Here is a 60,948-nt window from a genome sequence, read left to right as displayed (position 1 = left end):
GGTAGGTACTCAACTACTCAGTTAAGATAAATTAGGTATTTTAATATACGTACAGGTATAGGCCGTATAGGTATAAGTAACCAGCATACTACTCATTGATGATGAATGGATGACTAATCTGTTAATTCTATTGAATATAGTATACCTACCTACTACTTAAGGATACCGCAGCAAACAAGTTTAAGCAACTAGAGTAGACAACTTATCTCACAAAGTTATCAGACTAAACTCACGAAACTTACCTTTCTCAACATTTCACTAATGCTCCATATTTGGCGGCTGTGAATTAGCTGCATTCACATTATACTGCAGGCAGCTTCCGCCGGCGCCAGCCCATGGAAACAAAAACTCACAGCAAGATTCTTGTCCATCTACAGATGAATCACCTAAGAATGTAACTTGGACACTGCACTCACAAACTCAACACTACACTGTGAACACACTTAAAAATCACTTTTCCTCAACTTTCCAACTGAACATAACGAAATCTTATCGATTTAAAACCGTTTCCACACACCAGATAAAGTTTTTCGAAGATAAAACCGAGCAACACGATAACTCCAAGTAAAATCCCACGTATGAATGTTGGTCCGAAACAGAAGTATAACCTAGCTGAATTGAATAAATACACTCGGCGACCGCATCGTGAACAAACTGTTGCTCTCTGACATTGGCCGGTTTACGCGCGCCAGAAACTATAAACAAGCGTCGAAAAGTTAAGTTTTCGTTGTTACCGATATGTTTTTGGTATTATGAGCGATTTATTATGGCTGCCGGCGTTTGTTTTAGCTTGTGCACGTGTTAAAAGTGCAGTTGCAGTAGTTAAATGTTGTATTTTGTTATTGTTTGAGTCACGGGCGCGCGAGACGTGAACCGCGCGCGGGTCGGGTTCGCACTGAATGCTGATTGGCTCGCGGCTATGTTCAAGGAACGCGCGTGGAGGGGATAGCAGCCGGTTTTCTACCTGACAAAAAAGTTTTTAAAACTAAACTTCTTGCTGTAGGTAGGAAACTGAGTATGTGTGTGGTCCTAGAGTCCTAGAGTAAGTTAATTGGAAATTTGTCCTTAGGTACTAGGCGCACTTTGATAAGTACCTAATTATAAAAATCTGAAATAGCGTTAAAAGTTGGTAAGGTATGGATACCTACCTTAAATGCTCATCCATAAAATGTATGGAACAGTTAGGTACTTAACTACTTCTAAGTAAGTAGTTTTTTTTTGCGAAATTTAGAATGGTATTGTAGACAATACACCAAGTTGCATTTTGCATCATACTTATACTTAACGCGGTCCATGACAAACCCGAAAAACGCTTTAAACAACTGAAACAAGAGCCAGAATTTCGCAGTTTTTCGGGCACCCCGGGAATAGCGTAGCTCTCGGTTTTCAGGATTGTACATTTCAGAATAACCTATGTATTTTAAGGCGACCTTTAATTTCTATACAGTTCATAATAATATAAAAAATACCTACCTACCCACTTGCTACCTACGTGATTTTGGTTTTATTAAACTACGATTACATTTAGAAGTTCTGTTAATCCTCGATGTTTTACTATTATTGATGAACTGATAAGACAAGTAGTGATAAACGATAACAAAAACAAAAGATACCAAGTTTAATTTGGAAAAGATGGCATCCATTGTTTTAAAACTTACTCCACAATGCGCTTTGGTATAGCCTAAGTAGGTTAGGCCGTGCTTTATCGTGCTTTATTCGAGTTCCTAGAATCTCTTTGCTCTTTGAGGCTTATTGTTTAGTTACTAACTATTACTTACCTACTATGCTTCAGATATAAGTTTATCTTTACCAGCTAGTAAACTACATTCTTCCTATACTTGTCTAAGAACCGCGGGAAAAGATTTTTCTATGTAGGTATCTAGGTTTACGAATTTCCAGTAGGTAGGTAAATTCCTTGTTTTAAAATGTAAATAATAAGTACCTAGTTACCTAGGTATTTTTAGTAAAATATTCAGTAAGAACTTAATATTCTTCCCATTTAACCATTTATAACAGAATTTTAACTTATATTCTACTTACTGCTGCTTTTCTTTTATCCTATTTTTATCAAATCGGGACTCATAGCGCCATCTATATTTGAAGTGACGAACAAAAGAAGTACGCTGGTTCCTGTAAATGTTGTCATAGCAAAAGTTTAACAATATATACTTTGCTCCTTATTTCACGGAAGGCGCTGTTAGATATTATATTAGTGGCTATATTTTATGAATTTTGATAAGCAAGACCTATAGCTTTGGAGGTATTAGGTAATTCTGGAATTTTTACGCGTAATTTTTACATACTGAAATAATAACAAATAATTGAGGCAGACGTTTCAAATGAAGTCGGTCCCAAAAATTCTCAACAGGGCAGGGACTAATGAACTCTCACCTTACCACTCATATAAATGTTAGTGGAAAGGTTGATGTGTGTAATTAGAAATAGTTGAGGTGGGCAGTGACCATTACCCCCTCTAGAGATTTGAGCCCCAAATTGTTCTTTCATAATGTAAAAGGGATGAAATTTAATTGTTGTGGTAATAGCGTTACAGTTCTTAATTTATTTAAAAGTATAAAATTTTGGGTTGCAGCAATTCAACCTAACAGTGTTTCTTACTTATAAAATTGTAAAACAAGGCAAAAGTGTTTGTTTCAAAAGATCAGTCGGTTTTGTTTTTTTTTAACTTTACATTACTGTGGTTTTTTTTTAAATTTTAGTCATGTTTAGTAGAATAATTATTAAAATTTACAAAAATCGTACTACGAAAGTTATGAAAAATTCGTTGGAATGACTCACCCCCTCCTACAAACCACTTCTGTTACATCCTGTACATAAATATATACTTACGTACAAAATTCTAACACCCGTTATCGTGCTACTGAATAAATTTTACACAGAAACATCAGCTTCAAAATGAAATGTTGACGCAAAACATATGAGCCCGAGAACCCAGCTAAGACCTAGGCATAAATTTGTTAAAATCTACATTTTGGAACCGTTATGTAAATTACACGTCTCGTTCAAGAGATGGGTCTGCCGTACTTTCTGTGATTTGCACCTTTGCTACACGAAAAATATTCTCTGTACTGTAATCTCTAATGACAATGACAAGGATTTACATCGTGTACAGAGCCTTTAGTAGAGGTTTAGCAATTTACGCAAACGAAGAAAGTTTAGCTTTTCTAGTCAGTACCTACGGTTTTAGTAATTTACGCAAACGAAAAAAGTTTAGGTTTCTGCTAGAGGCGCAACTTTGTTTGCGAGAAAACGGAAACTTTTACTGTTTTCGACAAACTATCAAACCTGTACTAGACGTACAGATGTCAATGGTGTGGTGGTGATGAGTCATAAAGTCTATTATTTATATTATGTATTAAAAATCAAATCGCAAGAAAGTAACTTTATCGAAACCATATTTCTCTCATGGCACCCATTTCTCCTTTAAAAAAATAGGTGATGTAAAAAAAATATAGTGAAGTACCTACCTACCTATATTATATGTATTTAGGTAAAAAAATGTGTATGAATTAAAAGTACAGAGCTTAACACGTACTTACCTACTAACAATAAACTCAAAAGGCAAATATTGAAAGATGAAAATAAATTCAGTTGCAGTAAAATTTCTGTTACGGCTGTTATTATGTGCAGGTAGATACGAGCATTCCTTATTTATACAAACGCCCGAGAATATTAATTATTGACATCAACAGGACACGGATACCTATTTAATATCGAGACTCAGGAGGGTCACTCTATATGACGAACAACGAAGTATCGGAACGCTTTGTTTCGTTGTATTATTTTGCATCATACAACTAAACAAAGCATTTGCATTTTGCATTTTGTATCAGCATTGTACACCTTCCTCATTTATTCTTTAAGTCTCTACTCCACCCAAAGGTTGCATTGAAGAGATCGCTTTTAGCGATAAGGCCACCTATAGTGTTGTATCCACTGTATTGTAAATTGTTATTTGTGTAAAATGTTTTTAAGTCAATAAAGTAGTATTCTATTCTATTAAACGTGCCGGTTGCACGACAGCGCTCGTTCGTCGGTTTTTCGTCAGTATAAAGTAACCATTCTGTACCTAGGTGTTATATTGATACCTCGATTGATGATGCATTAAAATTGAAATTTTAATTACGAGTAAGTATTAACGCTACTTATTGTTTGTACCGTGCGCTGAAGTATACTTCTGTACTTACTCGTTAATATCGACTGAAAAAAGATGAGTACATAGGTATTACAAGTTTATTGAGTCAACATTTACCCCCAAATTAATAGAGCTTTTTGACACTTTACTTATATTTTATAAGTTTAAAATTGATGTTGTGACATACGAATTTCATGTTATTGACTGACGTAAAGAGTCGAAATTCGTGTTTCAATATCAATTTTAACCTTGTTGTAAATTTAAAATACAGTTTATGAATTTGAGGGTTAATCTTTTGTACTTCTGTCACTGACATGGTATAATAATTATTCTTCTTCATTCATTCAGGGCTACCACCTACCAGTGGAGTTACCACCACCGAACATTAGCAAAAAAACGCTTGTTCAATCTGACGTAACTAGTATATAGGTATGCATCGGATAGCCGAGCTACATTGATCTGCTTATAGATTGTTAATTGCTAATGTGTCGGTGCGGTGGTGGTAAGCCTTCCAACCTTTGCCTGCTGCAAAGTTAGTGTTGTCAAACTTCTATTACCTAGTTGCATTATGTACATTACGAGCGTAATAGGAATCCTCTTTTCACACGACAACGCGGTTCACTTGAATAAATAACGAGTTTGCCCGAATCCGAATGCCGACAAACTATCGAAAAATAAAAATTTATTATCATACAGTAATATTTGTCCTTATTATACATAATTCCATTTGATTTGTAGCAGTAATCTCGGATTTTCGAACGCTAGCCACAATTTCATTTAATATTTATAGCTGAAAGTAATTATGGAAACTGATATCTGATATTCTATGAGCGGCTTTTGTTTCTGTTGTTACGATAGTTTTTTACAAACCTCACTTTTATTGCAGTTTTAGTATTAATGAACTATTAAGTAGTTACATAGTGGTTTTCGTGATAGGAAATATTTACCCTGGCTGGTTAAATTGGTTTCCTGGACCTTGTAATAATATTTCATTTTGTTTTTGTATAATATGTATAGTCATCGTCCTCACGATCGTTTTCTATGTTTAAACTTAGTAAAGTGCAACTAGAATTTCTCCTAGTCCTTCCTCATACGGGCTGCAATCGCACAGACATGCACAATGCACATATATTATACATATATTCTATCGTAAGGGTACCGACCCTAAAGCGTTAAGATGCCAGATCTCATCATCATCATATTCATCTTATATTATCTAATCTAAACGCAAATATGTCTTTTAAGCGACGCCCTCAGACCTAAAACTGATAAAAAAATAATGATTCATGGCGATATTTTCTGATTTAAAATACAGTTATATTTAATAATACATTTTATTTAGAGGTCTACTCGTTTTAACACACATTTCACACACTTAAACCTAAAACGCTCTCTCACAGTATATCACAACCTTTAGGTAAATCTTAGTCAATAAATATGATTCTTACGGCACTACAATTCGGTCCTTATACTACATTTCTGGTAGAACTCATTCTCGGGCAACAGAAAACGTGAAGTTTGATTCCTGAACGTTTCTAAATCACAGTAGCTGCTCTCACAGCCTGAAAATTTCATGAATTCAGCCGACGACGAGCCCGCCGAGGGGAGGTAGACCGGCTGAAAAAGGAAAATATGGTAATTAGTACGTACTTTTACCATTAAAGAGGAGTAAATAAAATTTGACTGCGCAAGGCAGGAGACGTGAAATAAATTACTGAACGCGGCTTCACAGCTCTGTCTGTGGCACCGAAGCTCCGAAATAGAGTCGGGCTAATGAAATATGGACGGCAAATTAAAAATAATCTTTCGTTGGTATCACAGTGGCAGTGGAAATGGTACCACAGCTACCTCAAATACTATCCCAGTCATAACTACTCGTAACGTTATAACATAATACAGATTAGGCTTTTCAATAACATAAAAGACAAGATGGGGTGTTGGTAGTGTCACTGATATACAAAATAGTGAATTGTCAACCACGTGAGGTTTATTATTGTGAGACTATTGAATGTGAATATTTCCTGGTATCGATATCATATTAAATAGATAAGTTTGATAAGGAATATTGTGTATTTCCTTATCACAGGAATTGACCTGATAAGTCCCCTAACCTCTAGCGCATGCAATCAGTCTCGATCTGACGACGCAGTTGTATGTAGCTGAAGGTTCAAGAACTAAGACCAAGGTAGGCTGATAAATATTACACGGGCGATATACCAATACCACAGCGGAACTTCGGGTTTACTTTAAATGATGTTGCAAAAGTAGTATACTAAGCCGAAATGCAAAAAGGGGTGACTGAGAGAAAATTCGCAAAATAACTTTTTGCTTCTGCATATAAACTTTGTTGGTCTTTGTTGGATGTGACTTTTTTTCTATGATCAAGCAAATTTGACCCCCAGAGCCCCTGATTAACCGCTTTTCGGCTTAGTACCTACTTAAAACAAAAAACGAAGTTTCAGAGATATGAAATTGAACATAATAATATCTTCCTAGTCTTGATCACGTCGGCCTTTTATTGAGATCGCTATCTACATCATTATCAGCCACTGCTATACGAAGGTCTCTCCCAAAGTACGCAATTGGATGCAATCCATAGCCTTCCGCATCCAAGCTATCTACGCAGGAGTAGGTTATGCTATCTATAAGACCAAACGGAAGAAGATTAAAATTACTTACCAAAACATAATACTGTCCAGTAACCTTACACCTGTACAATTCAAGTGCAAACAGCGCCCCATATTCTGGGATACTCCGATTACTGCCTTCGACCCTGGTGACCTCCATCAGAGAGCCGATGTTGAAGTCATGGGACGAGAATATTCTCAGCCGCTTGTTGACCTTCTCGCCAGAAGCGATGGAGTCGGCCGCTTGCATGAAGTGGTTTAGCATCACGCCTGGACGTCGAAAATGAAGAGTTAGAAAGTCCAATGCCGATTCGAGTCGCAGAAATAAACATTAAAGCTAATGTCGGCATTAAATCTGTGTATGCCTCTTTCTGACAGTATATATACTGTCAGGCAGCAATATATTTAATGCCGACATTAGCTTAAATTTAATGAATTGGTAAGGATATGGAAAGAGGTTACGAATTATGTTAAGTTTAGATTTTAGGTATAATCAAGATCAGCTAAGCAGTTAGAGGGTCTACCGTCTATCACTGTCGTGAAGGGACTAGCCAATCAGATTAGTTTTCAGTCGCTGACTGATATGTCAGGAGAGTAGGCTTTTGTGCACCCGGCATTTGTAATAATTAATCAAGAAATTGCTAACCTCCTCCAATTTTTTTCATGTCATCATTTCTGAAGTACAGTTTGTAGGCGAGCCGAGCCGCTTCAGTCAAGCGAGGCAGCAGTGGCTTCGCCCATTCAGGCAGATCCAAGCCAAGGCCAATCTAAGTAGCAAAGAATACAGTCAAATAAAAATTATGATTGTTTATCTTCGATCGAGAAAAGAGGCATAGTTCGAAAATCCAAGGTTGCTATTCTTATTAGGATGTTTATGTTTAGAGGAAGAATTAGGTCCTCAATAGGAGTATAGTCTTATGGCCGACTGATGATGATGATGATGAAACAATAAATATGTCACTTTCAACATTCTTACCTGAGCTCTGAAAAGGTCGAACAGCGTTTCGAAGAGGAGAGGGTCTTCAGTGAAGTTAGCTCCAGTTTTTTCTTTCAGTAGTGGAATGAGATCAGTGTACGGAGCCAGTTCTTCTTGCAAGGACCTCTCCTTGGCTTCCTTCATGAGGGACTTGAACCAGGCGCAGTTGGAGTAATAGCGGAGCTGGAGGGAAACGAAGAATCATTTAAAATTTATAAACTTAATGGCAATAAAATATAGTAGAAAATGGCGGATTTATTAACAATACCTTGGAACGACCATCAACTCCTCATTTTTGTATCTAATGATTTTCGTCCAACCCCTACACGGATTAAGCACGAGATATCGTTTTGTAGCACTGTTTGTGTAGCGTACTATCAGAGAATTGTTAGATGGCCCAGTGGCCCTTAAAACGGACGTAGCCTGCCACTTACATGACACTTGCAAGTTGCAAGACGAATAAAAATTAACCAGCAAGTACCTACATACAGTATTGTATTGTATTGTATTGTATTTTATTTCATATAACAATATTAACAATTGTATTTGAAAATCTTAATGTCTACACCACCACCACGTAACATAATATAATTAATTAATATGATGTGTTATACAAGTCAAACAATAAATTATTATCTATATTCAATTTACAAAATATAATAATCATTAAAAATCTCATGTGGATAGGTTATGTTAAATTTAAAATATTATCAACAATTAGAATAAAGTTAAAATTTAAATTACTTATTAATTATAAAAAGATGTCAGACTTATCAGTATCACTTAAATATTCTTCCACACTATAGTAACCCTTCTTTAACAAATACGCTTTTAGATTGTTTTTGAATTTAGTATGGGAGACAATCTGTTTTAGATCGCTTGGTAGTTTATTAAACAGAAGCAGGGCCTGATATCTCGGTGTGTGTTTAACAATGTTAAGCCGTGGACACATTTCAGTTTTTAGGATTTTTCGCCTAGTCTTTAATCTTTCTGTCCTTTCTGCAGCAGACTCGAATTTATTTAAGTGTTTGATGAGATTAGATGTGCACACCAGGATATAGAGGCATGGCGCGGTAAGTATGCCAAGTTGAACAAATAGTTCCCGACAGGATTGTTGCTGTGGAATTCGTAACATTGTTCTCACAGCCCTTTTTTGCATTACAAATGCTTTTTTCATATTATAGTGGTAACTGTTACCCCAAAACTGTATGCTATAGCGCAATTTAGATTCGACTAATGCATAGTAGACTTGCATGAGATTTTTTAGTTTTAGTTCATCTCTTAGACTACGGAGGGCAAAACAAGCCGAGCTCAGAGCACTTTCAATTGACTTGAGTTCCTCTTTCCAGTTCAGGTGGCAATCTATCTGTATGCCTAGAAATTTTGCAGATTCTACACATTCCACTTTTTTACCATCAATATAAACATTAATCTCGTCATTGCTCCTACATGTAGATTTGAAAAGCATTGCATTTGTTTTGCTTGCATTTAGTTTTAAATTATTGATACTAAACCATTTGCAGAAGGCACTTATGGCCATGTGAACCTTCTCGTTAAGCGAGTCTATGTCTGTAGCATTGAATATTGCGTTAGTATCGTCCGCGAATACAACTAATTGAGTATCGGGTACAGATCTAGTGACGTAATTAATTAAATCATTAATAAATATAATAAATAGTATCGGGCCTAAGATAAATCCTTGAGGCACACCTCTAGCAATTTTAACTAAGTTTGATCTATGTACAGTTTCATGGTCATCCTCTATGGTAAGCAGTTCTACAAATTGTTTCCTATTACTAAGATAATATGACTGTAGTAGGTTATAAAATTTACCTCTGACTCCGTAGTGTTTTAATTTATAAAGTAAAATTTCATGATCCACCAAATCAAAGGCAGCACTTAGATCCAGGAATAAGCATGCTACTTTCATTTTTTGGTCAAGCATCATCGTTACATCATTTACTAATAAATCAACTGCATCTATTGTGCCAATTGATTTTTGATAGCCAAATTGTCTATTATTAATTACGTTATTAAAGTTTAAATGGAGTGTCAATTGATTTTTAATTTTTTTTTTTTTAGTTAAACACATTTATTTACAAAAGCACAATACAATTTACAGACACATAGATTTGCCAAACCGTGAGGTTTGTTGGCAGAAAATCCTCTCGTTTACAATACGAAGTTTACATTGTATTGAGCAAGTATGTAAGTACACAAATGAACAATATAAGAAGGTACAGATCAATCATAATCATCTTGATAAGGCAGAAGATAGGTAATAATACACTAGTTGTTCATATTTAATATGTCATGTATGAAAATATATTACAGGACAATAAGGTTCTTTATCTTCAACAGTAAGTACAGTAAACAAAGTCACAGTAATTCACCGGGCATGTAATGTAATTTCAACTTAGTTTTAAGCATATTTTTACTTGTACAATTCAGCAAAACATCCGTCGGCAATTTATTACATAATCTAGGAAGTAGAAACGAAATAATTTTTTCAAAGATTTTTGATAGAGTTGGTAAAAGTGATATGGGTCTATACTTTTTACGATCAGTGCGAGATCCTTTTTTGTGAACAGGTAGTATCCTAGCAATTTTTAGCTGCTCTGGAAAAATTTCGTTCTTCAGACAGTTATTAAAAAATGTACTGAGAGGTTCTGCTAAAATGTCTATGTTATTTTTTAATACGCAGATTGGGATTTCATCATAGCCAGATGATGTTTTTGTTTCCATACATTTAACAATTTTAGCTATGTCTTCCGGGGTCGTGAGTCTCAGATTTATATCATCATTAATGCTGTTTGTATAATTTTCGAGAATTCCTAATGCAGCATCTACATCACCGTGTGACTCCACATTAGCCTGATCAAATTGTCCAGAAAAAATATTTGCAATATCAATAGGATTATCTACAGCTTTATTATCGATTTTTAAAATCATATTATTTATATTATTATTATAACTGGTGTCGCCACCTATCTTTTAATATATTTACTTTCATAATTTTCGCAAGGTTTCGATCCTAAAATCCTTTTCCCTATTTCCGCTTATGTCGTGCACCGCAACGCTACGTGTGGCAACACTGTCTGCGCCACCCACAGACAATCAGTTCCGAAAACGAATTCATGGCCGCCGTCGCGCTAAGTTATTCGCGATTGAACTTATTTTCAAAATAGACGATTGGCTAGTTGCTAAAGTCTTCCGCTTCTTCTTTATTCGTGGTGAACCGCTAACCGAAGAATATCAGTGTGTGTGTTGAGTGCTGCAGTGCTTTGGATTGCTCTGATCTCTGATCAATCGAGCACGTGGCGCCAGGCGAGGGTCTAGAAGCTGGCCGCCTTTTCCTGGTCTCCTGAACTGCCTCCAGCGACCAGGTAGGTGCACGACACTTCATCAACCCTTTCCCTCGGTGAGACACCTTGCTGTAGTTTCTTTTATTTTTTTTTCTATCGAAGGGACTCCGGCTTAGCGGCGTTACCATGTGGTCCTTCGACCCGCGATTACTATTTCCCCGCCCCTATTAGGTCACCTATTAGGAGAAAACCGCCCTTTTTAGCTTATTTCAAAGCCAAAAAGTGAACTTAAGCTAGTGCGCACGCGGCGCACTGCATAGGTTATTTACCTAACCGCTTTTTATCGACATACATTGTACGCTTTCCAAAAACGTAATAATCATATACGAGTAATCATCTCGCTTCAAATACACATAAAGTATTATCCCGCTATTAGTAGTTAGGGCTACTGTACTTAAATAGGTCACGCATTTTTACGCTTGCTGCAATAGTAGGCATAAGAAGGTAGACTCACATTCACTCGCCGCCGCGCCGGCGCGGCGCCATATTCAATCGCGTTATCAAGTTATCATTCCAATTGTACACCCACATTCCTGTGATTGTTTAATTTGTTTGTTTCATTTTATTTTCCGACTTCACGATGTCGAAAGCATCAAAACCGCATAATGAAAAAGATTCGGTGCAACATAATTATGAACTCGCGACACTGCAAGCAAAACGTAATGCTTTGTTCGAGTGTTTACAATACGCGTTTGATTTATCTACCGAAATAAATAAAGGGAACGAGGAGAGAGAAGCTTTTCTCGATGCGAGTATTAATGTAGATACAATTCGTTCAGATTTCCAAAAAGTGTTAGATCAGTACAACAGCTGTTTAATGTCCAATGACCCTACTGCCAAGCCAGATTATAAATCGCTAGTTTCTTTCGAACAGCTGTATTGTCGCGTAAAACGCTTGGTTGCGTCATGTACCGTAGTCACGAAAACTACCCAAAATAATGATTGTTTTCCACAAAAAAGTAAAATTAATTTACCGCCTATCGAGTTGATGAGCTTTAATGGTGACATTCGCCAATGGCCACTATTTTATGCCAATTTTAAATCTACTATTCACGACAATAAGTCCCTCTCAGATCATGAGAAACTTCATTATTTGCTAGGTAAATTAACAGGCAAGGCTCAGGCCGCTTGTGCGGGCATTACGCCCTCCGCTGAAAATTATAAAACGTTATTTGATACCCTAGTAAATAGGTATGAAGATAAGCGCACGCTAGCAGCTACCTATTTACAACAATTAATGGAATTCAAACCGCTGTCGTCGATTTCTGCGAGTAATTTGGATTTCTTTAATGACCGATTTGTTAACGCAGTACGCGCCCTAAAGAATCTAAAGTTAACAGACTTACAAGACTTCATATTTTTGCAAACTGCCTTAACTAAATTAGATCCTGATACCGTGCGTACTTTTGAGAATAGTAATAATAATCAGTCTGAAATTCCAACCTTTGATAAGCTCGTTGAGTTCTTGGATAATCAAACTAAAATATTACAGCGCGCACCGACCACTGCGGCCGCCGGTGGTGGCGCTGCATCAGCATCACGATCGGCTGTTCGCCCTAGATCTAATAACAAAAACCCGCCGCCTCACTACAATGCGTACGTTAGTACCGTCGACTCTAATTCCGCTCACAAGTGCTTATGTACAAACATTGTACATCATCATTTGTTCAAATGTCCCGAATTCCATAAAATGTCTCCTCACGAGCGTTTTCAAGCCGCGAAGAATTTAAATGGCTGTATAAATTGCCTAAGTACGAAGCATAAGATTGCTTCCTGTCAGTCCGCTTCGGGATGCCGAGTGTGTAAACAAAAACACCACTCGCTATTACATTTTAATCGAGAGTCGAATCCGTCACCCGCTTTACAGAACTTAACCACTGTGCCACCGCGCGCCGCGGTCATTGACTCGGTTGGTGGCGGCGGCGGCGGCGGTGCATCGCTTACGTCACAGCCAGCTGATGCGAAATCATCCGTTCCCGCGCAAGCGGACGTCGCGTTGTGTTCGACGTTCATTGCTGCTCCGCGTCCTTGCGTGCTTAATGCCGCTGCCGCTCAAGGTAGTACGCCGCAATGTAATACGCCTACTACTGTTTTGCTCGCTACCGCTATGGTAGCTACGTACGATAGTAAGGGTAATAAACAATTTGTAAGGGTTTTGCTGGATTCTGCATCGCAAAGTCACTTCATTACCAGCGAATGTTGTGATCGTTTGGGGTTACGGCAGAATACCATTCAACGTACTACTGTGAGGGGCTTCGGGGGAACGGAGAGGGCATCCCACGGGACAGTAGACTTACAGTTTTTCTCGCGCTTTAATAATAACATAAAATACAAAATCAATTCTTTAGTTGTTGATAAGATTACTGACAACTTACCCACCGCTTATGTCGACTCCACCGCCCTGCCATATCTTAATAAAATAGCATTGGCAGACGACCATTTCGCTACGCCCAACAAAATCGATGTTTTGATTGGTGCTTCGCTGTTTCCGCATTTGATTCTTCCCGACGACGTGGTCTCCAGTGGACCATCGGGGCCGCCCGCTATTCATACAGTGCTAGGCTACGTACTCATGGGAGTCGTGCCTGCGCTCGCCGCCCGCCCAGCATGCGTGACGTCATGCTGCGCCATAGTGCCACAGCAGCCTATGGATCATTTAATTACCCGCTTCTGGGAACTGGAAGAAGTCCCCGGCTCGCCCGTTCAGCACCCCACGGATGTTGAATGTGAACATTTTTACCGCTCAACTACGGAACGTGACCCCGTGACCGGCCGTTACACTGTAGCTCTCCCGTTTGATAAAGACGTGTTTTTACTTGGGGACTCCTATAACATTGCTCGCAAACGTTTTTTGTGTTTGGAGAAGAAGCTCGAGGCTTCTCCCGAGCTTCGTGCCGCTTACGATGACGTCATTAAGGACTATATTTCCAAAGGTTATGTGGAGCCACTGACCGTTCCCCCGCAGGCGTCATCGGACGATTTGTCCCCGAGCTATATAATCCCGCACCATGGTGTCCTCCGCGAGGACAAGTCCACCACGAAGCTGCGCCCCGTGTTAGATGCAAGTTGCAAGACTTCATCCGGTGTCTCGCTAAACGAGGTGCTGCACAGTGGGCCAAATTTACAAGGGGACTTGTTTAAAATTATTTTAAATTTTCGCCTACACGCTGTAGCGATGACCGCTGATTGCAAACAGATGTTTCTGCAGATTATGCTTCGCGAATCTGATAGACGCTATCAGAGAATTTTATATCGTTTTAATCCAAACGATCCTCTGGTTCTATATCAATTTAATAGAGTATGTTTCGGTTTAAAGTCAAGTCCCTTCCACGCGCTCCGCACTGTGCAGCAGCTCGTCGGCGATGACGGCGCCGAGTATCCCCGCGCGGCGGAGATCGTCCCGTCCTGCCTGTATATGGACGATATCGCCTTTTCTGTTGATACAGAACAGGAGGCGGTGGACGCAGCAAAACAGCTGATTCAAATGTTCAAGGGTGCCCAGTGGGATCTTATTAAATGGAACAGTAATTCACAATACGCACTCAATGAGTTGCCCGCTTCGCACAAGATACCTACTGAGGTTGAATTCGACAAGGCTACAGAGCATAAAATATTAGGACTCGGTTGGTCTACTGATAATGACGACTTTTATTTTAAAATCGACCCTCCTGATTTGGACTCAGTGTGTACCAAACGCACCATAATGTCAACGATCGCCCGACTTTGGGACAGAATGGGTTTCGTCGCGCCAACTGTATTGGTAGCTAAGTTATTAATCAAGAAACTATGGCAGCTGAAGGTGGATTGGGACGAAGTCCCGCCCGACCAGGTAGTAAGGCTTTGGCGACAATTTTGTCGCGAACTGCCGGCGCTTAATGAGATAAAAATCCCTCGTTGTCTCAGCGTCGCGACTGGTTGCGAGGTGACCTTGGTAGGGTTCGCAGATGCTAGTGAGCAGGCGCAAGGTGGCGTTGTGTACGTGCACGTCGCTTCTCCGTCGGGTAATGTGGTCCGCCTTCTCTGCGCGAAGTCCAAGATAGCACCCACCCCGCCCCATACGATTGCTCGTATGGAGCTTTGCGCAGTTCTTTTACTGTCGAAATTATTACGCTCAGTACTTGAAACGTATAATTCCCGCATTCCAATTAGGGTCCGCGCCTACACAGATTCCAAGGTTGCGCTTTATTGGATAAAAAATTCGCCTCACCGTTGGCAAACATTTGTTGCCAACCGTGTTATTAAAATAAATGAAAATGTATCCGCTGAAAACTTTCATCACGTCGCGGGGACAGACAACCCGGCCGACTGCCTGTCACGCGGCGTCGACCCCTCTAAACTGAAAGCCCATCCGCTGTGGTTTAACGGGCCGTCCTGGCTAGCATCGAATGCTTCACAGTGGCCTTCCTTTGATGAAGTTAACGATTCCACTTTAGACGTCGTTCCCGAGCAAAGGAACCTAGTTCACGCTGTTTTGACACCTGCTGACGAGTGTAGTATTTACCCCGCTGCTTCTCGTTCCTCGTCATGGACCAAACTCCTGCGAATAATCGTATATATATGTAGGGTTTTAAAACTATTACCACGCCGCGAACCTACGTGTATTACCGCTACTGACTTGGAGTACGCAGAAACAAAATTGCTGCAAATACTCCAAAACAAACATTTTAAAGATGAGTTATTAAATATTAAAAATGACTTGCCTGTTTCCCCGGTGCTTAATAAATTAAGTCCGTTTTTACACAACGACCTAATCCGAGTTGGCGGGCGACTCTCCAATTCCGATTTAGATTTCGATAATCAACACCCGGTACTTCTGCCTCGTGATGATCACGCGGTTAACCTGATAATACAATATTATCACAAAAAATATTTGCACGCAGGGCCAGAGTTGCTCCTGTCATTACTTCGCCAGAAGTACTGGATTCTATCTGCTCGGCGCGTAGTGCGGAGGATAGTGCACCAATGCAATGTTTGTTTTCGCGCGCGCCCGCGTCCGACTTATCCGCTGATGGCTGACTTGCCCGACTGTCGCACGAAGCAAGTTACGAAGCCATTCACCCACACAGGTTGTGACTACGCAGGGCCAATCGCTTACACTCCTGTTCGTCGCCGTGGAGCTAAGGCTATGAAGGCCTATATTTGCGTCTTCACATGTCTTACCACTCGCGCACTACATATTGAGGTAGCGACTGACCTGAGCACCGCCAGTTTTTTGGCCGCTTTAAAGCGTTTCTTGTCCCGCCGAGGCCCGGTAAAGGTCATGCATTCTGATAGGGGAACTAATTTTGTCGGCGCTAATTCTTACTTACGCGACCTTTACAAATTTCTAAACAGCGACGAATTCAGTTGCAGTCTCAAGCAGGAGCTCACAGAAAACCGAATTGAATGGAAATTTAACTGCCCAGCCAGCCCACATTTCGGGGGGTGCTGGGAGAGCATGGTGAAGGTGGTAAAGAATCACCTATTTAAAGTGATTGGTCAACAGCTGCTTTCATATGAAGAGCTGGTTACTGTACTCGCTCAAATCGAGAGTGTACTCAATTCGCGGCCTCTTACTGTGCTCAGTGCGGACCCCGCTGAACCCGCCGCGCTGACGCCCAGCCATTTTCTTCACACCGCGCCTTTACTTCCGTTGCCCGCGGCTGAAGTGCATGACGACAACCTTAGCCTACTTCATAGGCACTCGTTGCTCGATAAACTCGTACAATCCTTTTGGAGGAGATGGAGAGTGGAATACTTACATGGCTTGCAGACTCGACAGAAATGGAATGTTCCATCCTCTGCTATTATACCTGGAACAGTTGTAGTTATCATAGATGATAACGCGCCTCCGCTTTCGTGGCCATTGGCGATTGTCGACAAAGTTCATCCTTCAAGGGATGGAGTAACGCGGGTAGTTACTGTAAGGACTGCTAGGGGCACATACGCTCGCCCGGTTGTACGTTTATGTCCGCTCCCGTCACAATAAACAATACATTAGTATCTACCGCTGTAGTTTATAATTAGTTTTAGTTACCGCATTAGCTAGGCTATAATTTTGTCTCGTTTCACTTATGAATGTTTTTAAAGGTGACCCTTTAAGGGGGGAGGAAATGGTGTCGCCACCTATCTTTTAATATATTTACTTTCATAATTTTCGCAAGGTTTCGATCCTAAAATCCTTTTCCCTATTTCCGCTTATGTCGTGCACCGCAACGCTACGTGTGGCAACACTGTCTGCGCCACCCACAGACAATCAGTTCCGAAAACGAATTCATGGCCGCCGTCGCGCTAAGTTATTCGCGATTGAACTTATTTTCAAAATAGACGATTGGCTAGTTGCTAAAGTCTTCCGCTTCTTCTTTATTCGTGGTGAACCGCTAACCGAAGAATATCAGTGTGTGTGTTGAGTGCTGCAGTGCTTTGGATTGCTCTGATCTCTGATCAATCGAGCACGTGGCGCCAGGCGAGGGTCTGGAAGCCGGCCGCCTTTTCCTGGTCTCCTGAACTGCCTCCAGCGACCAGGTAGGTGCACGACACTTCATCAACCCTTTCCCTCGGTGAGACACCTTGCTGTAGTTTCTTTTATTTTTTTTTCTATCGAAGGGACTCCGGCTTAGCGGCGTTACCAATAACTTTGTTTATTTCTATGCCTATTTACTACTTTCCAGATTTGTTTTGTTGAGTTTTTGGCTTTTTCAATTTCCTTCTTCACAGCATTTCTTTTGGCATGCCGTACTACCCTGTTGTACAATTTTATGTATGCTTTCCGATATTCGCAATTATTTTTCCATTTTGCTGCGTTTAAAATTCGCTTCATCTTGCTTGACACTCTGATACCCTTCGTAATCCATTTTAATGATTGAATAGTTTTTTTTCTTAATCTTTTTTTTGATTTCTTGAAACTTTCCTTAAAAACTCCTACAATTTTTTGGACAAAAGTGTTTATACCCATGGCATTCCAATCTTGCTGAAGTATTTTACTTCTAAACATCATATTTGATTTATCGTTAAATATTCTCCGTTCTACATAAACATACTGTTCTTCCATTTTTGATTCGATATGTTCAATATCTAAAGAACAAGTTATTCCAGCGTGCCCATCTCCGATTCCGTTATGATCTACTTGAGTATCAAGAACAAGAGACTCAGGCAAGTTAGTGAGAAAATTATCCAGTCCTGATTCCGAGTCATTTCTTATATATGTGACTGAATTTATAAGTGGCCTGAAGTTGTAACACTTAATAAGGCTCATAAATTCGCTCTTCTGTTTGCTATCTACCAGAATGTTGACATTAAAGTCTCCACATATTATACATGCTTTGTTAAAAAAGTGTTCCAATAGAGTTTCTAATTTTTCTAAAAATACATTGAAATTGTTTTCTTTTGGATACCTATAACAACAACATATATTAAGAGATGTTCTATTGTCTATAACACCACATACTTCGAAAGATTCTATTTTATATATTTTTTTACAAATCGCAAGTTCCTCGTAATCCCTATTTTCCAATCCTAATATTAGAGTTCCACCCCTTCTTTTCTTGGGCCTTGTGTTATATGAAACTAGTTTGTAATTTTCTAGATTAAGGTGTAAGATAGACTCTTTGTGCAAAAAATGTTCACTAACACATAAATAGTGTGGTTTCTTATTTAATTCACTCAAGTATATGCTTAGTTCATCTATTTTATTAGAAATACCACAAAGATTTTGGTGAAACACTATGAGTGAATCTACTATGGTCCCTAAATTATTGCGTTCACACTCATTATGACGATTCACGAAAAAGTTGTTCATTGTAGTTTGTAGTGAGAGCACCATTATTACTCTGCTCAATGAGTTTTGCATGCATCTCGATCTGTTCATGTAAACAATTCAATATGTTTCTAAGCCCTCTGTTGTTCAAGTATCCATGACGTCTGGTAAACATTCTATAGTCGTAGAACAGCGTCGCATTTGAGTCCCAGAGGTAGGCGTATTCATGTTGTACTACGTCTGAATACAGAAGGTTATTAAATAGCTCGATTCTCCAGTTGAACATATTGTGGTGCTCTCCACATTTAAACAACAACATTACATTTTTACAACTCATTGGTGTGTATCAATACTCTTATCGTCACATTCGCTCCCCGATATCTTACCACCTACAAAAGTATTCTGTCACACTCCCTCTCGAAGCCGCGCGATGTGAGTAAGTGCGACGTAAAACTTTTTTGACGGGCTTACGCCCCTTGCGCCCCTTGCTAGGTATCCAAGAACCCACAACTTTGTGCTAAAATCCCACTTACATAATCCTCAGAAAGCGGCACAGTGGTGTACGGAATGGGTTGCCAGATGCGGCCGAGCCCGCCGTCCCACTGCTGCACTGGCTCCGGAGAGTACAGGGCTGCCATCGCGATCTGGGCCGTCATCTGCGTACGGTCCTTGGCCGTGGTGCGAAGGGACAGCTCCTCGTAACGGTATTCCTTGGAGATGAGGTGGTAACCCTGGCTGGAGCCGTATCGCTGGCGGAGGAACTTGCCGATCTGGTATGCTCGGCGTTTGCCTTCCTGCAAGGAGATCGGGATTAGGGAAGTTGAAAGTAGTGATGTTTCGCGTAAATTCGTAGAGAAAGAATGGTACGGCTGCTATGGTGCTGTCTTGATCGACTTGGCCGACGCACTACCGTGCTAAAGTTCCAGAGTTAGAGATGCTGGTGTTATTCAATAAAAAGAGTGTAAGTTCAAATCAATAATTATGGCAGTTGAATTACGGTAATAAAGGAAGACACCTTCACTATGACTTCTTAGTCAAAGTGAATGACGTATTCAAAACTGCGAAATATATATATACAAAGATGGTACAAATAAGATATTAGTAAATACCAGAAAATTACTTAAAGTTTTCCCAAAATCATTTTCGCAAGAAAAAGTAGGTATTTTCCTTTTTTAATCTTTTATTTAACCCATTTCCTGATTTATAATAAGTACACATGTGCGTGAATCATGCTACGAAATGAAGCATGGCCAATACGTAGGATGTATTGCAAAAACATTTTAATTACTCTTTACTGATAAGATTTTAACAAACAAAATAATGACACGACATTTGCATACATTCTGCATACGTAATAGAGATTATGCACGAGTTAGAACATCAGAGCATCAAATGCAAAATATCATCATAATAACTCTCAGCGATGCATCAGCAATTATATTCTATTGTTGTCTTATCAGAAGCGGTTCAACTCATTACTTTAATTAAATTTAAAGTTGCTACTTGTAACGCAGAATAACGGATGTTGCAAAGTTTTTAACGTTTTCATTTGATAAATAATTATGATGATTGTTCTACCTGAAGTTATGATTATTTTATCTAACTTGGCTCTTGAATAATGTGCGTTGGATACGGACGGTGACGAAAATTAATACCACGTGCTCTTGAATCGAAGTAAAATAAAAGTGTGTAAAATATACCTATCGCCATTTTCTATAGGTATTATTACTGCCACGGTCAAGAGGTTGTGTTCCACGATGGGCATTACCATCATCATCATCAGCCAATAATCATCCACTGCTGGACATTAGGCCTCTCCCAAGGAGCGCCACATCATCACTAAATTTTAATTTTTTACGTAATTTTCATGCATTTATCGGTTCATCCGCAGATACCAGGGGCAACCACTACCACTTCAGGTGATTTCAGAATCGGTCTGAAACTACCGCACTTGAATTATGATTACTTACTATTCTTATAAGAACTTCTTCCGCTGTCAGTGGAAATTTCTAATAGGCCTTTTACAGCTCATTCTTTTGTTATTGATTTTTTTGATTGAATTGCACTATCCCAGCCAGGAGTTACCCTGCATCCTGGATACGCCAGGACCACCAGTTAGCACAGAATATTTTTAAGGGAGGGTGAAAACACGCTCAGGGACAGGTTGGGAAAGTGAGTGTAAGCTAAATATTATTACAGCTCCTTCTCTTGTTATGTCATAAAATTGTGCTGTAAGCTGTAAGTTTACCAATAACAAAATCAAAAAACTTACATTAGTAAGCGCCTCGTAACCGTCTAGTTCGATGATTTCCTTAATGACCTCCAGATCTGGCGATAAGGCCGCCTCCTCCTCCGCCGGGGTCCGCTCGCCGTGTCTGTGCACCTTTGAAAAAAATAAAAAAAATACAGTTACAGGATGTCCTTGGAGCGGTGGTAGCTCAGTCGGGTAAGCGCCCGCTTCTCACGCAAGAGATACGGGTTCAAATCCCGGCGCTGACATGTACATCGCTCTTACGGTGAAGGAAAACATCGTGAGGAAACCTGCATATCTAGATTTAGCACATCTAGATATGTGAACACACCAACCCGCAGTGGACCAGCGTGGTGGGAAATGGTCCAAGCTTAGGTAGGAAGTTTAGTTTGACCTTGAGACAACGGTTCCACTCGAGAGAGCCAGGTGCAGGTACTTACACCACCACAGAGAATAGAATAGGATGTCCTTAAATGATTATGCAAAAGGGCCAGATGAAAACCAACGCCTTGTTGTCCACAGCAAATGTTGAGCTGGTGCTTTTTGACGCTCTGGACAGCAACCTGTTGTATTATTGTTTGTTTTGTATTGTTTTATTGTCTAAATTTTGTTATAGTTTCGTATAATTTTCTGTATTTTGTTGTTGTCAGTGTGTCAAATAAATGCCCGTGCCGTGTAACGCAGGAGGGTACATTATTTATGTATTTATGTCTGTGGTCTGACTCCCTCGATATAAGTAGGTATCTGTGGTAACCCACTGTTTTTGTAACACCCTGTATTTAAGCTTCTGTGTATAATTGGTTGTTTACGATATAAATAATCGCTACTATTTTGCGTAAGAGTAGTAAATGTCTTGAACTAAATACGTTATTTTTAGAACTCTTATCATTATACTCTAGCTTTTTGTACCTATGTTTTAACTTATTTATTGAGCCTCAGTGAGATAAAATAGACTCAAGTGACTATTCTAATAATAAATAACAGGGTTAAATAAGTAATTGGATCAAAAATATAAAACAACACAAGACTTTTAATTAAAACAAAGGAACCATTGTGGTCATTAGATATCATCAAAATATAACTTCTGACCTCTACTTACATAGTTCATTGTGTGTATGTAAGTACTTTGTATTGGTAGATATATCCTACTGTGTTCACGTCACACCCGGAAATTACTTAGTACGATGATGATGACTTACTGTGAACTGTAGCCCAATTCACGTAACATTTTAAAGTTGGTAACTATACCTCGTTCCAGCAAGATTCCTGTGACGTTATATTTTCTGTATTGTTATTTTTTTGTTGTATTCTTTTTCTTTCTTTTTCTGTTTTTGTTGTTTAATGTGTCAAATAAATGTTGTCTTTCTTCTTTTTCTTTCTTTTCTTATGGAGAAGTTTTGAGGTTTGCTGTTAAACCCAATACTGAAATTTTATAAATTTTGCCTATTGACTTATTGTATTACTTTGCAATAGTATTTGTGCGTAACGAGATATTAGTTACATAATGTGTATGTGTAAGTATACGAGTTACGTATCAATCAGTACCAGTGCTAAATGTACAATCAGTGCTAAATATAAAGGAATAGCCAATATAATATATTGATAATATAAAGGAATAATAGCCGTTTTTATACGATCTGAATAGGCATTACAAACCATGCATATCAGTTATTCAGTTAACCACGAGTATGCCACGTGCCCAGAAGAGATAAACTTGTTCCTTATATTTTGTTTTTAGTACCGATGGATGTTTTTATAACCCCTTACATTAAAATATTAACTTTTAAAACTAACAAATAATATTAAAATATAAATAATACTAATTAAATTTGGTAGGTACTTATTATAAATAATATTAAATGACTATCGTCGCATATTTATGTCTGGTGTTATGTAAGTTAAAATATCTATGCTATGTATTTAAAAATGATTTTGTTTGTTGCTATGTTGGTCGTTCACACTTCACAAGATATGCAACAGTTATCCAATGAAATTCAGGCGTCCGTATTCTGCACAATAGCTGTAAGTTATATGAAATGAAATGCAAATGTAATTGTAGCAATAAGACCACCATTATTGATTTATTAGTACTTGTAGTACTTTTGTAATTTCTAATAATATACAACATACATTTAGTTAATAAGATAGGGGACGGCGCGAACGCAGTCTCCACTATCAAAAATTACGCATCCGAGATATCCACATTAGGGATATTCGCAAAGGTCAACCCAACCGCAGTGCAATGGAAGTGCCTCGCTCTGGGGGAACCGCCTTCTTGATCACGGTGTCCCCTATGCCAGGTAAGTATGCTTTAACAAGAGTTAATACAGAGTAGTCGTCTATTCTGAAAGAATCTTAATACCGCGATGTAGAATGGAACTCAGCAGTGTCATCTATGAGCAAGTTTAGGTATTAAAATTCGCGACTGTGGCGCCTTCTGTGAAAAAATGTGAGTGAAACTGGAACTACCACGACATGTGTCTCTTCGCAAATAAAGATTAATTTTAGTTATGTTAATTTTGATGTCTTTATAATAACTGGATATATCTTGATTTAGAAATAATACGTAGAACTACGAGTATTATGATTGGGTAAGTACCTACTGGTACTGGTGAAACTTCCATGAACCCTGGAGATAAGAAGTTTTGTCTTGTCAAGACTTCCGAGCTCTTTAATCTCCAATCTAAAAGAACCGACTTATCATAGTAATACATAATAAAGTTTATTTAATTTTTAAACCATTCTTATCTTCTTTTAGTTGCAAATATGTATTTGGTTCATAAAAAAATTGAGTACTTTTACACACTAGCATAATCTGTATTAATAATAAAGGTGACCTTATTTTTTTATCTCTTCCCTTTTAAATTTTTAATTACCAATGATAGGTACTATACAATACTACAAGGACGGAGTAAAAATTCCTTAGGGACAACAGAACTTCCTACACAGGAAGGGAAACATACTAAGGCGAAGCGAAGCTCATGGGCAGCTAGTCATATTGTTAGATTCTCATTGTGTTTTTATATTATTTAAGTTTTTACCAAATTAATGTCTAAAAATGGCACAAGGGGCGCGTTAACGGGTTAAATACCGTGATATCATCATGCAAATTAATATTTAACTAAACAGTTATTTATTACTTACAACAAATGCGAGCACCAGATCCTTGTTAGTGTCTGGTCGGTCCACCGCCGCGCCCGCCGCGAAGTCAAACTTCGTTACCGATACTGCTAAAACGCAGAATACAAACATTGTCTGTAACAAAGAAAAATATTATTAATATATTTAATTGAATATAACGTGCAATACAATAATCTTCGTACCAAAAGGAAATAGTACAAAAACCAACTTATAGGCGAAAACCAAACAGTACAAAAAGGCGGCCTTCATTCTAAAGCAAATAAAGCAATCTCTAGTAGACAACCTTTGTATAATGCATATTTTATCAAATCTAGACGTATTCTTTTAATGTACTAGATGCGACAGGACATCAGGGAGGGGTCTCACCACTCAGGCGACTCTCCTTGTGAGTACTGTGGCTATACGCTGCAGCGGCTAGATCCACTGCTCCATGGATCCCTGATGTCAGACTGCCGTCTGACTGAAGGTATAGTGCCTGTAGTTTATGGCCAAGTCGTAGGGAATCACAGGTCACTATAAAATATATATCACGTAGTTTCTAAACGGGTATCGTGTACTAGATGCGAGACAAACTGCGTACAGAAATAGTAGAAATACCCCCAAGTTTCTTTAGGTAGGATATTAGGTACGACTAGATAAGAAGAATGCTATGAATTAGTAAATACCTAATCTAATAAAACACCCAAATTATTTTAGCTTAGGATTGATTAATAAAAAGTTACACGGCGTTTTGAGATAACCCATAACCCTGTGTCCATGACCAAATTAGTCGATTATAAAGTAATCTTATCATTAAAAAACTCCGAAAGTCACTTTAAAACATACCCCAACAATTTTCAAAGAAATGTTAAACAGAGATTTTCTGTTCAAGTTTATCATTGTTATCACTGAAGTAATTAATTATATTATTTTAACTATCAATTATTGTTAGAATGAACAAAAGATGGGAGCAAAGTATGCTAGCACTCGGTACACTGAGATCAAAATGCACAAAGAAGATCAAATGTGTAGGTATGTAATCTACTTCACACGTTTGGTAAACTTTATGTACAGGGTGGTTTCAGAGACGATCAAAATCAGATGTGATGTTTGGGAAGGATTGTTATCCAGATATAATGTTCAGGCTAACATTTATTTATTTTTTACTATTTATTTTTCATAGAATCAAATTAAAAACTAATTGTCTCTAAAAAAAATCCACCCAACAACGAGTAGGTATATAGGGTACTAGCTGTTCCCGCGCGCTTCGCTTCGCCTTAAAAAGTTTTCCCGTGGGAATTCTGGGATAAAAAGTAGCCTATGTTCTTTCCCAGGGTCTAGACCGTGTGTATACCAAATTTCATTCAAATCCGTTCAGTAGTTTTGGCGTGAAAGAGTAACAGACAGACAGACAGACAGACAGACAGACAGACACAGTTACTTTCGCATTTATAATATTAGTAAGGATTACATAAGTGGTGTACTAAGCCGAAAGGGGGTGCATCAAAGGATCCATCTAAACAATTTTTGTTCTAAGACTTTTGAAAATTCGAGAAAAATTTGCTTCTCCATACAAACATTGATGGTCACGAGATTTTACTATGGTAATGCAAAATTTTTAAGCAAAAAGTTGTTCAGATTGATCTCCTGAGTGATCATCTTTCGGCTTAATATGCCACTTTTGCAACACCTTGTATATTTTTGTAATGTGTAACAATATACTTAGGTATATATTTTATGTACTAAAATATACCTAAATAAATAATAGTAGACACGAACACACTCTGTACAGTTTATTTATGTATACCTATGTATGTATATTTATAGGTCTATGACATTGTGACGTCATGCGGCTTTATAGATGCTATAAAAAGTGATAAAAGCTATGACTCCGGATTTTCTTTTGATAAGATTCAACGGAAGAAGACCTTTGAAGAGCGAAAGGTTCAGAAAGTTTATGATGATGATGAATCTTTGGCAGTGTGTGTACTATCAACTATGTATAACGTTTTGACAAATACCTACTAAGTACTAGGTACAGTCAGCTGCATAAGTAGCTGTACACTTTTGTACCTTGTCAAACTCACAAACTGCCTATTCAAATATTGACGGTTTGTTATGTTTATGTAGTCAGTTTGACAAGGTACAAAAGTACTTATGCAGCTGACCGTATATACGTGGGTGGTCTGAAAAGTTTCCGACCTAACATAGATAGATGATTTTTTTTCTTAAATTTTATTTTTATTCTTCTACATAGCCTGTAAAACAGTAATTAGGCGGCGCCAAAACACGGATTTATTGCGCATAAACTGCGCCAATAGAGCATTGGAAATGTTCATTCGAACACGTCGTTGGTCTGACGTTAGCAAACGCGGCAGCCAACGCGCGGACAGCCTTCTCATGCCTAAATCTTGATTGAATATGTAATAAACACGTTTTCTGGACATTGTCATTGCCTCTGCTATCTCTTTCACTTTAATTCGGCGGTCGTCTAACACCATTTGGAGAACTTTAGCGATGTTATCGTCAGTAGTTACAGTTTTTGGACGTCCCGAACGTTCATCATCTCCGAAGCTCTTACGGCCACGTTTAAATTCGGCTGCCCAAAATTTTACAGTGGTAAATGACGGTGAAGAGTCCCCGTACACAGAATCTAACTCATCTTTGATATGCGTAGGGGTATTCCCTTTCAAAAACCAATATTTTAAGACAGCTCGATACTCGATTTTTTCAATTTTCACAGAAATGCTCACATCGACTCACTCAAACGACTGTAAAATAAAAACCACGCGTCAAAAATGGCTGAAACTTTGAAGTGTTGCTGTCAAAAGATGCACACTTACATTCCCTGACTTTAATTGATGTGTGCTGCCATCTTCACGTTGAGGTCGGAAACTTTTCAGACCACCTACGTATATGCGTTTTCCTTTACCTCACGACTTACATTGCTATATTGCATTAGTCTCCACTGAACTATAAATAGAAATAGCATTTGATCTAGTACCTATTTCGTAAAATGAAAGTAAACCAACGGCAGATTAGAATTGCTTCACATTCCTGAATAGGTCACTAAGTTTATCTTTATGTACGAGTGAGTAGGTTAATAAATATGTAAAAATGTATATGTATTCATCCTGACAATCATTCATTTTCAGACTGCTCATTATAAAAAGTTCGTTGGAATGAAGGAACCTCAGTGGTATCTAAGCTTTGACAAGCAAGGGTGTGCCTGGTTGCCTACTACTATCGCTATAACACATTGATTCTTTTTTCTTTTTTGGGATAAGTACTAAAATTCCTCACATTATATCGCAATTCCCAGCAAAGAAGCGGTTAAAAATTGCTTATATAATGTTTTGGTATTTTATGCGTTCTTAATTTATAACAGGGTCCCTGAGTGACGTTGGGCTCAGCAAAGGCTGGACAAGGGCCTCCTCTAAGCCTCACAGGATTTACTTCAACCTCCACGGTTGGCAGGCGAGTTGGAGACAGCGGAAAACATTTGTTATTCGAGACCCAAGAGCAATAAGTACCTGTGTTATACAGTCAAGATGTGATGTGTGCCGCAACAGCGCTAACATATGCTGAAACTCATTGGTGGGATTAAATTATATTTTATCACTACATACATGGGTACAATATTTATAGGTTAATTCCAAAATTCATATACCGTATTTGAATGTGACGACCGAATGGCGTAGTGGTTAGTGACCCTGACTACTAACACACATACGAACACAGATATTTGTTCTCCGGTCTTGGATGTGCCCGTAAAATGGCAATAGGCCCGCCCCCTATTACATTGGGACAAACAGAACACTCTGGCGAAAAGTGGGTGCAGCAATGCACCTCTGCCTACCCCGCAAGGGAGTACATTAGTACAAGGCGTGAGTGCGTGTTTTTTTTTTATTTGATTGTGAATCACAATGTCACAATGTTTGTAAACCGTTTTTAATGAATTTGGGGGTAAATATGTTTCATGTCTCGTATCAACTCATTTCACGTCAGTGGATCATAAAATTAAAGTGTTTGCGCTGGGATGGAGTGACCAATGGAATTCTTTTGCTGACTGTACATTTACAGTAGGTACTCATCACATGACCTACCTGTTTTATACAAAAAATATAAGCCTAGGTTAATGGTTTATTTCGTTAAAATTGGTTTAGCATTAATAAATTTGCGCTAAATTGTCTTCACTATCTATGAAGAATTCAGACTTATACCAAATATCTGTAAGCAGCTATAGGTTGGCCTTCAGTTATATCATTAGCACGCTCTAAAATGTTATGCCATGATGCGGTAGGTACTCAATAACAGTCATTTTCTGTAATAATCGTCGTTCGCGTGCAAATTACGTTCTATTGTTTCAGTATACTGTACAAAAATCATCATCATCAGACACTGAGAGACAACTTTTTGACGTAATATTATGTGCGGACATCTCAAACACGGCTGTTAGACCCCAAAATTATGCTTAACCTATAGTAATGGTGTCAGGCAGTTGTTACCTACGCAAATTCATATATATCCTTTTTCACAGATTTCTAATTAACCGACTTCGAAAAAGGAGGAGGTTCTCAATTCGTCTGTATGTAAAAAAAATTTACAGTTTTTTGCGTCTCGTCACACCTCTTCATTTAAGTCTCCTGACATGCTCTCATTCACTTACTTGTCCACAATAATCTATTAAGGTATTCTGTTGGAGAACAATGGAAATTCTAGCTAGTAATACTAGCCAGTAGCGGAGTGTCTGTAAAAGTGGCATTCAGTAAACTACTCGGCATTAGGGCATGCAATACCGCAATACCGGTATTGCGTAGTACCGGGATCCCGGTCAAAATCCCACTTTTTTCAATACCGGTATTGAAAGTTAATACCGGTATTGAAGTAATACCGGAATCGGACATTTTTTAGGCTAAAAATTAAGCGATTAAGATATAGTTAGCCTTGTGCTCCTATATACTATGAAAGTGCACTTGTTTTCAACCGTTACATGCGGTTTTTGGCCTTTGGAAACCTACTTGTTGTCCATGCATTCTAAAATTTTAACTCTAATACTCAATTCTCGTAAAAAATATTACATAATATAGAATTTGATTGCTTTTTCTTGTTGTATTATGCCCTATACGACTTTTAAACAAAATATATGCCATTTATAACAAGGAAGTCTAATACCGGTTTTAATCCCGGGATCCCAGTATTGAGTTCTAATACCGGAACTCCATACCGATTTTGAAAAAAATACCGGTATTGCATGCCCTTCTCGGCATACTAAACCGATTGGCCACTATAGAGCTTCCACTATATTATTGTATTTTTGACGTTTCCTTATGTCTGGTAAGTAAAGTTGGTTTTCCTTTGCAGTTATAAAATATGTATGGGATTTTGAATGTCAAAAAAACCAATAATATCATGGAAAGAGTGTATCTTACTAAACCGATAATGTCGGCTGTAAACTGTTAGCCTACTGGGAACCCAGCCTAAGTGTACTACATTTTTTCATACCTGGCATAAAAGATAATCTTTGTGTGTCTTTTTATTTGAATTTATAAAAAAAAATGGTTTTAAAGTAAAACATAACATTAAATTAAATACTTACTAGCAAAGTAGGTTTCATTTTATTACATTTTAAAATATACACTAGTTAAGGTACTACATTTCGACATAGTTATGTTCTTAGGTATCTACAGCTATACTTAGAATATACTATACCTGGAGATCATGATAATTTTATGCAACAGGTCAATGAATTGCCAAAACGAGTTTTGTGTTCTCAATACAGGTTCTAATACCTACCTGAGTTTTTAGCCGAACCATTAAAAAAACTAGATCATGAGCGGTTTAATTAAGTTCCACTTAAACTTTAGCAGTGTTAAAATATGTAGGTTTGTAATTGTTTTGTAGATAAGTACTTATGTTTGCTAACATAGCAACAGAAGCACTATATGTAGGTATGCCTACTATGTACCTATCTGTATACTAGTAATTAATTACCAAATAATTACCTGTGGGATAAAAAAAACATGCTATCACTGTCTAAAACATAATTACAGAGAGTGGCGGCATGTATTTAATCCCACAGGTAGCAGTTATACAGACATTGTGGAACAGGCCTTAAGTATATTATTAATATATGTATTATACCCTATAGTCTAACTTCGATTAGTCAAGTCTGTGACATATGGAGCTGTAATTTGTAATCAATTGAAAAGTCATTGAACAGAGAGTATTTGCGAATTGGCGAGCGGTTAAACACCCTTTAGGGCTGATTTTTCAATAGTCAGATAAGTGTTATCTGTGGAATAAAATTGTTGCTGTCACGTCTGAATGTTTGTATTAGACTAACACTTATCTGACCATTGAAAAATCTGCCTTTAGAGTCTAGTGTTAGAAATCCATTACTAGTCACTGACAGGCGACTTTAAAGACGGGTGGTCGAGCATGGCCCCGTTGGATTTCATTTGATACTTAAGTTCTCAGCTGATTTACTCAAATAAGAAACCGGCCTTTGTCACGCATCGTGGATTACTTGATCCCATAGTTACTATACATTTTCCGCCTTGTTAAAACCTTGGCACAGATGCATCAGATCTCATCACCCGTAGCTATAACATGTTACCAGAGCAGCATTTTAATATTTTAACCTTTAAGGAAAAATAAATAGTGCTACTGCGCCAGATACAATTAAAAAAAGATAAAATACCACTAACTAGGTAACAGAGGTAACCAGTAATGTTACCGCAAATGTTTTTCCTCACAGATTTGTAAGTAAGGTACCTAGTGTTCTTTACAAAATTGTGAGGAAAAACAGTACAATATAAACATTGAAACGAGATTCAAATTGGGCCACCTGAGAAAACAATTTGTATGTATGTACCTACAGGTACCCACTAAACAAAGAAATGGGAAAACAATGCCATTTTGAAAGTGCAGCCCTCTCGCTTGTATAAAATGCAGGTTTTACAATACCACATGACGGTAACTGGATAGTTTAAAAGGTTTTCCCAACAACAATAAGGGATGCCGGCTCACATTGTTATAAGAGAACTGAAAATAAACTATAACCTGTAGTGGCTACGTATCTACAGGATGACAGTGGTATACCCACCTACATGGAATAGAATAGAATATTAATTTATTGAACACCAAATAAATAAGATATATATATATAAACATATACTGTAATAATATGTATGCTGTTGGTGTATCTTTAATAAATAAATAAATAAATAAACATACTTATAGACTAGAATCAATGTACAATAGGCAGCCTTATCGCTAAGACTAAGTAAGTATCTGAACAAATTTTGTGCCACGGATTTAAAAAAAAACGGAAACTACCTATACTTACCACTTTTGCGACACTCCGTATCTCTTGCGCTAAAAGATTTTATAATATTTTTCCCAGTTATACCGTGGGATTTCTGCGATATTTCCTTCATGTTTGGTCATGCCGTAAAAGCGTGATGGTCATAATAAGTTTCATATCTATGCCTAGATAGGCATAAAATATTTAGGATCTGGTGTATCTGTATAGTGAAGACCGAAAAACAGAACAAAGTTTCCACAATTGTTTTGCCATTATTGAACATTTGAATTCAAATTATTCAATATTCTTGATAGAAAAAATCCACAAATGAAAACAATAAATAACATAACTAAAATAATGAAAAAAAACTTACGCTAATATCACTCTTAACGCCTAGCATTTTGAGATCAAATTAACACAAAATAAAATAACAAAAATATCTACTATAATAGCAACATTTACGTTCTACTGACACGACTCCTTGAGAGATACTGAACTGAATTCACGAAAGACGATGTTTGCTGTTGGGTTCGCGAAAAAACGTCTCATTCGAGTGATAGCATGTTGTATTCATTATTTCGCGGCTCAAGCCAACAAACCCATATAAGCGGTATCGTACGTATCAAGCCAAATGGAATTTATGGACATTTCATGGATGGATTTGAAACGATGCGGCGTCGGCAATGCTGATGAAGTGGACGCCATTTGCTTGCGATGCCGAAAGGTGGACGTTTACCTTTATGTACGCGATAAGAGTATGGTCGGTCCTAGCTAAAAAGTCTAATGATAAACGCCTCTGCTTTTAAAAAAAATCTTAATTCTAGTTTAAATTCAAATTGCCAAAAATAAACAACATTCTAAAAAGCAGCAGCAGACATCTGTGCTAAAATTTTAGCCAGTACGTTTTACTTCATTGACCTCGAAATTCATTCGGCACCTACTACAAAATTTTATTCAAAACCTCTTGTTTTACTTTTATTAATTACTTAAATGTCTCATATTACAGGTATCATGCCTTTTAAGAAGTTTCAAGGTTAAGATATACTTACTTAATTAGCCCACTGCCAACAGAGGTAACCTATCTATACGATTTTTTATACTCTGTCCATCTTATTAATGGTTTTTTGACATTCGAAATCCCATACACACATACACTTTACTTACCAGACATAAGGGAACGTCAAAAATGCTATAATATAGTGGAAGCTCTATAACTATACAGAACTGCACCGTAACACTCATTTTCGCACAGTACAGTCGGGCACGCGAAGACCAATAGTAATAGTAAACATCATCAATTTAACAATGCTCTCTGCAGCGATGACTTAAGCGAATACAGTTTTCTGTCCAACTGTACATGAGTTGTGCTGCAGCTGTGCTTCTACGACAAATACTAACAGTACCCCTACTCTTGAAATGTACATACCTCTTGTATCACAACTTACCTTCTAAAACGTTTTTCCAAAAAGAAAAACTACTATTATGTACAGCTGCGTAATGCCTAATTTGAGAACCTAGACACAAGAACAATTTAGAAGTTACTTTTATAAAAGTTCTTGCGGAAACTAAAGTAAATTTTGCATTCTAGGTAAGCATCTAGGTTTTACATTCTACTATAGGATCTTAGTTCTAAAATAGGCGATAGCTTGATGAACATTTTTTTATCATCCCACCACTGCTGGGGCACGGATCTTCTTCCAAAGGAAGGGTTTTAATCAAAGCCCCCCACGCTGGCCTAGTGCGGGTTGGTGGATACGTGGACACAGTGGACAGTGCGGGTTGGTGGAGGTTTGTATAACTTCTAACTTTTTGTAAAAACGATTTTGTTAAAAAATATGATTGTTAAGAACTCAAGACAGACGCCTGATGCCTTTCAAGAGTAGGGGTACAGAATTGGCTGCATCCAAACGATCGGGCGACGGCAAACGATTTGTTTAACAAATACGGCACCGACATTCGTAGCGAGGGGTCACTTTAGAATAGAATAGAATAGAATACTCTTTACTTCGCAACATGAAAGAAAATATAACAAAATTACAACTTATCAATAACACTGTACGAAAAGTCTGCCGAATTCTCTACCATTCAACCTTTGGATGGAAGAGACAATTTTAACATAATGTATGGGAGTTGTGGTGCTCGCATTTAAATACATTTCTTGTCATAATCATCATCACAACCCATCACGTTGCCGCTGCTGGGGCACGGGTCTCCTTCCCATGAAGGAAGTGTTTTAGGCCTAGTGCGTATTTTGTAAATTAAAGTAGCCCTACAGTTTAGAATTGCGAGGCTGCTGTGTTGGTATCTCTTAAATAGAAACTTCCATTTACGTGTTAGTAAAGTTAACTGTTAATGCTAGTACTTTTCATTTAATACCACTAGCGTAGCCGCGTGTTTTGAAACTATACAAGGCCAGAACGCAGAGGTTGGGACTGCTCGCGTATATTTTCAAATTAAAATGGTGCCATTATTTACTTGAAAGTATACAAGGACATTACGCACTAATCGCGTATATTTTCAAGTAAGTTGGGCCAAAATTACGGCTTGAAAATATACTGTAGCAGTTACCACTGCGTACTAATCGTGTATATTTTCAAGTGCTTAGCGGCAATGTGAGCACTTGAAACTATACATGATTAGTTACCAGGTAGCCCTTTTGAATTGTTGCTCTCTCTTTCTTTCATGCGAAATAGTAATTAGTCTATTGCTTTCTAAACATTGCATCATTATTCCGCACTTGGCATTGTTTTCTTAACGCGTTTTTTGTTTACATCGTACAGTTAAAAAGTAAATTGATTTAAATTAAACTGTAGAACTGTTGTAAATATTAAAAGAGAAGAGGGTGTAGAACAATTCATAAAAGACAATTACGGTGAATTCAAAACTTGATAAAAATAGGTTTGTAATAGGGTAATACCTACTACAATCACGAGCAATAAATAAGTCCAAGTAGCAAAAAGTCAACACCAAATTACCCCAATTTTTTTAAACATTTAATTCAGAATTTGATCAAAATGTACGTTTTTAGTTGGTTATAATAATATTTTGATGCGCTGTTAAATGTATTTTAATATTGCCGACGAGCTATTGTCACTGGAACTTTTTCATTGCTCGTGAGTGTATTACTATTAATTCATATAAATAATAAGATATAAGTAAGTAACTTGCAAGTATGATTGCTATAAATATCAATTTATCAATCAAATTAGAGCTTGTTCTCTTTATTTATTAACATTCTATAAGTATGACAGGCATATAAAGTAAATTGTAGTCATGTACATTTACCGAAATAGTTAAGCAAATCAGAATCAGCATGTAGGTACAAATTATATGCGACAAGTACGCGAATAAAGCAATGTGCGTAATAGCAATGTATATTTTCAAGAACGATTCAGTAATTCCCAACTTGAAAGTATACGCGATTAGTACGCACAAATCGTGTATATTTTCAAGTCAAATAATATATTTTTCACTTGAAACTACGAGTATACAGTGCTAGTACACTATGGGTGCGTCCTGGCCTTGTATAGTTTCAAAACACGCAGCGTAGCCCTCGCTTTGTTTTGGATGCCTAGGTGTTTCTTTGGAATTTACGGAATATCTGAAAGTTGGCATGAAGTTCCCGAAAAGAGTATTATAAATATAATTATAAACGAACAAAAAACCCGACTGCACGCTAAAAAGATGAAAACAAGCCCCAATGTTAATGGAAAGTATCGCAGGCGGGGACCAGGAGAGGTTTCATCATTTAGCTTGTTACTTAGGTACTTTGTGTGGCGGTCAAGTTGGTCCCCGCCTGCGATACTTTCCATTAACATTGGGGCTTGTTTTCATCTTTTTGTAACTTTTTAGTTGTTTTTATTTTATGTCAGTAGTCGGGTTTTATTTTATGAACATTTTTTATTTCAATAATTTTGGTTTTGTGATTTAAATACCTACAATATGCATATTTTTGTAATGTGCTTCACAAGCCCTTCTAGTTTTCATTTGATACCCTACACGGCATAGTTGGAAAAATATTATTTTTCCGATCATCACTTTATGACCTCTAGAGGGCGCTATATACATTTTAATGTAACGTCGCATAGCCTATAACCATCGCAATCAATACGCTTCTAACGATACCTCATACATCAATATCTATCAAGCTGTTTAGGCTACAGGAGGTCACAAAGAAACAGACATACATACCTATATACAACATACATACATACAAACATACAATCGAAAAACATTACCCTCCTCCTTCGGCAGTCGGGTAAAAATAAAGCTCTTTTCGTTCCTAATAAAAATTGGTTTCTCAAATAAAAAATAATATATAGGTATATATGGGAAAACGAAACATAGCTCACGGAGTTAGTAAGCTTAAGTGGCAGTGGGCTGGTCACATCTGCCAAAGAACCGATGACCGATGGGGTAAACGTGTTCTGGTGTGGAGGCCGCGACTAGGCAAATGTAGTGTGGGACGCCCTCCGGCTAGATGGGGTGACGACTTGCGAAAGGTGGCTGGATATGATTGGATGCGGAAAGCTAAAGATCGCATCCAGTGGCGTGCTTTGGAAGAGGCCTACGTCCAGCAGTGGACAACATAGGCTGATGATGATGATATGGGAAAATAAATATGCTTTGAAGAAACTAAACTAGCATCCCATTTCCTCTCCACCACAGTGGGATAAAACGACCATTTTCCTTTCTTCTTCAGAACTATTAGTTGAAATAAGTCCACGATCACGTCGGCTTGACTATCTGTTAACGAAGGACATTAGCTCTTTCTAATTGTACAACGCTCTGTGCCGGGAATATTAAATGAGCTGTGCAAGGGTTACTGAGCAAGACTGTTTTAATGGATGCTGATGTTTTTACTTAGTGAGGTTAAGAATTATAATTACTTCAGTAGCTTTATTGACAGGACATCATAACCCATCACGTCCTCACTGCTGGGGCACGGGTCTCCTTCCTCCACCGCGCGGGTCCAGTGCATATTCGTGGATCTCAACACAAGCATTGCCGGGTTGACCATCACTTGTTCAACACGACTGTCACATGTTTTCAAGTTGCCCAAAGGCCTCCGACCAAGCTTCACGACTGATGCCGAAACAGCAACCGGGACCCACGGCTTAATATGCCGTCCATAAAACACCCACTTGAAATCGAAACGTGGCATGTGTTGCTTCTTCAATAATCAGTAACGATCACTGAAGCTAGCTCAACTACGGACGCTTTATCTTAAACTAGCTGTTCCCGCGCGCTTCGCTCCGCCTTAAAAAAAAATCCCGCGGGATAATAAATAGTAAAAAGTAGCCTATGCTCTTTCCCAGTGTTTATACCGTATGTATACTAAAATTCAGTCAAATCCGTTCAGTGGTTTTGGCGTGAAAGAGTAACAGACAGACAGACACAGTTACTTTCGCATTTATAATATTATATATTAAGTTAGGATTGGCACTTGTCAATTTAGTAAGTATCTGAGATAAAATAATTGTCTTTACAGAGTTCAAAAGTGAGCTCACTTAGACTGGGAAAGTAAATGAAACAATTTCATATTATTAAAGTAAAAAAAAGATATCAGTCGCGTTTATTAAATGTGTGTAGTTAGACGTGCAGCCGTACATAATTGTGTAGTTAATTGTAAAAGTTAAATAATTTAATAACAATAATAAAATTAAACTTATCTCTCTCTCAGCCTTCTGTAGTCCACTGTTGGACATAGGCCTCTCCTAACGATCGCCACCCCAAACGGTCACCCGCCATCTGCATCCAGCGGCTTCCCGCTACCTTCCGCAGATCATCAGACCAACGGGTTGGGGGGCGACCGACACGCCGTTTGCCGACACGGGGTCTCCACTCCAGAACCTTTGTACTCCAAATTAAACTTAACTTGAGAATATAGTCATATTTTTATTCTTTTCGTCGGTATAGAATAACCCACTTGTATCTACCTCTTGGGAGTCCAATCGACCATTAAACTCTTAAAAGCTTAGTTCGATTATGAATTATATATTGAAAAATAGAAATAAAAAACCCTTATTTATTATGGACATTCAAAGCTCTCCCACACCGCGGCATTAGTTTTATTCGCTCGAACATTAATTCTAATTTCCTACGAAGGATACCTTGAATTTTCCGAGGTAAGGGTTTTTGTAGATGACAGTTACTTAAGAAGTTCAGATTAAAATTTCACGACGGAGTGCAAGTCACTTTACATTACGCCAGCATTTTATTCAGATCTTGGAAGTAATTATCAAGAATAGAATTCTCTTAGGATATTTTAATTAAAACGGTGTCCTGTGATATTTATGGTCTTAGCCGACTGTGTCAGAAAAAGCTGTGAACGCTTTCAAGCTTATGCTGAAAGGTAAAGGATAATAAATAGTATATTGTGTATTACTTATACACAGTCTGGAAAAGAGATGTGTCGGCCAACACAGCGTGACATGAAAACGACTAGAAATATAGTAATTTCTTAATACATAATATTTAATTTAATATTGTATCATTATCATACGAAATATAGTTTGCTTCATCTTTCTTCCAGTCATGAGTCTACGTTCAAAGTGTTTGCGCTGGGATTGCATGCATATTTCTTTTGTTGACTGTTCTGTATGAATTTCAATTGTTTCACCCATTTTGATAGATATTAACATATGAAAGAAGATACAAAAACGCGTTTAAACAAACCAGTTACAAGGATTGTTTTGAAATTTCAGGTAGGTGCCAGCATGTAGGTATTTCCCCGATGTTACTCTCCGTGGAACTTTAACAGTAAACAATACAGTGCTTGTACAGTAACGTGACTGTAATTTGGTCCAGTGTAACTATGTCCAGCGCACTTTAGGCAGTCATCGACTGACTATTACCTTGCTAATCCTTGCACCACCTTTACCAACCCTAGACCAGCTCTCATAAACATAATCCCAACCCATCACGTCCCCACTGCTGGGCCACGGGTCTCCTTCCAATAAAGGAAGTATTTTAGGGCTAGTGCGGGTCGCGGGTTGGTGGACCCCAACACAAGCAAGCTTGTGCTGAGAGAGGTTGTCGGGTAATTGGTCAACTCGGCGACCAGCTCTAGTATAAATAAGAGAAATTAATGGGTGATTCTTCAGGGACCGTATTTTCGACGGCGTTGAGGATATCTCTGTAACCAATTAAGATAATGACACGTAATTTTTTTTCAGTACAGTCTAGCTCTATCTCTATTTGTAACCAATCTCATTTTATCAGTCAATGCTGTTTCAGTACTGAAAAAAATATTTGAAGTGTGTTATTCTGATTAATATAGAGCGTCCGTTTGCCAGCTTGAGGAACAAAATGTTCAGTATCACATTTCCTTTTTAATTTATTAACATAAATTTAATTTTTATCAAAGGGCAATGAGTTTTCCTTTCACAAAAAAAATATTTAGTACTTATAAATACGTAAGTTTTTTTATAAATAAATAATTAAGGAGTGTCCGGCATGTAGTACTGATTCATATGTCGTAACATGTTGATGACCATACTTGGTCTTGTAGTGGCAATGGGAGTCTGGCTATCCGCTCGCTGGAAGCCAGCTCTCCAACGGACCAGCCAGTAGATGGAGGTGCTCCTAGTATGCAGGTGAAAAGAAGGTCAAAATCTGATTCATATGGTCTTGGTTCCGGTACCCTTCTGATTAATATGTCGCCTGTAAAAAATATATTGTCTGAGTATGATTCTTCAATATGAGTTTCATGTAATGCTCTTGGGTTACAGATTTATGAAAAAAATATACAACACTGTAGTGTGTATGTATTATGAACTACCGAAGGTTTTATGCAAAATCCTGATTCATATGTATACGATTCATACGGTAAAAAACCTTATCCTATACAGGATGTTCCAAAAGTTTACGTAATGCTTTGGAGGGATAGATCTGATAGAACACCTTAGGAGTGACCAGAATACCGCTATATGACCTTAGTAAAATGTCGATAGTTTTTGAGATATTGCCACTTTTATAAATTTTCTGAAAATTGACGCCCCAGACCAGTTTTTTGCATGTCACTCTTACAAAATTCAATATTTTCAGTTTGAATTTTATTTTGCGTAACCTTCTTTAGTTCTTCTATCGATGACAGATAAAGATAATTACGAGAAATGCTGTATGTTTAAAAAAAAGATGGTTTTCCATGGTGTTCTTTTTCCTGTTTCTGATTCATATGGCAACAAAAAATTGTAAGGTCAATAACTCAAAAACCACTTGATAAAAACGAGTGCCTTTTCCAATTATATGTTATTTGCTATATCCATTTTCATATAAACATATGTTATAGAGCTACAAATGACATTTAAAAATGGCCATATAAATCAGACGAAGAATCGAATTTCGAAGAATCACCCTAATGTACATTCCAGTCCAGAAGTAAAGATTCAATCAACAAACAATACCTAGATAAATACTATACTATAAATAAAATACTTTTTGAAGTCGATGATACGTTTTTCCCATGGACATTGGCTTTATACCACCCCTGGGCTTTTAGGTGCTAGCGCATCTGACTCATACAGCTGCCAATCTTACGTACTTACTATCAATTTATTTAATTAACTATATTATATCACCACACTTTTCGTTACGCAACATTAAATTGTGATGTAATAATATACATATTGAGTGTATATGACCTGTTATTTTATATCAATGGTTAGGTATGAAATAAAAACAAATTGATATCGGTTTACGTTTCAGAAGTTAATTACATGTTTTGACTTGCGATATCTTTGAGTTAACTTATAAATTACGCACCCATTTCAATGTTTATTGTGACTTAGGTTAATTAACTCAGAACTGTAGATAAGTCACCAAAAACAATAAAAGTTCACGTGGCCAACAAAGTTTCTATTGAGTAGCAAAAAAAAAATATGTTAGGTACATCATTATTCTGAAAGAAGGTATGAATTCCCTGAAGGCATGAAAGAAGGTTTTTTCGTCGTTAGGGAGAATTAATTTCTTGACAGCAGCCAAGTAATAATAAATGACAATAAGCATATTTTCATTGATTTATTAGCATAATCTGTTGTCCAATTTTTTCTAAACTAACCGGATGCATTAGACATATCCGTCTAATGCATTGACAGATTTCGGCTTACTTCACCTTTTTGAAACACCCTGTACACCGAGTGATGCCTTCCTGAATGTTGTATCTGTACGTCACTCGGGCAGGCTTCTTTCATGCGTCAAAATAAAAGGATTCGCAACACTGAGTGCGATCAGCCTAGCGTATACAACTGTACAGCGTAGTTACAATCAATTCATACTCCCGCCGAAACCATTCCGGGAAACAAAACCCGCCCCAATCGGTGATAAAGCCAACCCACAGATGTGTGCTCTAAATATCCGGTAAGCGCGAGTCCGCTTTTAAGTTTAAAGGGTTCCGTCTCTCGTATTATAAAAATAATAAAATGTGGGGACATCTCACACACGGCCATCCAACCCCAAACTAGCAGAGCCTGTAAAATGGGTATTGGACAGCTGATATAATTATTTACACAAATACATAGATAGATATATATTAAATATAAATATCAACACCCATCCGAGTACAAATATCTGTGATTAAACAAATATATGCCCCAGTCGGGAATCGAACCCGGGACCTTCGGCATAGCAGTCAGAGCTACTAACCACTACGCCATTCGATCGACCGTATTCATACCTGTGAACACGTTCACAGGTATACTTCACGAAGTTGAGCAGAACTTGACAAATGCAGAGCTGTGATAATTTTGCTATACATTAGTAATGTACTTTATATTAGTGGGTTAATTAAAAAGGAAAATACGTGTCTTTTTTTATTCACTGAAATACCTTATTTGTTTACTCATTTTCGGTTGCAGTTTAAAAATAGTATGGAGATCTGGAGGTGGTAGACATCTGGTGCATCCCCATGCACAGGGAGGATCCTCCGACCAGGCCGGGTGGTGTGGCCTGGCGGGCAGCTGCCCGACGGTTAGCGTTGGGGATTTCTATATATTGCAGTTTTGATTTCATAGTAATTTGCGTAGTTCCCATACATCTTCTCTGTATTGAGTTCCGATCGCCATCTGTTGATCTTCATCTGAACTAGTGGCTAGGAGTCCGCCACAATAGATAGATGGATAAGATAGATAAAGCGTTTATTTCATCCACTTTTTTACATACATAACAAATCATAATGACAGATATACATAGTTGTACCTTTAACTAAATAGTAGTTATGATAAAGACAGGTTTGTACTTAGCAGGATGTGTGTGATGATAAATTAGATACCTGAAAAATTTAAAGAAACAATTATTTGACTGCGGATCCCCAAAATTCTCTAATAACCAGCCGTGTTGTCGTCATTCGAGCAGAAATTCCGCAGAGGATCGCTCTATTCACGGTTTTTAGTGTTTGTACGAAAATCCACGATATTTTTGTGGATTTTCAATAAAACTACTAATGGCTTTTTATTAATTTAACGTATGTTTTTTATGAACAACTTTACCTTTGCTTTGCTTTCCCAATAACTTAGCGATACAAACGTTATTATATGCCAAGCTTGATGAAAAAGAGAAATAAAGGGTTTGTTAATAATAAGCAAAGTATTTATATTTTAGTAAGCAGAAAATTTAAATTGATCAGCTCAAATATCTAATTGATAGGTCCACTCATAGCAATATTAACCCAACAATAAACTTATGTGGATGAATTTGATGATAATTATAACCAATACTTTTGATCAAGGCACATAATTAAAAAAAACCTAATAAAATCGGCCTAACATCGAGTATACTCGTAAGACCAACCTAGAATAGAATAGAATATTGCTTTATTGAACACCACATAAATCAGACATAGAAAAAACATACTTATAGACTAGAACTAATGTATGTACAATAGGCGGCATTATCGCTGAGAGCGATCTCTTACAGGCAACCTTATATATTGCGGAAACAAAGTGACAAATTACCTACCTAGTATGTATTACTACATACACCTCATGGCTCATACCCTAATCACTCAGTAGTTCTAACTTCCATCTCTCTCCGACAGAAATCTCATCCCACACAAATCATCCCAAATTCAACAAAACTTCATCCCAAGATCAACCTGTTCTTAAAACCTATTAGCGAAATTTAATCAACGATTTGAATATTCACTCCAGATTCCATTACTATTTCCCGGGGGCGTGCTGGTAAAACAGTGCAATTTACCCAAATGTTTGCTTAAAACTTTAACCGAGAACTTCGGGATACGGTTCTCGTTCTCGGCGCGAGAACAAATTCGAAAACAAAGCAGCGCGTAGGACTTGGCCGAAGTACAGGTGGGGACAGTGGGCACACGGGAGATACAATCGGCAGGTTTCTTGATTAATTTAAAGCTAGTGACCGTTTCGTCAATTTGATTGTGTAAAATGATGTATTGCATGTATTATTTTATTTGGCAATTACAAGAATTGTTTGAAAGTTTGAAATATGATTCCGATTTAATATAAAATGTAAATAGACGCATTTTATTCCATTAAAAATTTAGTGAAAAAAACTTTTTAAACCTTGAACAAGAAGTCAACGGCACTGTTCCATCAACTACACTACGCTAGTGCGGTTTTGTAGTCGGGTGCAAGTTTCTGATATAACTTAGGAAACAGGTTAAGCTAACATGCGGAACTTAACACATTATTTATGGTACGGATTGTGAAACAAGAAATGAGGTTTTGTAATTACAATATTTTTTTGGGTGACCAATTTCAAGTGGTGCTTTTCTGGACGCTTCCGTGCTTCGGACGGCACGTTAAGCCGTGGGTCCCGGTTGCTGCTTCGGTAGCAGTCGTTAAGCCTAGTCAGAGGCCTTCGGGCAGCTCGAAAACATCTGACAGTCGGGTTGCCCACTTACCCGACAACTCTCTCAGCACAAGCTTGCTTGTGTTGGGGTCCACCAACCCGCACTTGGCCAGCGTGGTGGACTAGGCCTTAACCCTTCCTTCATTGGAAGGAGACCCGTGCCCCAGCAGTGGGGACGTAATGGGTCGTGATGATGATTATTATAAATACTTGCCTATGTTGCAGTGGTTACCAAACAGTTGTCCCAGATTCGATTTGTCGCCAGAGTACAAATGCTAAGGCCTTAAAATTTAATGAAAAATTGGAGTACTTACATTAGTCCGCCATGCTTTACGTTCACACCTTCTTTTCCCACCGAATCATCTTGTATAAATTGACGAATGGGAGATGTTTTACAAATATTATATCCTTTAAAATTATACTAATGTGACTACGCACCCTACAAACTAATATTTTTTTTATCTATTTTATGACTTAATTGGCTGTTCCAGATTCCATTAACCAGAGCTAAAACACCCTATTAAAACTAACCTTTAAAAAAGGCGAAACACAAAGACAACTGACTTAAACATAACTACGTATACAATAACACCCCTTTTTCTGTCACTGGTTAAAAGCTTATCTAAAACACGAAATAGGGAAACGAAACTCGCAGCCCTGTGTTGTCCTCTACCCGGGACTCGGTTCTTTGATCCTATTGAAAAAGTAGGTCTCACATAAAGTAGGTAATATTTGTTTTGTTTCGAATATTCGAGTTTTTGTTCGGGGCTCCGTGGCAGGAGCTTACACTTGGCAATCGCGCTTTCTCTTGTTTTTATTGAGAGATTTGCCTAGATGACACTTTTTGTTCGCGTCGGCTTCTGCCCTGGAAATTCATAGTTTTGCGAAATTGAATTTAGCAGCGAGCAAGTGTAACAAGAGCCAAGTCTACGGATAACTGAAGTAATTTGTAATGCTCGCTGCAACGTGAGGCTAGAATTTGGCCCAGATTTTCACAGGAAAGCTCGTATAAAAGGGAAGCGCACATTCATTTTGAGTCGTATATTTTCCTAACAATTGTTTACTTCGGCTTCGATATAATCAGTACAAGTACTCATCATCTTCTTCATCTCATGCCTTCTACTTAGCAATGAACACAAGTGCGTCCACTTCATCGGTATTTCCGACGCCGTTTTTCCATACATTTATGAGAATCCGTTTGTTGCGATACCTACAATACCGATAGGTAGGTGTTCGGTGTCCGCTTACCTATGTAGGTATTCCTTTATCCAAGACGTGCAGTGAACACAAGCACACAATAGCACACAACGCGTGTTGGTGGTTCGGCGCCGCGCGTCATTTGTCTTGGTGGGGACGCTCGGATTCACCGCAAATTGCGCGTCCAGACGCCCGCAACACGCTCCCACGGGCCTCCCGACGGATCATTATTGATTCCTGACTGATCATGACACTGTGTGTTATTAGAATTGTTAAGTAGGCTATAAAACTCCGGTGTAACGGAGAGGTCTGCCTGTACAGTTAGTTGTGGTGTCCGGTCGCCTGTGCAGGTCCAAAGAACTGTACAGGTCTCCCGATCCCCACGCACGTACCGGTATACCTGTGCAGACATACCTGCACAGACAGACCTCTCCGGTAGACCAGACTGTGTGGACGCCATTACGTATTATTATTGGCGTGTCGGTAGGAAACAGTAGAGCTGAAATATGGTTGTCACCAGGGTCATAGACTAATACACTAATGAAAGGATTAGTCGGTCCGATTAGTGTACGACGGACGTACATTTAAGGAATGGAATAAAGCTGACTTCAGTGTCATGGATTATGCAGGTAAGAATTTCATATGTGACTTTATTACCTATCATCATTCTCGCATTTTTTATACCATCCAAAGGTACCCTGGCTGAATATGGGACCAACTGTAAAATCGCGAAAAATACTACTGTGTACCGTTATTCCATACTAAAGTCTATTCATCAGAGTTAGTACCTGATCCATTTCTGTCGTACTAACTTTCATAATAAGTATTTCTTTTTAATTTCATGTTTTCAATATCAGTTAAGACTTCAATTCAAGCTGTGGCCATCAATATGCATAGATAGAATAGCTAGTGATGGTGTAATCGGTTGGATAAGCTAATGTAGCTGTAAATGTAACCAACTCTGCAACCAGCAATACGAATGCCTGTAAATTACAGGCCTCGAGCTAGATTTAGGTAACCCACATTTGACCTGGGTGTCAATTCAAATCGGTTTATCAATAGCCGATGGATTTGGTAACAAATTTAAAATATTGTGCTTTTAAATCCTGAAAGTTTTTCTGTGTGCGTGTTTTGACAACGTTTTTCAAATAAGTGGTACTTACTGCATAATATGTATATATGTCGCAGGCATCTGGTTTAATCTCCTTTTTGATTGAACCACTAGCCCGTTCATTGGATGGCGCTATTCAGTTGTATGTCTAAAGGACAACTCGTTAAGTCGTTGATTGTAACGTTCGACGTCTTGACTGCAACGTCATTCAGCGAAGTCGTTGAATGGGATATAGTATAGCAACTTTGTAATGTCTGGTTAGGGTAAACATGACCAGACAAGAGTCAACAAAAAGACTATGTTACAAAGCTCTTATCTCACAAATTAACTAAACAATAACAATAAACGTACCTTCATATTGTTGTTCATAATTATCCAGTTCCGCCACAATTTTTTCTTTGAAACTATCCGCCTGAACAAGTCCAAGTCAAACCACTATTTGCTGACAGAAGTAACGTATATTAATAACAACCAGAAAGTCATTGTATCACAAGAAATCTCAATACCGCGATCTAGACAATTGCATAGTGGCATCTGTTAGCGGGCATATGAACTACACTAAGACAATATATGACGATTCTACATACCGCCCACCAAGAACATATAGTTCTTAACTACCGCCCACCATGAGGTCAAGGGGTTGTCACAAGATGCATTGATAGAAACAAAAGGTTGATAAAAATTGCATGAGTATGCATCTTGCGCGATCTTAAAACTATTTGGTAGAAAATACATGCCTTGGTTGAGACAGATTGGTACTCGGTTATAAGAAGAATTTGCATTAGAGCTGACATAAATAGGTACAAAATATCTTAAATGATGAACGATAACAGTTGATGACAGGCGAAATTTTAACATACTACGACCCAAGTGACATTGTTTCGAAAATTTGCGTAATCAATCTACCTAATAACTACCGACCTGGGGATGATGATGACTATTAGAAATCCAAGTTCGTCTCCAACTGGACTGGATTTCAGAGCTGTGACTGAATGGATCGGTAGGACATGCAGATGAGTGATTGATGGATGGGTCGTGAGCGTGGGACTGTGTGCTGAATGATTTCCTCGAACGTTTTGATATTCGACTTCTTTTGAATGATGACCAATGGCTTGAGTGACGTGACCAAGCTGAATGTGTGTTGGCCTTGTCGATTCTCAATTTGTGGCCGCCTTCAGTATTTTGCTTACCGGTGTCACCTGATGTTATTTTTGAATGCATGCTGTTGATATGATTGGAACAGTGGACTGTATGTGATGGTGAAGCAATTTGATGTGACCGGTGGACTGTATTCGATGGTAATGAACCAGGGTTATCCGATGCTGCTTTGGCATTGGCACCTGTTGCCTTGACTTCTACGGCCAGTGATGATTTGGATCCACCCACATGCGACCCCGAAGCTGGCGTCGGATGAAGCAATGAGTGGTGATAATGATAACAGATGCGGCATGTGTTGATGGAGCGGCAGCTATTGGCAGAGTGATTACGGCCTATGCAATTATAGCATAGCCTGTTGGTTATAACAAACTTGTGTCGTGCTTCATATTGTAGCTTACAGAATTCCTTGCAGTGGATGATTTTGTGGCCACGTTTGTTGCAGTAGGCACACCCTATGGCTCCTGCATGGACACTGGTGGCAGTTGCGTGCATGACATGTGCATGTGCATGTGTTGGGTTTGGTTCGGTGTCTAAGAATTCAAGGGATCTGTATCGAGCTTCTAGATACTGCATTAATTCATTCAAGGTTGGCAGTTCGTTTGAGGTACTTATTTTAACTTCCCAACTTTTTCGGGATTCAGTGTCCAACCTTGAGCAAACCACGTGAATGATGAACACATCCCAAGACTCGGTTAGTACACCTAGATTCTTCAAACCGTTCAAAGTATCATTCACTAAATCTAGCACGTTTTTTATTGCACCAGCTGTTACATTTACAATGTAAGATTGATCCATAAATCGTTGCATTAGACAATTGACCAAGTACTTCTTATTATTGTACCTATTATTTAACGTCACCCAGGCCTCGTCGTAAGTTGCAGCTGTGATTGGTACATGCCGTAAGAGCTGCTCAGCTTCCCCAGAGAGGTGCGCCTTTAAATAATGCATTTTTTGTACATTGTCTAATGCATCGTTGTTGTGGACCAATGATAAGAATAAGTCTCTAAATGATATCCATTCTACATATGTGCCAGAAAACACCGGAATTATAAGTTTAGGCAAGTGAACATGAGATCCCCCCTTGGTATTTGCTTGTTTGTTTATCTTATCAGAAGCAGCCGATGCAATAGACACGACGCGGGATAGAGCTTCCTTTAGGTCTGACTTGTACATAATGTACGTTTCTTCTACCTCCGAGTACATGTCGCTTGAGAAATATTCGTGGTTATCTAGTATTTCATCGGATGCTTCAGACAGTATCTTTGTATGAGTATCAGTAACAATTTTGAATTGAGCCTCTAATGCCTCTAGTCTGGTTTGTAAGTATGATTCTTTAGTTAACCGGTCATTTGGTGCCCTTTTATAGTTTTCATACGCTCTTGCAATATTAGAAATTAATCCGAGTTGACCTTTTACACAAAAAGACATTTTGAAAGACGTAGACAATGTTTGGAATTTTGATAAGTCAAGGAAATTTTGAAAATCTTACAAGTTTTTAAATTAGTTTTTTCACAGATCCCAAATTGGGCATAGGTTCCCCGTCTGACTAATATTTGTAAAATTATTCTAAGTCTTGACTAAATAATTATTCTAACTACCTACTGTCTACCAAAGAGAAGAGAGCGTTTCAACTACAGATAATATTTCTATTTTCTTACTGTCCATACTGACACTGTCACTTCAATTAATTATTCTAAGATTCACTGATCACTGATGACACTGACACTTTTGAGGGACTCTGAGCTGATAATGTCAAAATGTACTCACATTTGGTTCACTTGTGGTTACCGGGTTTCTGTGATTCCTTTGATGCACTTTCTCTCTTGCTCGTCCTTTTTCCGCTGCGTGGACCGACGTGGTGACGCTGCTCGCGGCGCCACTGCTGCCGTCAGTCGCTGGGCACTCAGGAACTCTGCCGATGCTGGAGTTGTCCGCGCTGCACTGGCTGCTCTCGCTGGCTGACGCTCTGGCCAACCACCTGAAGCACCTTCAGGGACTCCTTGTTCCCCGATACTTGCGTCGGATCAAAATTTGACTTTCTGATTCCGCGATCCGGCTCGAAGGACCATGAACAAGTCCAAGTCAAACCACTATTTGCTGACAGAAGTAACGTATATTAATAACAACCAGAAAGTCATTGTATCACAAGAAATCTCAATACCGCGATCTAGACAATTGCATAGTGGCATCTGTTAGCGGGCATATGAACTACACTAAGACAATATATGACGATTCTACACCGCCCGTGGCGTAATAATAGGTAAATCCATGTTGTCACACTATTTTAACACAAATAACGCACTTTCAAGCTTATTTATTTGCAAAAAACTAACTATATAGGTGCTTTTTGTATCAGCTGTTAGCTGTTAGACGCCATATTTGTTTTATTCGCCACCTGACTGATTTAAAGTCAGCTAACTAGTTGGACGTTTTGTGACGCTTGTACAATCAACGTTCGGCCTAGTCATACAATTGAGTAGCGCCATCCAATGAACGGTCTAGTGGTTCAATCAAAAAGTAGATTAAACCAGATGCCTGCGACATATACAATTGAGCCTTATTTGTATGATTTTGCTTGTTATTTACTGCTGTTTTCTCATTTAAGTTGTACAGGCCATGTAGCACGGCGCGCCATTAAGACGTGACAAAAGTTCTCCGTCGCGCTCGCTCTTGAGGCTGCGCGATGTGAGTGAGCGCGATGCAAAACTCTTGTCACGTCTTAAATGCGCCCCGTACTAGCCCTTCAGACCCACTTTCCGCACTCGTATCACAATGTACTATCATACGATAACGATCGCATACGTTTAACTTGAAAAGAAACCGCATAACAAATCATGCCATATCCCCAGTTAAAGTTTCATCTTCAGCCAGTAACTCCTAACTTCAGAACAATCACCGTTATGACATTGACACAAACTGAAGGGAGTAAAGTTAACGCTTTCAGAGGTGTGATGTCTTCCAACGAGTGAAATGAGATCTTCTGACAGGGTAGGTGAGCTGTGGGGTTACCACCACCGAACATTAGCAATTCACAGTAGGTACTTAAGCAGCGTCGCTCACCTGTCAAACATCTGTCAGATCTATGCAAGTTGCGTCAGATTTGACAGGCGGGCGATGCTGCTCATGGATTAGTAATTGCTAATGTTCGGTGGTGGTAACCCCACTGAGAGTTTGTCATTGTAATGTGAAAGTCCCCATCCTAGTGCTTAGAAAAAAAAACTGCGAATCATGAGACAATTATATTTATAGGTATATTATAATTACAGCCGCCATATAAAGTTAGTCTACTGGCGTAATTTCACTTGAAAACGGTTTTATTTTTGACACAATTTCGAGGCCAAGTAGTGCTGAAAATTGGCTACTCCGCGAGAAACTTAAATTGATTTTCTTGATATTCTTTCCAGACTATTTACTTTTCTGTCTGTAATTCTGTATATGAACAAGCCTGAATTCCCAGGTATGACGGGCAGGAAATTCCCCTTCATGAAAACATAATTATTTCCATTTTAAAAGCAGAATGAAAACTATACTTTCTACAAATAACCTACATTCATTACAAAGGCGAGATCGCTAAAACATACGTTTGAAAAGAATATGTTAGTAATTTGCAAAAGCTAGATATTTTATAGTTAAGTACTAAGTATTAGCTTCATAATTACTATTCCTTTCTTTGCTGCAAAGAGAGCGTTAATACACGGGCTAAAGAAAATTTACACTCGTATTTTCACTTGTTTTATTTTTATAAGTAAAAAGGATTGTGTCTTTTGTTTTATATTTTAATAAAAAGTAGAGCGGTTTTTTTTCGTTCCTTATAGTAGTTAGTAGCCATGAAAAAAATATACTTGCCTTGTTCTAGAGGTAGTTCCAAAAGTCCTCAAATATAATAAAAGAGTGACTATCTTTTATCAACATACAACCTTGGATTATTTCTAACTTATTTAATATCCAGCTCATAATTTTGTTTCAATAATGACCCGTATTTTCGGACTGTGCCCCTTAGATAAGAAAATATATCTTAGCAACCTCTATACGTATTAGTTATTAAAATAAAAAATATAATTTAGGTACTTATCATCCGCCCAGCACGCGATATACTTGGCTATCGGGAATAAACAAAACACACATTTAATCAAATTTACTTCATTTCTTACCAGATAACTTTATATCTTAAACCATATATTTATATATATATATATATAGCTATGATGAGTAACTCGTTTTATATTTAAATCATGTCAATGTCATGTCATTGTTATTTCTTTACTTGGCTCACCTCAGGTGCGCCAGTTAAAAAAATATTTTACTTACCGTGGTGACCCCTTTTGGGTTACTTTACCCTTTTTACCAGCAGATAGGTATGGAATATAATAAACATAAACAGATGATTAAATATACTTAATTAAAATGTGATGTGATATGTCATGTCAGTGTCATGTCATAGATATGACAATAAAAAGCACTTTTTAGACCCCATTTATCACCTCTGGACTAAACCTATCAATGTTACATCGAAAAAGGTTAATCATCGCTTGCATGTTGCAGTGTCTGCACATCAATAAACCAGCAAAATTCAGACTTTCCACATTTACGCTAACAACTTTTGCGTCCATCTCGGGACTCTTATCTCCGTACAATAGGTGTCATATTCGGCCGAGTTTCCTCGGTGTCAATGTAGAGGGCAGTGAGTGAACGTGTACTTTTCGTACTGCTAATAGCGAGAGAGGTATGTCTCATTACGCCAGTCGGGTCAAAGGATGGTGGAACAATGGACGGGGGCTTTAAGGCTGGCGTACATTAAGCCCCAATTTCTCCATAGTCGGTTATCTAACTGACCAGGGATGTTTAGTCAATTATACGTAATCTCCATATAAAATTCTTGATAGACATGTCAAAAGTCAACCACTAATACATGGTTATGCTCTAACCGACTATGGATAAATTGGCACTAAGGCTGATAATTATAACACCAGCGGCTGCTACACGGGTTCGATATCAACGTCTCGTACGAACGATGAACTCGTTTATTCCCGTTCCACCAATCACAGCGCCGTATTTATGGCGAATCGCGATATGGTAAGGTTTATCTGGAACCCGTGTAGCAGCAGCAGAACATGCGATTCTCCTGTTATAAATAAAGTGTGTTATTGTAAGTATATAGTAGAATGATAGATGTACAGTAAAAAATCACGTAACGTGTAATATTTTGTTCCAATTTTGAATTAAATCTTTAATAAAATTGGGATCGTTTGTTGTCGCCATTTTGTGTGTGGAACTTTTTCATTGCCCGGCAGTGTATTTTTCTAGTGTACGCCCAGCCTTAGATAATGCGACGTACAAAGCAAGCGCTAGATGCGGGCCTAACTCACACTGAAACGCGTCATAAAAGTATCAAACTCACTTTTTTAACTCAAACCCGGACTTTGGATTAATAATATACGAGTAAGATGGAGCGTCAGTGAAAAAAAACGTCTCGTCAATAAAATATCTCACTTCTAATACTGAGCTCTTATTTCTAATTACTTCGTTTAGAAGCTTAGAAGATTTGTTACTTTATTCATTGGTACCATTTTTTTTATTAGGTATAAGTAAATAATTTATTTCAAAATCTAATTGCAATTAATAAATACAAAACAAAATAATACTAACTAAGCTTATATATTACTAAGTAAATAAACCGCCCCGAGACATAACCGACGAAAATGTGCCCATGATGCTAGCAGCATTACCTCGCTGCACAGCCAGGGAGATCCTCTGCATCAGGTATGCCCCAGAAGGGCTAGTACGGGGCGCATTTAAGACGTGACAAGAGTTTTGCATCGCGCTCACTCACATCGCGAAGCATCAAGAGCGAGCGCGACGGAGAACCCTTGTCACGTCTTAATAGAGCCCCGTGCTACAGGGCCAGAGCGGTTGTCATAGCCTCGACTCCTGTCATTAGGTTGAACTTAAATCCGTTTGACTGTTAACAAAATGCGTACAGTTTTTAGCTATGTTTTTGTATGTGACACACCATCTGTTCGTACATTGTAAATCTAATCCTAAAAATGATGCAATGTTTTTGACACACAGTCAGCATACAGTGAATAAAAGCACGCCTTTCACACGTACAAGGTTCATTTCACTCGACTTTGATGATGCGTCTTTCTATTTCTGACGGTATATTCAGCGAATGCTACGCATTGTGACGTGGTAACGTCATTGTCTTTCTCTTCTAGAGCCTTCTAGAATAAGACGGCCCCTAGATGATCAATTATATTGCGCAATATTGACAGTTGTGCAATATAATTCATCGTCAAGGGTTAATATTGAAGATTGCGCAAACGTCATTTGGATTCAAAACTTATTGCACAATAAATATATTGGACAATAATATTGTAGGTCTAGGGTCCGCCTGAAGGTGACTCATTGGAATTGCTTTGCCGTATTAAGGTAAGCGTTCACCTTTCGGCATCTTAGGCAACGGAGGCTTCGCGTTCAGTATTGTTAGTATGAAAATTACGCAAGTATTTCCACTTCATCGGGAGTTACATATTTATCCACGAATTCGTAAAAAACGTAGAACAAAACTATTTAATGAAATTAGATTGCACTTTCGCTTTACTTTACTAGTTTTGTAACACCCTGTATAAGCTGTTGTATGAAAGCTTTAGGCGTACTATTTCGGCCAATCACATTAAGCAAGTTGACAACATCCAAAACTGCAGCATGGCCACTGCCTCACAAAGACTCAACTGAAATTTAATTATAAAACTCATTATTATTCGCGGGGAACACCAGAAAACTCATTTAGACAATATTTTTCAAAGCCCAGAGGGACCTTGTTTGTTCACTATCGGGGAAACTTGAATTCATTAAGGAAATTGAGAAAATTGGACGGTGAAAGTGGAGTGGTTAGTTGTTTGTCTTATTATGCAAAGAATCATGATGCATAAATTTTTCTACAGGGTGTTGCAAAATTGGTATACTAAGCCGAAACCTACATGTGCAGCATGTTATATCTAAGCCCGAAACTAAAATCAGAATTTGGAAATTCGCGAAAAAAAAATTTTTTTTTCCATAGTAATAGTCACGTGACCAACAAAGTTTCTATGGAAAATGAATTTTTTTTTTTCGCGAATCTTCAAATTCTGATTTCAGTTTCGGGCTTAGATATAACTTGCTGCACACGTAGGTTTCGGCTTAGTATACCCTTTTTGCAACACCCTGTATATGGTACTGCTACCGTACCACCACCGAAATATTAAAACTATACCCTGTCCATTATATTATTGTTTTTTTGACATTCGGAATCCCAATGTCAAGTTGACAGCACTTTCGAATAGAACACTCGCACTCGATTCTATACGGTAGCTCTGTTTTTTTCCGGATCGGCCTACAGTTTCTATAACTCTATCTACCGATGACTGGTAGTTACCTACTTTCATACGATTTTGACAGGTTGTAACTTTTAATGTGTCAAAATAGTATGAAAGTACCGGTCATCGGCAGATAGACTTGTTTTAGAAACTGGCAGTGATCAAACCTATAGCACTACTGGTCCTCAGTCGAGGTTAAAAATAGAGTTTTTAACTCCATTTTCCCCATAACAATGGCTAAGCACTTTCAAAACGAACAAAAATGGGTCACAAATTCCCTACAAATCTCTAAAGGGACGATTATTTCTGAAAGTTTTCGAATCTAAACTTGCTTAATGTCATAAAGTTGACAAAATAGCCTAAATTTTCCAGTTTTCTCTACCATTCAATGAGGATTTTTTTATATCCAATAGGAATTTAATTCAGAGTGTGATATTTTTCATTATAGAAATTTTTTTTCTATTTCAATTTACTGGCGTGTAAGTGAAATTAAAACCAAACTACTAAACACAACAATCGTATTTCAAACTTAACCTCTTCGTCCTACAAAAAAGGTTACATTTCCGAAACCTTTATTTGACGAACCGTCACAGAATACGAAAGTAAAGAACCAACCGGAAACGCTCCGAAAGTAATTAGCGAATCAAGTTGAGATCTCAAACGACAGAGATACTGATAGGGCTCTTCGGGGCGAAGTAAACAAGGAGGGTGTTATCGCCTTAACATTGAGCCTCGTTGTGACGGGCGAGTTCACTTGCCTGGAATTATCGATCTCGGTATGACGATGGCAAGTTGGATATTTGTTGGTGTTGTGTTTCACGTATATCTCTAGTGGACGCTGGACGGACGACCTTAGGCGGGTAGCCGGTAGTGGTTGGATGATGAAGGCCGAGGCCCGAGTGTTGTGGCACTCCTTGGGAGAGGCCTATGTCCAGCAGTGGATGATTATTGGCTGATCATGATGATGATGATGATATACGTACGTAGGGTTTGTCACGGTTGTATTATTATTAGCGTGTCAGATTATGTATTGTCAGTTGCTGACTGCCGGGTGATTCAGAAGTCAAGGTAGGCCATAAACTACTTAAATATCTTTAAATTTAAATAATTCTTTAAATAAATGAAGTATTAGGTCCTTACATATGAAATTGGCTTTTTGTCGTACTGGCCACTTTGATCTCAAATATTACCTTTATGGTTAGGAATTCCAAATTCAAATTCATACAGCTATTTACTCATGCATTTGTGTTTCAAACCCCCTAATTCATTTGTTTTTTCTTCTTTTGTTTTTTTCTTTGTGTCACTCTGTTTACAAAATGGAAAACTTGAAATATCGCGTTATTTACGAGTATGAGTTCCACCGTGGTACCAGTGCTTCAGAAACGGCTCGAAGGATTAATGATGTGTATGGTGACGGTGTCGCAAAAGAAAACACAGTGCGTTTTTGGTTCCAACGTTTTCGTTCTGGAAATTTCGACCTGCAGAACAAGCCTCGTGGACGGCCGGAGACCAAAGTTGATAATGAAGAATTGAAGGCTATTGTGGAAGCGGATCCATCGCAAACCACGTCCGAGTTAGCTGCAGGCTCCGGTGTTAGTGATAAAACTATTCTTATCCACTTGAAGCAAATTGGGAAGGTGAAAAAGCTTGAAAGGTGGGTACCTCATGAATTGAGTGAAGCAAACCGACAAACGCGCGTCGACTGCTGCGTTACGTTACTCAATCGGCACAATAATGAAGGAATTTTAAATCGAATCATTACCTGTGATGAAAAGTGGATCCTCTACGATAATCGGAAGCGCTCATCGCAATGGCTGAAGCCTGGCGAACCAGCCAAATCCTGCCCTAAGCGAAAATTGACTAAAAAAAGTTGCTTGTAAGTGTTTGGTGGACTAGTGCCGGTGTCGTTCACTACAGCTTTCTTAAATCTGGCCAGATGATTACGGCAGATATCTATTGTCAGCAACTGCAAACCATGATGGAAAAGCTAGCTGCTAAACAACCGAGGCTGGTCAATCGCTCTAGGCCACTGCTGCTTCAGGACAACGCTAGACCACACACTGCACAACAGACGGCTACCAAATTAGAGGAGCTTCAATTAGAATGTCTTAGACATCCACCGTACTCTCCGGACCTTGCTCCAACAGATTACCATTTATTTCGCAATTTGGATAACTACTTGCAAGGAAAAAAATTCAACTTCGATGGGGCAGTCCAAACCGCCTTCAAAGATTTTATTGATTCCCGCCCGAATGGTTTTTTTAGTAAGGGGATCAATGAACTACCTATGAGATGGCAAAAGTGCATACATAGCAATGGTACATACTTTGATTAATTTAATATATTTCATTTAAAAAAAAAAACGACTTTATGTTCCTCCTATAGAAAACGCCAATTTCATATGTAAGGACCTAATATTACCACCGCTGGTAAAAGCTATGCCATAAAAACAGCACTTGTAAAAAAGCCAATTCTCGCAACTCAACCTTAAAAGTTGTGTGATCAACGTAATACCAAGTCGGTTTATTAATTCTATACCTACTTACGGATTCTCCTGTCCTAAACGTTATTCCTTATCCAAATCCACTATAATATCTTGTAGTGACCTATATATTTGGCTTCCGCCCAGCTCTTTCCACGGAGGCCGCGATATTATGTCTAAAGCATACGGTGAGGTACTATTTAGACAAAAATACACCTATCTATGCGTGTTTTCTAGACCTCTCCAAGGCGTTTGATCTAGTGTCGTACGACATTTTGTGGAATAAGCTGGACGGAATTATACCGAGTGATATTTTATCTGTGCTCAAGTATTGGTACGACAAACAGGTAAATTTTGTGAGATGGGGGGATATACTGTCTGATTCCTATAAAATGGAATGTGGGGTGAGACAGGGAGGGGTGACCTCTCCTAAATTGTTTAATCTCTATATAAATGCATTGATTGGGGAACTCAAACGCACTGGTGTCGGATGCCATGTAGATGGGATTTGTTTTAACAATATAAGTTATGCAGATGATATGGTGCTGCTGGGCCCCTCAGTCAATGCATTGAGGAAATTGTTGGGGGTTTGTGAAACATTCGCAAATAGTCACGGATTGTCATATAATGTTAAAAAATCGGAATTTATGTTTTTTTCTGTAGGTAAAAAAAGGTTTAGAACGGTTCCTGACCTATTTCTTAACGGTACTAAATTGAATCGTGTAAAAAGTTTTAAGTATCTAGGTCATTATGTGACTGAAAATCTGTGTGATGATGTGGATATGGAAAGAGAACGCAGGGCGTTGGCCATCAGGGGTAATATGTTGGTCCGAAGGTTTGCGTATTGCTCTAAGCAGGTGAAGGTTACCTTATTCAAAGCTTATTGTCGATCAGTGTATACAAGCAGCCTTTGGACTAACTATACTCAGAAGGCTTTCAGCGCCCTGCGCGTTCAATATAATAACACCTTCAGGATGATGATGGGGCTGCCCCGCTACTGCAGCGCATCAGGCATGTTCGCAGCCGAGCGCACGGATGACTTTTACGCCATTATCCGGAAGCGAACAGCGTCTCTGCTGGGCAGAGTGCGGGCCAGCGACAACAGCCTCCTGAGGGTGATCGCCGAGAGGGTGGATGGCCCTATCTTGAGACACTGGGTCCAAGTACTTAATTGGAACAGGGTAGGATCAGTACTCAGTGTTTCAAAATAGGGTGTGTAAATAAATATATTAATGTGTTTGTGTTTGTATTTAGCCTAACCTAGTATTAAGATTCATTGTTACTAACACTTACTATGGACTATGTGGTCTGAAAATAAATATTTATTATTATTATAAGTCTTAAAAAACAGATTGACTTGACAATCGCATGAAAACAAAATATTTAAGTATATTAACTTTACTACTAAATTGGATTGTATATGACATGTATGTAAAGTGCGATTGCCAATATTACCAATATATTAATACTAATAACTATTTCTTATTGAGTACAGTTCGGATTATGAAACAAATTCAAAATTACGTGGATGTTGTATACCGGGCAATGATTCTGAGCACGTAATTGCTGCACTTGAGCAGCGTCCGAGTGGCATAACGCGCATCGATAGTGGTTCTTATTTACATTCACCTTCAAGCAGATCTATCTGCCAGTTAGTTTGCAAAGATAATTTATATTTCAAAAAAAAATAAACCTACCTGATACTATATAATTATTAAATAATATTAAAAAAATATATTACGGCGTAGTATTTATCATTGCGTAGTCACAACTCTGACTCCTGTGCCGTAGGTTCCGCGTTTGACCCCCAGCATGGGCAGATATTTGTTTTGAGCCGGATATATGGACTCGGGTCTAGATAAATAGATAGAGAGAACACTTAATTTTTGCACCAAAAAGAATAATAACATTAACAAGTTGTAACTTAATTAGGGTACAAAAGCCGGTCTTATTACTAAAAGCTGTGTTTATTGGGTTTTGACTTATAGAAGTCAGTGTTATAGAACACAACACAAACGAGTGTAGAGATTATGGCAATAACCCTTCGGTTTTGGATGATGCCCGTTTCCTATTAGAGATTATTTACGGACAAAAACAATATAAAAAATATATTTTACCATTTTTATTCACTACTCTGTACCTCATACCTTTTTTTCGTCCGAGTTGCCCACAACAGTTCCAAATAGGCAAGTTCACTTGCTCGTGTGAACGCGGCAAATGTAAATTAGGAGAAAAGTTTTGTGCGTGATCTCGCCTGAAGGTTGCCATTTTGGAACTGAAACTGTTATAAGTTGCTACTTTCTATAGAAAGTATAGAATATAGATGGTACAGCGGAGAATTTATAGGGTGATGCTATTTTTGATTATGGGAAAGATCATTCGTCGTGGAATTTTATTGATTGAGAACCTACTCCTCGGAGTCGGTTAAAAAAACATAATTATTTTGACTTTACCTTCAATACAATAGTCAGCTTACTAACCGCAGTTGCTAACCGCCATTGCAATTTAGTCAAGAACAAGATCTTGCAATTTGACTGATTAAATATCCAGCCCACTTTTGAATATTAGGATTAAAGCTTTCGCTTCAAATGATCCGATAATTTTGTTTGTTTACAAAATGAGCAGATTTATTCTAGAGAGTCTTTCAATTCGTTATCTTAGCTTAGACCATAAAAGGGTGGTGTTATAAAATTGACATGTATTGTATGGCTGTGTATGCGTCGTCGTGTGAGTGTGTCTGTTTCTAGCAACGTAACTGTACAAGGGATACACAGATTTGGATGTAGGTTTTGTAGTTTGACAGGTTTAAAGATAGTGTTCTTGCAGCAACCATGTTCCATTATTTACGAGCTAATCTTACTTTAACTTTATTATAACTTGTAAAGTGTGAGTGTCTGTTTAAAACTCATTGACGCGTATATGTACTGCTGAAATGATTTATATTAAAGTTTACAGAACTTATACCTAACGCCTACAGATTTTATGCATCAGAATAACGCACAGATGACTTAATTCTATCTCAGAATTAACACCGAAAACTTTTAAAGACGAAGTCGCGCTTTTGGTAGAGGTAATAGTAGTTAATACTTCATAATATAATAGTACAAACGCTATTGAAAAAACAAATGAATTATTTTTTTACTGTAGGAAACCCAGAGAGCCCTTTTATCGAATTATTTGTACCTCAATTCTGGACGTGCATTACCGTGGCCCCTAAATAATCGAATAGATTAGATTCGGCGTTTTAAATCACGGCCATTTTGGGGTTCCGTAGCTTAGGTGAAAGGAATTCTTGCAATGCTTAAACAACTTAAGTATCCTGCCTAGTACATTTATATATGTCTTAGACGGAGCTCCGGTGATCTACAATTTAAATTATAAAATAGGTATTTTTCTCCTGTATTTGTTATGTATATCCTGATTTCAGTGATTTAAGAATGTTTATATAGAGATACATGTTGATTCTATGAAAAAAAAATGTATTTTTTTGTAAGGAATTGAAAGAGGAAAGGATCTCAGGACTGGATCGCTGGACAAACATGAAGTATATACGTGCCTGAAGAACTATTACGGATACCTACTGATACACAAACTTATAAAACACGTATTTAGCCTTCTGTTAAAGTGTGACAAAAAGTTACTACCTTCCTGTCTACGGAACAGTTTCGTGCGTATCAAAACACTCTCTTGTACTTTTTAGATAAATCCAATTTGTTGGACAAAGAGTGCTTTTATCGTGATGGCATTTTGGGCGATCTTTGAAAGGGGGGGTGAGGGGGGGGGGGGTACTGTCGGACAGCAAGGGGGTGCATGTAAATTATGTCCTCTTCGGCACTACCCCGGGGGCCAGTTCTGCTGATTACAAAGGTTGACTGGAAGAGATCGCTTTTAGCGATAAGGGCGCCCATTGAGTTAATCGATAAAGTAGTATCCTATTCTATTCTATTACATCGCTCTTTTACTGCTTTTAATACTGCAGCAGCAGCCAAATTAATTTATGTGAACGAGTAAAAGCATTTTTAACCGACTTCGAAAAAAGGAGGAGGTTCTCAATTCGTCTGAATGTAATTTTTTTATATTTTTATGTATGTTCACCGATTACTCCGCCATTTATGGACCGATTTTGAAAATTCTTTTGTGTTGTATCGGGTTGAGCTCAGGGGTGGTCCCATTTTTTTTTCAGAATTTTATTCCACCCCCAAGGGTGGGTAAAGGGGTAAAAACAGGGTATGAATTTCCATTTTGGGTACCTATTACCAGATTCTAATGAAATTTAAAACGTAATT

General features: G+C 38.2%; 1 protein-coding gene and 1 non-coding gene across 3 annotated transcripts; both read right to left on the bottom strand.

Annotated features, from left to right (window-relative positions):
- Positions 1-5,471: 5,471 nt before the first annotated feature.
- On the bottom strand, positions 5,472-32,065 carry LOC119694319 (venom acid phosphatase Acph-1). 2 transcript variants are annotated; one of them, XM_038120396.2, is made up of 8 exons: positions 31,910-32,065; positions 24,252-24,362; positions 21,129-21,239; positions 19,390-19,650; positions 7,757-7,939; positions 7,427-7,547; positions 6,833-7,050; positions 5,472-5,770 (listed from the first exon to the last, which is right to left on the bottom strand). In XM_038120396.2, exons 1-8 carry the CDS (start codon positions 31,934-31,936, stop codon positions 5,606-5,608), a joined length of 1,197 nt encoding a protein of 398 aa, XP_037976324.2. In that variant the 5' UTR covers positions 31,937-32,065; the 3' UTR covers positions 5,472-5,605. The 2 variants fall into 2 exon arrangements, with proteins under 2 accessions (XP_037976324.2, XP_037976323.2); XM_038120395.2 differs by lacking the exon at positions 31,910-32,065 and adding an exon at positions 25,074-25,228.
- Positions 23,253-23,415, bottom strand: LOC125489552. Its single transcript, XR_007267064.1, has one exon. It is a non-coding gene; the product is annotated as a U1 spliceosomal RNA (small nuclear RNA).
- Positions 32,066-60,948: the final 28,883 nt, after the last annotated feature.

This window comes from Plutella xylostella, chromosome 14 (assembly GCF_932276165.1).
Source record: "Plutella xylostella chromosome 14, ilPluXylo3.1, whole genome shotgun sequence".
Taxonomy (NCBI): Eukaryota; Metazoa; Arthropoda; class Insecta; order Lepidoptera; family Plutellidae; genus Plutella; species Plutella xylostella.
Note: the sequence above shows the minus strand (reverse complement) of the source record. Positions and strands in the feature narration are given on the sequence as shown.

Excerpts from the sequence above, each read along its gene's own strand:
- LOC119694319 (XM_038120395.2), bottom strand. The coding sequence starts at position 25,127 with ATGATAAACTTGAACAGAAAATCTCTGTTTAACATTTCTTTGAAAATT. Across the intron at positions 19,651-21,128 it reads GTTACGAGGCGCTTACTAAT|GAAGGCAAACGCCGAGCATA; the intron begins GTAAGTTTTTTG and ends ATCTCCTTGCAG. Across the intron at positions 7,548-7,756 it reads TCGACCTTTTCAGAGCTCAG|ATTGGCCTTGGCTTGGATCT; the intron begins GTAAGAATGTTG and ends TTTGCTACTTAG.